Source organism: Hyla sarda, chromosome 1 (genome assembly GCF_029499605.1).
Source record: "Hyla sarda isolate aHylSar1 chromosome 1, aHylSar1.hap1, whole genome shotgun sequence".
Classification (NCBI taxonomy): Eukaryota; Metazoa; Chordata; class Amphibia; order Anura; family Hylidae; genus Hyla; species Hyla sarda.
Window position 1 is genome coordinate 309,161,304 of NC_079189.1, and position 72,089 is coordinate 309,233,392.

The 72,089-nt window shown below is 42.1% G+C and overlaps 1 protein-coding gene across 1 annotated transcript; it reads right to left on the reverse strand.

Moving 5' to 3' along the window:
- Positions 1 to 1,342: 1,342 nt before the first annotated feature.
- On the reverse strand, positions 1,343 to 49,754 carry SRP72 (signal recognition particle 72). Its single transcript, XM_056518248.1, has 19 exons — positions 49,485 to 49,754; positions 44,726 to 44,846; positions 42,835 to 42,958; positions 38,350 to 38,493; positions 37,682 to 37,793; positions 35,630 to 35,661; positions 35,408 to 35,532; positions 35,274 to 35,331; positions 33,899 to 34,030; positions 33,670 to 33,798; positions 32,500 to 32,572; positions 26,438 to 26,502; positions 24,146 to 24,241; positions 22,535 to 22,638; positions 22,373 to 22,450; positions 22,078 to 22,212; positions 20,916 to 20,953; positions 19,171 to 19,330; positions 1,343 to 1,860 (listed from the first exon to the last, which is right to left on the reverse strand). The coding sequence occupies exons 1-19, from the start codon at positions 49,597 to 49,599 to the stop codon at positions 1,677 to 1,679; spliced, it is 2,025 nt and encodes a 674-aa protein (XP_056374223.1). The 5' UTR covers positions 49,600 to 49,754; the 3' UTR covers positions 1,343 to 1,676.
- Positions 49,755 to 72,089: the final 22,335 nt, after the last annotated feature.

The window sequence follows — 72,089 nt, forward strand, 5'->3', positions numbered from 1 at the left end:
TGGCTGGGTCTTTCAGCATGACAATGATCCCAAACACACCACCCGGGTAATGAAGGAGTGGCTTTGTAAGAAGCATTTCAAGGTCCTGGAGTGGCCTAGCCACTCTCCAGATCTCAACCCCATAGAAAACCTTTGAAGGGAGTTGAAAGTCTGTATTGCCCAGCAACGGCCCCAAAACATCACTGCTCTAGGGAAGATCTTCATGGAGAAATGGGCCAAAATACCAGCAACAGTGTGTGAAAACCTTTTGAAGACTTACAGAAAACGTTTTACCTCTGTCATTGCCAACAAAGGGTATATTACAAAGTATTGAGATGAACTTTTGTTATTGACCATATACTTATTTTCCACCATAATTTGAAAATAAATTCTTTAAAAACCAGACAATGTGATTTTATGGATTTTTTTTTTCTCATTATAGGTCTCATGATGAAAATTAAAGGCCTCTCTCATCTTTTTAAGTGGGAGAACTTGCACAATTGGTGGCTGACTAAATACTTTTTTGCCCCATCTATACTATTGTGATAAGAGAGACAGGGGTGCTTATCATTTGGATACCCCTAGTCCCTCCGTATTTTTCCCTGAAGAGTTGTGCAGATTTTTAATGCGACAACGAAACGCGTTGGATATTTGTTTATGATCGATCTGCTATGTTTTATGTGTGATCACTGTATTATATGTACACGTTTTGCATGAACCAGACTCACATGGTGCCTATATTGGAGGTATGTTAGTCAGCTATTAGGCCACTGGTTTTCTCTATTTTTGCTGCACCCGATCTCTCCTCCATCCTGGTTTATGTAGGGTGATGTAGGAGGTCCCGAGTGCGGGTTGGCCCTCTCTAGGAAGGCCTTCCTGATTTAATAGGTAGGGGTCTTTTGACCAGTAGGGTCAGAGTATAGAACAAAAAATGGTGGGCCAATCCTTTATGGCCAGCTGTGACTGGCTACATTACCTTTTCATTGTCTTTCTATATTTTGGATATGTTCATTTTATTACTAATAAAAGCTATGTTTTAAGACCTCTGTGTTTAATCCTATTGTACTATAGATCACCCTAGACAAATTTATATGAGTAAATTAATGCACGTGGTGCAAAAAATAAAAAAAATACATGTTTGTCACGTGTAAGCACAAAATCTGCTGTAGCAAATCTACCTCCAGAGACTACGGTGCAGTCATCATGATTTGTTCACTGAACACTCTCTCTGAAAAGCAGGAAAAGGGAGTCTTGAAAAAGAGGAAGCAGCCTACTTAATACTTTTCCAAAAAGATGGCTAGTTGAAGAACATGATGAAAGAGGCATCTATATAAAGAGAGATGTGAATTAACTAAAACCAACATAACTGATATTGGTTTAATGCACATTTAAATTAAAGACCATAGTTTTATACAACTAATAAACTTCCAGTTGGAAGGTGGTCCTAACATGTCTTGGATTGAGGAATAATGCAGAAGTAAAACCAAAAAAGTGTTGCTTGTATTTAGGAAAATAAGAAGGTAGCAGGAATTCCAATTGTTTATCACAACCGTAAACTTAAATAAAATTTAAAAAAATGCTTCCAAAATCAACCTTTTTAGATTTCCTAAAAAACGTGAGTGCATCAAACAGCACGTGGTATGACATGGACTACAGTTGGTTGATCAAACTTGTAGACACGGCTCTCCCAGAAGTTATCACCAGCCGCTCCTTCCTCCTTTCTTTTTCTTTTGTTGCTGTTTTTTCTTTGTTCCAGCAGCACCCACTGGTTTTTGATGTCTTGGTGGGACAACATTGCTGTTCGCTGATGAGGGGGCATTTGTTGCTGCCACTCCAGGCCTAGGAGATGTCGGTGGACTGCTGGCTGTTTTGCTTGCATCACTATGTTAAAAAAAAAAAAAAAAAAGACAAAAATAAATGACAGAAAAACAACGAATACAAACTTGTACAGAGAGTAGGTTGGATCAGCCTGTGAGTGAGCGGCACGCAGTGGGTCTCCAAAGACATCCAAAGCAATCAAAACTTTTGACATGTGGGCAACAAGTCCGAATTTTTTTTTTAGCCTACCACAGCCCAAAAATATCCAGTATGGCCAATCACATTTTTGGCAGACTTAATGGTATATGTCATTAGTATTAATAAGTTATAGATTAGCCTATTTGAATTAGTTTTCATATATACTTAAGAAAAAGTTGTAACTTTGTGTTAAATTAACCCCTCTCTACCTAGATGAAAATCTCGCCCCCAGATGTCTGAGACTTAAAATGGACCCCACTTTTAAAAATGACTAAATCTATGTACATGAATGGGAGGCTTTGCTTGATAAATGCTCACAACTACTGATTAATCACATTAAAAACAAAACACCAACATTTATATAATTCTCTTATAAACAAAATCAATGACACCATGGCAAAACTTCAAAAATACAACAACATTGGGGACTTCAATAAACGCAACAAAAATATATCTATCATATCACTATAGTCACCAAAATTTAGAAAGAAACTATCATCAAAAAAGCCAATAAATTAAAAAGGGACAGAACAGATAAAAGAAAAAAAAGTATATATTAGAGATGAGCAAACTTACAGTAAATTCGATTCATCACGAACTTCTCGGCTCGGCAGTTGATGACTTTTCCTGCATAAATGAGTTCAGCTTTCAGGTGCTCCCGTGGGCTGAAAAAGGTGGATACAGTCCTAGGAGACTCTTTCCTAGGACTGTATCCACCTTTTCCAGCCCACCGGAGCACCTGAAAGCTGAACTCATTTATGCAGGATAAGGCATCAACTGCCGAGCCGAGAAGTTTGTGACGAATCGAATTTACTGTAAGTTCGCTCATCTCTAGTATATATAGATGTTGATTTAAATCCAAAAACGACAAACACAGCCTAGAAGAAATACAGACATAACCACCAGCACATGCACCCAATGTACCTGAATATAAAAAGAGACATCACCAGCTTATAAATCTAGATATAAATCATACAGGAATCCGGGTCCACCCTTTCCAGCTAAATACACCTGGCACAACTCAAAGATCCCCCAGAAAAAATGTCAACAGGGGCCACCGCCAAGAGGCCCCCCCACACCATCAAGCAAAAAAGCTTCATCACCCAAAACATCAAAGAATACCCCCTTCACATGCACAACCCCTCCTCGCCGAGACCCTTTGCTACTGGATCCCTCAAGGAACTCCGCGAAACATTTCACCATCTCAAAAGGAAACTAAAAGAAAACATCTTCGAAAAAGAAGATATTACACTGACAGTCTTGTTCCTATCCCCATCTCCCACCAAACAACTGGAAGATAGATGCAGCCTACACAAAACCATCTTGACTGTACATGACTTCATGCCCCCCTCCTTGGTCGGCATACCAACCAAAAATCACATTAGTGGACAATTCCATCACAGGGAGAATAGCATCTGTACCCTTCCTGCAACCCCTGGACGCTTTACCAATGAACCAGAAGCAGCAATGGATATCCCCAACTCAGGAAGAGGGACCTTGGCACCTCTCCCACTATTTCCAGACGGACCAGAAACCTCTACACCCGAACAACAACAATCATGCATACAAACCAAAAACCCAACCTAGTACAAACAGCTATCAGAGATGAGAACCAGGAACCAGACCCAACACATGAACAGCAATATTTTTTGGACAGCGCCCACAACATCAAGCGAGGACCATAACAGACTACTGTGCCCCAAAAAAACAGAGAGAGAAAAAAAAAAAAACAACTAGAAGTGAAGAGGAAACAGAGAAGGAAACAACAAAGAAAGGAGAATATAGTCCCCACCACAGAGAAGAAAACAAAAAAGAATGTACAGTTAAAGGACATCTGCAGTGCTGGGCAAAAAAACTTTTTTTTACCTCATTTAATAGGTCTTTGAAAGACCTTTCCAACGATGTCTCCCCCATCAAAATTGGCCCAGTCGTTCTCCCGTTATCAGCACACGAATTACGGAGGAGAAGTGAAAATAAAACTACATCTCCCATCATGCCTTGTGCTTACTTCCTGTAAGCTGCTGCCCTCCCCCTGTTCTATCCCCCCGAGCAAATTATTATATTGTAACGCCCACATCTCCCTTCCCTATGCATACACCCTCCCCTTCTGCTCATCTCCCCCTCCCCATGCTGCTCCTGTCCAGTGATGAAGCAGCTGCCTCCGTGCTCACTGTAGTGTGGGCACTGGAGAGTGGAGAGTGAAAGGAAAAATGGTAAAAACATAATTGTTTGTCTATAAAACTGTCCTGATAGGGGTCCCTCCATCTTTTTCACAACTACAACTCCAAGCATGCCCAGTTATTTTATATGCTGTTTGGGCATGCCGGGAATTCCAGTGGTGCCTCCAGCTGTTGCAAAACTACAAATCCCAGCATGCCCTGTCAGCTTTCTGCTGTATGTGCATGCTTGGAGTTGCAGAGGTGACTCCAGCTGTTGTAAGACTATACATCCAAGCATGCCGTGACAGCTTTCTGCTGTTTGAGTGTATAAAGGAGTTGTAGTTCACCAACACCTCTACTGTATCAGGAGACTCCTGGGAGTTGTAGTTCACCAACACCTCTATTGTATCTCTGTAGTCTCCTGGGTGTTGTAGTTCACCAACACCTCTATTGTATCAGGAGTCTCCTGGGAGTTGTAGTTCACCAACACCTCTATTGTATCTCTGTAGTCTCCTGGCTGGGAGTTGTAGTTCACCAACACCTCTATTGTATCTCTGTAGTCTCCTGGGAGTTGTAGTTCACCAACACCTCTATTGTATCTCTGTAGTCTCCTGGGAGTTGTAGTTCACCAACACCTATATTGTATCTCTGTAGTCTCCTGGCTGGGAGTTGTAGTTCACCAACACCTCTATTGTATCTCTGTAGTCTCCTGGGAGTTGTAGTTCATACACCAGTGTTTCCCAACCAGGGTGCCTCCAGATGTTGCAAAACTACTACTCCCAGCATTCCCTGGTTGGGAAACACTGGCATACACATAACAGGGACTACAACTCCCAGCATGTGTCATTCAGTAGTCCCCCCTCTCACACACAGAATCAGTATGATATTTATTCCCTGTAGTCTATACACCACCAGCCCGTGCAGTGTAATATGTCTCCTTCACACACACGTCCTCCCCTCCCTGCTCTGTGGTTTGCTCTGTGTTTCCCCCATGATAACTTGAATCCTCCCCGTGATAAGTGAGGTCCTATGTAGACAGAGCAGGGGAGGGGGAGGAGCTGTGGACGTCCTCATTCTCCCCCTGCTTGAATCTTACAGATAGGGGCGTTTCTGAGGATGAGCCTATGGCTGCCTCAGAAAGCACCCGCTCATGCATATGCATAAGAGGGAGGAGCTGACAGAGGCTAGGGGGAGCACAAACACTGCTGGGAGGAAGAGATCTCCGTCCCCAAGATGGCGGCTGCAATGTAATGAATAGGGGACGGACGCAGGACTACTGGGCTATGCTGGCAACTCTAATATCTCAGAAACGGCTGCATATAGGTAAATAGGACTAATTGACTGAATTGTATAACTTTTGTTCGGGGAACATTTGGGCAGGGATTTTTGACCGCTACAGTTGTCCTTTAACATTTTCAACCTATCCCAACATACTGAATCAAGCAGAACAGTCCATTCTACAAAAGGGACCGTCATTCTGCCCTCACCATGACACCAAAAACATTTGATCTTTTTCTAGATCTTCACCAATTTGTCCACCATCTCACTTCACAGAGACATTTTTCACTACCTGGAAACCAAAAAAATTTATAAAACAAACCCAGAAGAACAAGGACCTATAGGAAAACAGGTAGATGTAAAATCTAAATACTACCCCAATGAAAGCCAGGGACACTATGTAAAGCTTTCTACAATATAGTCTCAGAAGACTTTAAATTTTTAACCACTTCCTTCCCCAAAAATGGACAAGAAGGGCAGCTCACAGATCAGGAGCAAGCAGCACTATGAAACCTAAAGAATAACGAGGAGATAGTTATTCGCCTTGCAGACAAGGGTGGCGCCATTGTAGTACAAGACTACATCGAATAGAACCTGGAGGCACAGAAAATCCTGGGAGACAGGGACTTCTATACGATTGTCCAAAAAAAGCCTTTTCCCAAACTAAAACGGGAGATACTCAACCTCCTTAACAAAGGAGTGAGCCAAAATATCATTACCAAAAAGGAAAAACTGTTTTTGTATATACCAAATCCAGCTATACCCTATTGCTACCATCTGCCAAAGGTGAACAAAAATCTGACAAACCCCCCGGGACGACCCATAATTTCAGGTATAAATAGTAGCATGTGCAACTTGTCCCAATAGCTCAATCTAATCCTGCAGGACTACGTGCAAGCACTACCAAGCTATTTAAAAAATTCAGACCAACTAATTACACTACTGAAGGACCTTTCATGGCAAGATGGTATGATTTTATTCCCCATGGACGTGACAGCGTTGTACACAAACATCAAACACAAATTAGGAGTGGAAAGCACCCGCTTTTTCCTAGAAAAAGACAAAGGAATCTAAGAACAACAGGTCTCCTTCCTCATCAGATGCCTAAAAATGGTCTTGGAAAATAACTATTTCACCTACGATGGAACAACTTATAAACAGAACTGAGGCCCTGCTTATGCCAATCTATTTATGGGCATATTTGAAGACCAACACATTAAGAACCACACCTTATTTCAGAGTCAAGCCCTGGTATATAAGAGGTACATAAATGACCTCTTTATACTTTGGCAGGGCACCACGGAGCTGATTGACCAACTTGTAACAGACATCAACAAAAACGACTGGGGCATCTCCCTCACTCCAAATTATTCTGGGGAAATTTTTTTATTCTTTTATCTGGAGATCACACATTCCGGCAAAACTATCATAACATCTGACTATTTAAAAACAGTGGATTCTTAGTTATATCTCCTATGAATAAATTCCAATTCCCTTCAGGGTTAACAACCCGTCCGGGACTAAGACCCCCCAACTAGGGTCACCCTTTTAAAACTTCACTTTTATTTATTATTTGTTAAGAACAAAATGAGGTGCAAAAAATAATACAAACGAAGGTGTTTAAAAACACAATATATAGGAATTGGATTGGTCCATTACTGGTTCCACTAATTCTGATTCACTAGGGCTTATATGTTAGGGACTCTTTATCATTGATCTGGATCCTAAGATTCCAATCTTCATAGTCCACCTAACATGCACCTCCTCTATCTAATTTACCAATTCCTATTATTGCTGTTTAAAAAGTGTTCCCTAGCATCCCCCCGACGTTTCGCTGGAAAGACCCAGCTTTATCAAGGTATAGGACACTAATGTCCTATACCTTGATAAAGCTGGGTCTTTCCAGCGAAACGTCGGGGGGATGCTAGGGAACACTTTTTAAACAGCAATAATAGGAATTGGTAAATTAGATAGAGGAGGTGCATGTTAGATGGACTATGAAGATTGGAATCTTAGGATCCAGATCAATGATAAAGAGTCCCTAACATATAAGCCCTAGTGAATCAGAATTAGTGGAACCAGTAATGGACCAATCCAATTCCTATATATTGTGTTTTTAAACACCTTCGTTTGTATTATTTTTTGCACCTCATTTTGTTCTTAACAAATAATAAATAAAAGTGAAGTTTTAAAAGGGTGACCCTAGTTGGGGGTCTTAGTCCCGGACGGGTTGTTAACCCTGAAGGGAATTGTAATTTGTGAATTAAATACCCCGGGGTACCCCATGGGGGATTTTTGTGTATATGAAATATCTCCTATGAAAGCCGAAAAAAATGGAAACCGAGCGTATCATTTGGACAGTTCAAGCAAGTTCGCAAGAACTGCACAGATAATACTACCTTCCATCGACAAGCCAAAATCCTTAACCCCTTAAGGACTCAGCCCATTTTGGCCTTAAGGACTCAGACAATTTAATTTTTACGTTTTCATTTTTTCATCCTCGCCTTCTAAAAATCATAACTCTTATATTTTCATCCACAGACTAGTATGAGGGCTTGTTTTTTGCGCGACCAGTTGTCCTTTGTAATGACATCACTCATTATATCATAAAATGTATGGCGCAACCAAAAAACACTATTTTTGTGGGGAAATTAAAACGAAAAACGCAATTTTGCTAATTTTGGAAGGTTTTGTTTTCACGCCGTACAATTTATGGTAAAAATGACGTGTGTTCTTTATTCTGAGGGTCAATACGATTAAAATGATACCCATTATTATATACTTTTATATTATTGTTGCGCTTAAAAAAAAATCACAAACTTTTTAACCAAATTAGTACGTTTATAATCCCTTTATTTTGATGACCTCTAACTTTTTTATTTTTCCGTATAAGTGGCGGTATGGGGGCTCATTTTTTGCGCCATGATCTGTACTTTTTTTTGATACCACATTTGCATGTAAAAAACGTAATACATTTTTTATAATTTTTTTTTTAATAAAATGTATTAAAAAAGTAGGAATTTTGGACTTTTTTTAAAAAAATTTTTCGTTCACGCCGTTCACCGTACGGGATCATTAACATTTTATTTTAATAGTTCGGACATTTACGCATGCGGCGATACCAAATATGTCTATAAAAAATGTTTTTTACGCTTTTTGGGGGTAAAATAGGAAAAAACGGACGTTTTACTTTTTTATTGGGGGAGGGGATTTTTCACTTTTTTTTTACTTTTACTTTTACATTTTTTTACACTTGAATAGTCCCCATAGGGGACTATTCATAGCAATACCATGATTGCTAATACTGATCTGTTCTATGTATAGGACATAGAACAGATCAGTATTATCGGTCATCTCCTGCACTGGTCTGCTCGATCACAGACCAGAGCAGGAGACGCCGGGAGCCGCACGGAGGAAGGAGAGGGGACCTCCGTGAGGCGTTATGAATGATCGGATCCCCGCAGCAGCGCTGCGGGCGATCCGATCGTTCATTTAAATCACGAACTGCCGCAGATGCTGGGATCTGTATTGATCCCGGCACCTGAGGGGTTAATGGCGGACGCCCGCGAGATCGCGGGCGTCGGCCATTGCCGGCGGGTCCCTGGCTGCGATCAGCAGCTGCGATCAGCAGCCGGGATCAGCTGCGCATGACACGGGCATCGCTCCGATGCCCGCGGTTATGCTTAGGACGTAAATGTACGTCCTGGTGCGTTAAGTACCACCTCACCAGGACGTACATTTACGTCCTGCGTCCTTAAGGGGTTAAAGAATGCTTTTTAGCAAAAGGATACCCCAAAACACTCATTGAAAGGAGCCTATCAGAAAACATCCCATCTGACACAAGAATGCATTAACAAACACACACCTTCAACAACAGCAAAGAACAAATAACCCCCAATACAACCCCTCCATCTTCGACTGCACCAACATCGTTCAAACATAAGGAAAAACTTTCTACTACACGGTCTCTCATGCCACTGCAGCCAGTACCATCCAGGTGACCCGCAACCCATAAAAATCACCCCTATTGAACGGATCAAACTCCCAGTAACCAACAGATTCAAAATGCTCACAAGAAAAGAAGTGTTGTGGATATATAGCTTACAATCATTACAGCCTCATGGTCTGAATGAAATAACTGAACTGATCTACTAACCACATAGAAACTTCCCCTGGACCACTCATCCTTCTAATTCCCATATCTTAAACAGGGTATACAGCACACTCTAGGTTACTATTCACAACATATTACTTTTTGACATCCACTATGCTTCAAACCCAGACTTTTATACACTATGTGAATATATGTATGCACATATATATGTGCACCAATTAAAGTAATGCATTCCATGTGAAATAAGCCAATCACGACATCAGCCCCTCATGCCCTGCATTTACATTGCACATTCTTATATAGAATCTTACTCTACTGTCCTCATGTCATACTATTTAGCACTACTAACATATAATACCCCCAAATGCAAACTGCTATCAATCAATATATACATGCCACCATGCACTATCACACTAATACTACCATACAGTCATGCTAAATCATGTCATGACCCTCCTAATTGTTACCATTCATAAATTAACCCATACCATCATGTCACCATTATCCTTCACTCTACGTTATGTCATGTTATCTATGCCACGTTAACTCTGCTATGCTATCCACTTACTACTTTTTGCAATCTATTACCCATTGCTACCTACTCCTACATTAATATAACTACACTATCGCGCTGCGCTAATGTGCGCTATTACTGACACCTGTCTCAGCAGCATTAATGTTATGCCTTCTCGCACTTCTACCGATATCAGATTTAAAAAAATATATGTATCTCAACTACCTCCTGTTAATGCCAATGCGGGCGGCGTCCCCCATCCACGGCCCGGCTGGCCATCCAGCTGTTCTGTGAGGGTCCCTGACACAGTCTTCAGCATATGCACTATACAGCGCGATGCTGCGCACAGATGCCGGGATCGCAGGGCGGCTGCCTGCTGATCACGCTGTATTAGAACATCACGGACATCCCCAGCAGCGGGCAAAAATGCAATTGAACAAGCTCTGCAGTGTACATTTCCAAACATAATACTGTATAAACATGCAAACCACCCCAATGTTTTAATCTACTGTATTAATGGATATCTTCAATTTTACATTTATTTTCGCAGGTTTTTCCTGCCTATTTAAATCCTTTGGACAACATCTGAAACGCGTTGTTTTGACACTACTTTTTTTTCCCTTGGCAATAAAGCCTTTTCTTTGAACTAATATCTGAAGCCACCTCATTTTGTGGCATCCCCATACTAAGGATACCTCAGTGGAAGAAGTGCCTATCAAACCAGTATTTTTCCTCTCCTCACTTAACAGAGTATACCACAAATTAACCCCTAACACTTTGGCCACCAAGGGTCCTCCTTTTGGTCCTGCCTGTTGTCCTGCTTGCAGATTTTCTCCTGCAGCAGCTTGGCAGTGATAAAAAGTATGTCCCTCTTCAATATACAATATCATAATATATATATTACAGGGTGGGCTGCACCTCAGAAATATGAAGAGGTGGGTGCATGCAGCAGCTGGTCCTGGGTCCGTAATGCTAGAAGAACAGATTTGCTGCAGCACAGAGATAGTGACGAGTTGTTTATTTCATTCCAATTGCTACGTTTCAGCCGCACATGCGGCCTTTTTCAAGCACAAGTGAACAGTGACCATTGTACGTATCAATCTATATGTACTTCGTTTTGATTGGGTGAGTGCATTGAGATTCCCCCTACTCTCCTTCCTGCAATTGTTCGATTAATTATTTTTCACCTGGTGCACTATTTAACTTATTATGCACTTTATATGTATATTTTAATAAATATTGCCATGCACTTTATGGGTACATATATTGTGTACCCACTGAATTATAATATTATATGCATTGCATTCTTTGTACACTTGTCATGTATGTTTTTGCACACTTGTCACATTTAATTATGTAATTGATATTTTATTGAACACTGCATATAACTTGCCCTATGGTCACTGTTCACTTGTGCTTGAAAAAGGCTGCATGTGCGGCTGAAACGTAGCAATTGGAATGAAATTAACCACTCGTCACTATCTCGCGTGCTGCAGCAAATCTGTTCATATATATATATATAACCACATGTTGAAATAACAAGCTCCCCAGCAGCTGTTTCAAAAATATCACAGTATAGTATATAGTAAGGCCTGCGCAGCTGGCCTGTAATTGTTGGAGGAGCGGGATGACCATAAGAACCCACGGCGTTCTCCCTTGCATGACACTGTGGGTTCTTCGTTACGTCAGCTGACTCTACATCAGCTGACCGGAAGTCAGCAACGTCTCGTTCGGCAGGAGTACAGCGTGTGGTAAGTAGCTAGGGTCGCCGGGGGATGCGCTGATAGGCTGCCTGATCGCATTGCGATATGTGGACAGCCCGGCTTCCCCCCGGTTATCCACAGCATTACAGCATTAGCCACAGGCAAAAGTATTATGCACGGGCACGGTCACTTGGAGGAGATTGCAGTGCACAATAAAGAGCTGGTTATGCTGGCACTGCATGTCTCCTTTAACCTGTCTGAGATACCATCACACATAGCAATTTTCATTACCCACAGCATTTTTTCTCACGTTTCAAGACCCAGGCCAATTCACCCCCGGTTATTTATACATCCGACCACTGTCACTTTAATGCATCCATGATTGGGTTACTTTTCTAACCAGTTAAGAGGAGGTCATCGGAGGGTAATAGTGGGGCAATGATTGAGTAGTGTTTTATCCTGCATTGGGGTACACGTCATAGCTGACTAGATGCATAGTCATATATATCGCATTACGCTCAGCCCCTTTTATCACCCATTCCACATGGCTCATGATGTCGTAGTCACTTACATATCGCATTCCTATACCCGCAAGTCTTACATTCCGTTCAGCTGGTTCACTTTCACTCATGCATAGCGCCCACCATGGTATACATAAGGGTAGATTGTGTTGGTACTTGTTGGTAGTTGATAAGCTTTTCTTTTTCGTCAGGTTCTTCTCATAATGCAGCGTGGCAGTACAGGCTTCTCGTCTAGTGGGGTAGGTTAGTTTCACATCATACGTTTATCTTACAAGGATAGATTACTGATTGGTTTGGTTATGTGTCTGCAGATTCAAGTGAGTTGCCAGTGTCCATTCAGGCTTCAGGATGTTCTTACTTCAAGGTTTTGTCTCATCTCTGATCAACCTAACAGGTAGGCACAGGTTGGTGCTGGTGTTTGGGGGTGGTCACTTGTGCAGGGCCTTGCACTGTTAGTCTTCTGGTTACTTTCCTTGTCCAGGGTCATTTTCTCTGCCTCCAGGAATTTTATTACGTTGGTGTCATTTGTGATTTCATTCAATTCAGGTTGTTCGCTTACCGGTGGATCTGCGTTCCAGGTTTTGCTTCAGCAATACAACTGTTACCTGCTGGTTCAGGTGTGTAGTTATAGGTGGGTAATGCTCAGGACAGGCTTCACACAGTATATCATGGGCTATAATTAGTTTTCATTGCAGTGGTTGTCTCCTTCAAGTTGATTCCCCTTCAGTCTTTGTATAAATTGGCTCCATCCATATACAGCAGCATTCAGTGGGTAGGTTCCCAGATTTTCCTCGCTTAGTGTTCCAGTTCCAGTACTAACTTTGTCACTATTATTTAGTTCTGTGGCCTTCCTTAGTCATTCGTATCCTTTCTAGACTTGCATATTTAGATAGCAGAAACATAAAGGTGGGTAAGCCCTAGTGTGAGGTATTGGTGGGGCATTGTTGGTTAATTTAGGTTAACGTGGCATGTTATCTTCCCTTTAGGTTGTGTCAAGGCCTCTACCTCGGGTAAGAGTTGTGCTTTATTATCCAAGTAATCACCTCATGAACCTGACATGTCTTCAGGTTGTGATTACTTGCATTACTTGCACCTCTTTTCACTGTGAAGTCACTGGCACTTAGTCATCCAGGCCCCGTTACGCATACAGATTGTTGAAATCCGACACGTCTTCGGATACTGTCCCACTATTTCTTGTTTTCAGGCAGACAGGTAAGTTGGTAGGTAAGTTGTGGTGTCATGGTGGTCAGGTATGTTGTTAGTCTAGCGGTAGGTTGGATTAGCAGCTAATTTAGTGTTGGTTTGGGTTGTTTTCCAGAATGTCTCACGCGTCTGATATAGAGGATTCGGCTTCGGTATTGGAGAATGCAGCCAGGACTTCTGACCAAGCTAGTGTCCCCTCCCTCAGGACATGGACTGTGCCCAAGCTGACTGCAGAGCTAGTCAGAAGGGGCATCCCATTTCCGGCTTCAGCTCGTAAGGCAGAGTTGTATAGGATCCTCACTGCTGAGTCTGCTGGGCACAGCAGTGAAGAAGTATCTATGACCACCATACAGACATCTCTAACACAGTTGCATGCTCTAATTAATAACCTGACCACCAATATGGCAGACATGCAAAATAGGATGGAGGCCATGGAGTCCAGAAATACTACACGTATTTCAGGTACGCCATCGGCCATTCCAAACATCTCTCCAACCCATTTCATACTGGCCCATATCAGGAAGGAGATTTTGGAAGGCAAGGATGTTAATTTAGCATCTTTACTTATAGCGACCCACGACTTAAATGAAAATAAGACTATAGCTTGCAGGGACATGTCGGTGGTCCTAAAGTCTAAAGATGCTATATTAAATAGGAAATTAACCTTGTCCGAGTTTATCATGGTGTTCAGCATTTTGAGAGACATCATTTGTTCCAAACCAGTAAGAAGGGAAGAATTAGATCAGTATCTTTACAAGATCACAAGATCATAAATTCGGAGGGCACTCATTTAACGAGTATAATAAAAACTTTTCGACTAAAGCCGCCGCAGCCCTTAGCCAATATAATTATACTGTTAATTGGGCCATCGTAGACACAGAGCTATACTGTAACCATTTTTCGGGACTCAAATCCTGGTATGTGCCACTTGCCACTCTTCCCACACGACGGAGTGGTGTGCCTCAGCTAATTCAGACTCACCTAGTACGTCCAGGACTACTCAGGCTAGAGGTCCTAAGACGTCTGGTCCGACGGACAAATTAGGCAGACCCATACATTATTTGGGAAAGTCTCAAATATGCAATAATTTTAACTATACCTCCTGCACTTACAATCAATGCAGATTATTGCATATTTGCTCAGTTTGTTTTAGGGCTCACCCTAAGACAACATGCACCCAAAAATCAGAGAAGTCCTGACTAGCGGTGGTGGATTTGGACCTCTTGGGCTATTTTCTGCAGGATCACCCAGATCAGTCATTTGTACAGCATCTGATTTCGGGATTCCAGAATGGTTTTCACGTTGGCTTCGTGACCCTGCCGGAAATGACCTATGAGTGTAAGAATCTGGTCTCTGCTATATCAGACCCTGATGTAGTCACTGCCCTCATACAGGCAGAGATAGATAAAGGGTTTATCATCGGTCCTTTTGTCAAATCCCCATATGATATGTGGAGAGTTAGACCAGTAGGGTTAGCGACAGGCAAGTTTAATAATAAAAAGGAATTTATTTATGACTTGTCCGCCCCCTATTCTTCGGTCATTCCGAGTCTTAATGCTCTAATTCCTGCGGAGGAATTCGCACTCGAATACTCTTCTACGAGGCGATTGCCGTCATCTTGAGCATGGGGCGGGGAGCTTGGTTATCCAAAGCAGATATATCAGATGCCTTCAAGCTCCTCCCTATCATGCCCCAGCAGTGGAAGTGGCATGGCATACGTTGGCAGAACCTATACAATTTTGTTACTAAGCTTACATTTGGTGCACGCAGTAGTCCGTGGCTTTTCAATCGCTTCGCTTCTGCTCTCCTCTGGTTGCTGGAGAACAGATTTGAGTGCAGACACATTATGCACTATCTTGACTTTTTTTGCTAATCGAGTCTCCCAAATGCCTTTCCTGAAGATCTTCAGATTCTCCGGGCAGAATTCGACCAGTTGAGAGTCCCAGTGTCACCTGCCAAAACGGAAGGTCCATCCAAAACCATCATGTTTCTCGGCATTGAGCTCGATTCACAAAAAATGGAGGCAAGACTTCCTGAAGCGAAGCTGATCAGGATTAGGGCAGCCATACGAAAACGTAGAAATTGCCCTTGCATTCCCAAGGTAGAACCCCAGTCCGTCTTGGGGATGCTCAATTTCGCCATGCAGATAATCCCCCAGGGTCGCACATTTATCTCCCGCCTGTTATCTTTGTTGCCCACAGTTCCTCACCAGAGCAGTCTGCTGCACCTAGATCAACAAGCTTTAGCAGATTTGGCTACGTGGGAATCATTTCTGGACAATTGGAACGGCATTTCATTTTTGATCCCCAGAGTAGGGAGTGAGTCACCCATGGGTTTTTCCGATGCCGCCTCATCAACTGGTTTCGCGGCTATCTGGGGCAATCATTGGTTTGCTGGTCCTTGGCCGTCACAGATCACACACCTAGAGGGCTTTACAAGGAATTCAGCGGCCTTTGAATTGTATCCGATAGTCGCTGCAGCTCAGTTATGGGGGTCAGCTTGGAACAAATCCACAGTTTTGTTTTTAACAGACAATGCAGCTACGGTGGACATTTTATTGAAGGGTAGGTCCAGAGGCCCCATGATTATGGCGTTAGCTAGGCGGTTAGTGTGGTTATCCTTACAACATGCATTTAATTTCACTTGTGCGCACAGTAGCGGAGTTCAGAATATTGCAGCCGATGCCTTATGTAGGAACAATTTGTTGCATTTCTTTCAGGTGATGCCAGATGCCGACATGACAGGAGCACAGGTCCCTCCTTACCATTTGCTAATCATGAATTCAACCATCACCTTCGGATGGCTAAATGTCTGGTCAGTGACTCTTTATCCACAAGTACTCGAAGGATCTATGACGTAGCATGGAATTCGTTCTCTAAATTCAGAACTAATTATCCAGAGGGTAATAAGATGCCAGTGCCCTTCTTGATAGCATATACTGGGTTTTGCCACTCTTCACTCCATCTATCCCATAATACCATAAAGAGTTATTTATCCGGTATTCAACATCATTTATCCTTGACAGACACCCATAGTTATTCCATATTCTCTTCTCGGCTGGTAAAGTCTGCACTAAAAGGCATCCTTAAGAATGAAGCCCCTCGTAGCCCAGTCAGACAACCTATATCTGGTGAACTCTTCAGGAAATTGTCGGATCTATTAGATTCCTCTCCTTTTGGTTTCCATGATAGCCTCACGTTGAAGGCAGCAATGTATCTCGCTTATTATGGGTTTCTCAGGCCGGGAGAGTGCAATGCCAGGTCCATTAACGGACCTTTCCTTAAGGTAAAACAATTGTTGTATGTTTCTGATCATTTTGAGTTGTCCCTCAGTCATACTAAGACCTCTCTGCCTGGTCAAACAGTGTTCATTTGCTTTTTTCCCCACGTCGCACAAATTGTGTCCAGTTAGAGTCTTCCATGAATTGTTGAATGCCTGTGTTAACCTATCCTCTGACGATCCTTTGTTACGTTTCAGATCCAACCCGTTAACTACTTCTCTGTTTATCAAAAATCTACGCATTTTGGTTAGGTCACTTGGAGGAGATCCGTCCTCACTATCCGGACATTCCTTCTGAATCAGCGCAGCTACGGCTGCATCAAAAAATGGAGTTCCGCCACACGTAATCAAGAAATTAGGACGTTGGAAGTCTGGTTGTTATATGCAGTACATAACTAACCCTCGCAAAGAGATGGCTAACGCCTTCCAGTCATTGGTCATGTAATATTGTAAAAAACAAGTGTTTAAATCCGGGTTTTGCCCTTTTTTTTTTTTAAGCATATTTTCTACGCCGCAGTTATGGCACAACTCAGACTGCTTAGTTAAGGGTAAGGTTATTGGTAAGATAGTAGGTAGTTAGGTACGCACGCATATCAGTCATGTAGCAACGACCACAAATGGTAAGGCCTGCGCAGCTGGCCTGTAATTGTGGGAGGAGCAGGATGACCATAAGAACCCACCGCGTTCTCCCTTGCATTACGCCGTGGGTTCTTCGTTAACACCCACCCTCCCCTTATTTCACATCACTCTCACCACAGGGTATGCCCTCTTTTTTTTCCAGGCATATTCTCTACGCCGCAGTTATGGCACAACTCAGACTGCTTAGTTAAGGGTAAGGTTATTGGTAAGATAGTAGGTAGTTAGGTATGCACGCATATCAGTCATGTAGCAACGACCACAAATATAGATATGGAATCCATGACATATTGCCATTCCATTTCAAGTACACAAGTAGTGTGGGGAAGAACAAGGTCATATGTGGATGGTTGTTAATTTCCATTCAGGAACGAGTACACACACAAGTTAAATGTATATTCAGCCAACCCAGTTGGCTCCACTAGAAGGAGATATATACTTTTAATAAACCATATTTGTATATTTATGGATAGTAGACACTTGATCAATTAGGATAAACACACCCACATATATAAAGGACACACTTCAATCATGATGGACACACCCATCATTTGAGCATAAGTTGCTCCACAGAAAGCCAGGATAGAGTGAGGAACGAACAAGGGTCTCCAAGGAAGTCTTGTACAGCCCTTCAGCAAAAAGAGGATGACAGCTAGAGAAAGCTAACAGAGGCTTAAAAAGACATTTCAACGGATCCACCATGCTGGGTAAAGTGCTAAGGAAGAATTCCCAGCTGGTGAGACAAGATTTATGAACATGCCTATATAACCCTCCTACATTATTTGCTTATGCCAAGAACTACCTTTAAATGAAGATTTCTTGTGTTATGTACTGTCTGCCATGATGTCAAGAAGATTACAATAAATATATGGTTTTTTTTTTTTTATACAAAGAGCTTACTCTGTCCATGGTCAGACCGGGTTATAATTTAGCGTCCCGGTTATATTTAACAGGCAGAGACAAAAGTCAGGAAATGCAGGTGGGACCTTAAGCTTATACTATTTATGCTCCCTTTGCAAGTTGCTTGGCAGAGCTGACAGACTATAGAGTTCAGTATGCTAGGGGGCAGGGGGGTTGGGGTTCTGTGGTCTCAGCCAATCACAGCCTATCTCACACACTGAACTGCTCTCGGTTGTATGTAGCAGAGTCTCCCCTGCAGGGCTTCAGATGATGTCACACCTGCTGGGGAATGCCCCTTCCCAGTCTGTGGAGCTCACTGAGACCGAGAAGAAGATACAGAACAATATCAAGTCAGAAAAAAAATAAATAAAGGCAGTGGTGGTTTACTATGATAGGGGGAGTGAACTTGGAGGATTAAAAAAAACTTATCGAGCTGATGACAAGTACTCTAAGGCTAGGTTCACACAGCGTAATCTTCAGGCAGAAATTTTCCACCCGGAGATTCCGAGTGCGGCCAGCGCAGTCTCCAACAGACTGCAATGTGTTCCACGAGTATTGAGTATGAGCAACGCCATTCTTCAGGAGGAAATTTCCAAGCGGATTTTCCGTTCACAAATTCCGAAGTGTGAATTTGTGAACGGAAACCCATTCTCTACACTATACATTTTAGCAAGTGGAATTTCTGCCTGCAATTTCAAAGCGGAATTGCAGGCGGAAATTCCATAGTGTGAACCTAGCCTAAATCTGCTGTCAGCCAATGTAAACAATCATTTGCTTGTAAATTACACAGGACGGTTGTCCAAAATTGGCTATTCCAGCCAACCATTATCTCATGTGTTTGGCCAGTTTGTCGCACATTCAAACTTACAATTCAGCAGTAGCAGCAGCTGTGGCTCCCTGAGTTCCCTTTCCAATCTGTTCCTTCTTCTTCCCCTTCTTCTTACCACGATAATATGATCTCTCTCGCATAGGTAACCAACGTTCTGGATCTGGCGTAACCTTGGGGTCATAATTCTTAGGTAATTTGCCTATTTCATGGAAGTAAAGGGAATTCACTGATTACTTATACAAAAGAGAACAGATTTCCAGTGCATGTTTAACATTTGTAAGGATAAAGCATTAGTCTCACTTCCCCCCCTGGCAGCAAGATACATTTAAACCTCACCAGTAATTTCGTAGTTCAAGAATTACCCCAAGACCCAGAAGGATTTCTGGAACATTGACACCAGAGATCCCCATAGACTTGAGGAGTTAAAATAATGGGTGGGATTATACAGCCAGGGGGTATGTATTAGCATATACACCTCCTAACTGTGCAATCCTGCCCATTACCTGTTAATTTTAATAATGGGAATGACTATCAGGAAATGGGCCTTACCTGATAATTTTAAAAGCAAAAGAACTCTGAGCTCAATTCTTGTAAAATGTTTTAATTATTTATTTTAATGGGTTGTGTTCACCACCTGCCTTCATCACGGCAAACTGTTGTTCCCTTTGGCTCCAGCCTCCACAGCAATCTTGGATTTCTGAGGCAGGTCGGTTAGGATCAAAACGTAAAAATGTATTTGTACTAACAAGGATTTCAAAAATAAAATTCACAAATTTTCACAAGAATTGAGTGTTGAGTTCTTTTGCTATATTTCTATAATGATTGGGGATACTGCTGGAGTGCCACCCCAATAAAGTGTGCTGTATATACAATCTAACTGATCATTTTAAATAATGGGAGTGACTAACAGGTAATAGGCTAGATTAGACAGTCAGGAAGTGTGTAGGTTGTACATTGAGGGGTGTGTAATACCCAATACTCACTCCCTGATTGCATAATCCCATCACCTTATGTTCACTTCTATTGGAATTAAGCGCACTCCAATCAGACTGATTTCCTGAATTGTCAAAGTATAAATCCACATTATCTCAGGAACAAAGGGGGTATCAAGAAACTGTAAAAGAGTAGGAAATCAGGGCACCCAAAGCTATTTTAATGACAATACAAACTAAATTTTTTAGAGTTTGGCCACAGGTTCTCTGTAATGTGTCTTTTTTTTTAAATGTTATTTATTTTTAATATGTGGAAAGAAAAGAGAAGTGTCAGGCCTTTCTTTTTACTTCTACCTTATTCTGTATTTAAATATTGTATTTGCTCGACCCTCCCTAAACTTTGGATGTCAATAAAAGAAAACAAAAAAAGCCATAATATAAGACTACTTTATGTCTATTCAACTCCATTCCATGTCCACTATACATACCTAGATTGGATTCAGTGATTCCGAGTGCTACTCTGTGGCATTCCCTTACCTCCCATGTGGCTCTGCTGCATATATCTGTACCATAGAGCCCTGAGAGTGTGCCAGTTTTGCTCTGTGCTACTGGTAGCTGCCCGGGAGCCAGGCTGGGCAGGGCCGCAACAAGGGAATGTATATATTATAAAAGGACCTCGATTATAACACAAGGTTGTTTTTTTTTTTTTTGGGAGTTTTCTCCTGAAGAAACAACGTGTCTTAGAATGCAGAAAACATAGTACTATCCAAAAACTAGCCAACATTTTATGGTACTGGTCATAACAATGGATGTGTATTAACTTTTTTGAATGGTGTTCCATTTTAAAAATACCTTTCTTTTTCTTCTTCTTTTTCTTTATCTCCACTTGCCTTTTTCAACATGAAAGGTAAAAAAATACAAGCAAAAACATTAAAAAAGTGAACTGCATTAGAACTGGACATCCTCAACATCATCATGTATATGTTTTTCTCTGTCAGTTAGTCCTGGGCAAGTATCAAAAGCCAGGCCACTACAGTGGTCCCTCAACATACGATGGTAATCCGTTCCAAATGGACCATCGTTTGTTGAAACCATCGTATGTTGAGGGATCCATGCAATGTAAAGTATAGGACAGTGGTCTACAACCTGCGGACCTCCAGATGTTGAAAAACTACAACTCCCAGCATGCCCGGACAGCCGTTGGCTGTCCGGGCATGCTGGGTGTTGTAGTTTTGCAACATCTGGAGGTCCGCAGGTTGTAGACCACTGTTAAAGAAAGTTGTACTCGCCTGTCCCCGCCGCTCTGGACTGTCACCGCTGCCCGGGATGTCGCTGTCCATCGCCATCGCCGCGTACCCGAGGTGTCCCCGACGCTCCGGCAAGGCCTCTGCTTCCCTGGCAACCGCGCTCTCCGTCGCCGCCATCATGTTGCTACGCACGGCGCTCCTATTTGATGACGGGACGGCGTGCGCAGTGCCGTGATGACGACAATGGAGAGCGCCGACGATGCAGAGGATCCCGAAGAGGACGCACCGGAGATCGAGGACAGGTGAGTGACCATCACCGGAGCTCACGGGGCACCGTAAACTGCTATCCGGTGGCAGATGAAGCAGTCTGCGCTGCTGGATAGCCGTTTATGCGATGGCCCAGACATAAAAAAGCATCGTATGTTGATGCTGCCTTCAACATGCAATGGCCTCTGAGAGGCCATCGCATGTCGCGGCCATCATAGGTCGAGGGGTCACTGTACTAGGGAGAAAAGTATCTTTGTACTAGGAGCCATTAGCCTTCATTCACTGCTGTACAATTTTCATGCATGTAAAAACAAGAAGCTTATACTCTGCCTGCTCATGATCCATACAAAAGGATAGATCTAAACTGAAACTTCTGACAAACATTACATGTAGAATTCCTGAGTATGCACCATTTCATTTCACAATTTCTTGGTAACATATTGGTATTTAACCACAATTTGTTTAGGTTAAGAACCCAATAAAGTATTCACAGAACCTACCCTGGTTCTTTGGCCTGCTCTCCAGCTACTTTAGCAGCCTTTTTCCGAATAAAGGTAGCTCCAGTGGAATTTTCTAAGGCTTCAACATCTACTTTCAAGTGCATAGAGTCAGACGATGGCAAATGCTCGCTAAGACTGTATTACGGCTTTAAGGAACATGTACAGCCATAAACATACCAGGATGCAAATATTTACAATGTAAGATGACCCACAAATTCTTGAAAACATCATCACATTCAAAAAACATAACTGTTATATGTATCTATGAAGGTGGTAACTCCATGAAAAAGGATACACTTTTGCTTTGTTAGCATCCACAAGGGAGTATGCTGATATTAGCTGCGCCAACGTATGAATATCTTTAGGGTTTTGCCTGTAATAAAATGAGAGGATGGATTAATGTATTACTCATTCAACTGGTAAGAGCCTAGAAGGGCAAAGGTCAAAAGGAACTTACTTCCAGAGCTGTTCAAGGTCATTGATAGCTTCCTTCTTTCGGCCATGTTTTAACTTGAAGTTTGAAGCTTCTCTTATTAGGGCTAAGTGTGCTGGAGAATTTGGCTGTCAAATAAAAAAAATTATATATTTGAATTTTTGTTAAAACAAAACTAGAGAAAATTCATGTATTTTATAAGGAGTAAGTGACAAATTAAGTTTAAATTATTTACATAGGAAACATGCTAGGAGATGGGACTTCACAAAATCTGCAGCCTACCTCCAGCACCAAGATGACGACCTGGAGTGCAGTCCATAAGCCGTCGCTGCCTCGGGTCACAAGAAGCCTATGTTCCCGACATCACGGGAGCCCCTATGCCTGGCCAGAAGCTCCATCTCTATCCTCTGTGCAGTGACAGATCTTCCTGGTGCAGGGAGGATGGCTGAAGGCTAACCCTTCAGGTGCTGTCCCCTCTCTCCCCTGTTAACCCTTCTGCTGCTGTCATGTCGCTCTTACCCAATGTTAGCTCTTTAAGATGTGGTCCCACCCATTAACCTTTCCATGGTCCCTTAATCCAGTTTCTTTTTATCCAATAAATCGAACAGTTGGCCAACTAACCATTGTTTTACAATTAATTGTTAGCTGCAGCCCTAATAAAAAACTACAGATGATGGCAAAAAAAAAAGTGCCCTCAAACCAACAGGTATACCTAAAAAGTTATAGGGGTCATAAAAGGAACACTTTAAAAGGAAACTGGCAAGAGGGTAAAGCGCACCAAGCTGACCCTCTTTCCAACAAGGTATCACTCACTCAAATCCCTTCAGCCATTGTGGAGTTACTAAACAAAATGTAAATGTTATTGAACCCCTTAAGGGTCAGGTAAATTTTCATTTTTGCTGTTTAGTTTTTTCCTCCTTGCTTTCAATATTCATCTACACACTCATTTAAAAGGCTTGTTTCTTACAGGACCAATTGTACTTTGTAATGACACCTTTCATTTTTCCAAAACATTCCATTCATGTCAAACTGAATTGTTGGGTTGTTTCTATTTTTTGTAATTTTTTTATCTTTTTCTTTTTTTATTGCCATTTTTAAGCTAACAACCCAAACACAGAAATACTAAGGGTTTTTAATACTGTATAATAAAGAAGTGGAGAATTCTAAATAAAAATCTGCTTGAAAATCTGTTTCTGAAATCTTTTCTCATTTGTGATTTTACAATAGAAGACAACAACAGCAGTAATTTAATGAGTAAATTAAGTGAAAAATGGCATGTTACTATTTTCACGTTAAAATATCCTTGGGGGAAATTATCATTGGTTTTACCCTGCTTTTTGGTGGTAAATTATAGCTAAAATGTGCGCAAATGATGAGCAACTTTGCTAGTGATGCACTTCTTTGATAAGTGTAGGGACAAGATATGCACAGGCAAACTGGCATAAAATAACTTTATTTACACAATGATACGTTTTTGAGGGAAATTGGGGTGGAATTAAATTTTTCCTGCAAAACCCATTTAATAAGACTATTGTTACACACATGCTTCTGGTCAATGTACATTTGGTAGAGTGGTAGGTTACAACACTAAATCCGACTCGTAGAGACCTGCTTTAATCTGTTTTAATAACTTACTTGCTTTTCTTGGTACCAACTGATTGCCTGGTTGAACACTTCTATAGCACTGTCAATATCTTCATCATGGCTGTGCATAGTCACCAGTGCCGATACCTGCAGGAAGAAAAATTGCTCTATATAAAAATGCAAAAAACAAAAGCTACAGTTGGGATCCTAGATTAATGTATACTTAAGACTAATAGGTTTTTTCTAAATATAGACATGTATAACTTCTAAAACTTTCAAACATCTTCGAATATGGGGCATACATAAAAATAGTAGTGCAAGCTGTGCGCCACCACCTGCTCACAGTCATACACCTGGCATCATTCTCACAACGTCCTCTATACAATTTTTTTTAGGTATGATTAAATATGATGCACAATGTAACCACTATATATTTTTATGCATGTAATGAGAACCAGAACTGCCCGCAGCATCACATAGATGCAAGGAGCAGGTGTTTCATCGAAATCATAGTTCAAATAAGTAAAGAAAGATGTGTCACTCAGGGCTGGTAGGATGGAGAGCAGTCACAGAGAAACACCCTATTGACTAGTTACCCAAGTCCCAGCGGCTACCCTGTGACCTGCTGGCCCCGAGTGCCACATTTATTCCCATATATTGACAGAGAATGACACGTCACTCAAAGCTGGGCAGAAAGCAGCCTTGTAGACCACCACCCTTATTACTACTTACCCTCCCAGCTTTAGTTTTTTTCTGTCTGTGGTTTGGGCAGCATAAAACAGGTGACATGTTTTCTTTAAAATGTTTTTCTGGATTATTGATGGTCAATCCCTAGGTTAGGCTATTAGTATATGACCAGTGGGGTCCTACTCCTGGCACCCCTGGCAACCCTAAGCTGAATAATTACCAGACAAAGCAGAGGACATTTTATAGTGGTTGTGCCTTGTACAGCAGATTACTGCAGTTTAGTCTCATCGAGCTACATGTAGTACCAGGCACAGCCACTAAAGATGTACAGAGCTGTCTGGTTTGCAGAAGCTGTAGCACTCTCCAAATGTTACATCACCTTCAATTAGCCGATACGCTTAGGTGATTTGAGTCTGATCCCCACTGATCTGATCAACAGCCCGTCCCAAGGACAGTCCATTAATATCTACGTTTTGAAAACTCTTAAGACGGCCAACTGGCATAAATATAATGATAACTCTACCCCATACTGGTCCAAATCTGTTATTACATGAGAAGAATCTAAAGCTACCATCAGTTGAAGCTCAGTGCTTCAACTTCAATTATACAACTATCATGGAATTCAAAGGAAGCTGTAAAAATCTATAAGCAGTGAGCTCCCACCACCCCACTGCTGGTTGAAGGCAAATGCAGTAGTTCTACACTGTGTTGAAAGGGTATTCGGGCATAAAAAGGTTTTTCTATTTTGCTAGGCATGTTGGTAAATCATACTGACCTAGCCTGGTCCAGCTCCTGTTCCAAGGACTTTTGGTCCCCTGCAGTTTAGCTTACCTTCCTGCTTCTGAGAGCCTGAGAAGGACCGTCCTGCTCTGACAATCACTGGCTGCAGAATGTCCTGTCTTGGGCCAGCAATTGGCTGAGTGGGCAGATCCTGCTCCGACACCTTGTATTGTAAGCATAAATAAGAGCAGTGGAGGACCAATAGTGCCTGGAAGAGGAGTTAACACAGTAGTTAATTATCACTATTTCTTTTACATTTTGGCATACAATTAAATGTAGCTGTTCTTTCTGCTGGTATTGCATTTCAATTGAATAGATCTCAGCAGTTCATGTCTAATGTAGCTCCCAACCTTTTAATTTTAGGATTTGCTGGCATTTAGGACTAATCAATTAGGACTAATGCTGGATCACAGGATATGCTGGCATTTTTGTACATGTGGATCAGACATTACCATGCTCTTAAAAAAAAAAACATTCTGCTAATAGGAGGAGAGTTGGATATAATAAAGATATTGTAGACAACATTCATCAATTCTCATTAATGTGCTCACCCTCTCAGTTGTTAGGCCAGTTCCAGACCATCGGAATATAGGCTGTATTGACACATTGAGGTTTTTATTTTTTTTTTATTGCAATTATTGCAGCCAGGAATTGATCTGAAAACAGAAGATGTCTCAGTCTTACCTTTATACATGTCCTCCAATTAATAATCTGTTCCTGGCTTTGTATTTATTAACTGCAATTAAAAACCTTAATGTGTGAACACACACATAGCCATTTTTCTTATTCGACCAGCTGTCGGGCCAGTATAATGCTTTTCTGAACCTGGCTTAATCTGTAATGTGCATGTGCAAACTAAAACATTGTAGAACTCACCATGCCAGGTCTGTGCTCCAGTTCCTTAATCGTTTTCATGATCATGCAGGCCTTGGTTACATTACCTGAAAACAATTAATAATGCAGATTATACTTAAATGGGCAATCTCATTAAAACTAATTTTTGCTATTGCACTCCTTATGGAAAATAAAAAGTATTTCTAATATCATTTCTTTTAAACAAAGTTTTCTATGAACAAATACATTTTAATAAACATTTTTTTCAAACAAAATATATTAGAAATATTTTTTTAATTTACCATAAGGTGTGCAATAGCAAAAATTAGTTTTAATGAGAGTGACCAAGCATTAAATATAAAAAAGGAAATTTTTTGTAATCACCGTAAAATCACTTTCTCGCAAACTGATGGGGTATATGCTCTTGCCACTAGGAGGCGCTGACACTAGGAAAAAAAAGTTGGCTTCTCCCTGGCAGGATATACCCGTCCACTGGAAGTGAGGTAATCCGTTTTGTCACAAAGCAGTAGGAGAAGCCAACAAAAATATGTCTGAAGGACCCTAGAAAAGAATCCCAGATAAAAAAAAAAAAAAAGAAAAAAGAAAAAAACGGAAAGTAATATCTGGACAAAAAAAAAAAAATGAAGAAATGGGTGGGTGCGGTGTCCCCCAATGAAGGCTACGAGAAAGAGATTTTACGGCAAGTACAAAAAAAAAAAAATCTCCTTTTCTCGGTCGCTCTTCATTGGGGACACCTATACTGATGGGAGGTACCAAGCAGTCCCCTAGGGTGGGAAGAACAGCCACTAGCGGAAAGGGGATCAGTCCAGAGACAGAACCCACTCGTCTGTAAGGCCTGCGGTCCATGGATAGACTCGGATGCCAAAGGAAGGGACCGTGCTTCGCAGAGACTATAAACCCACGTCACAGAGAGACAAGAAAAAGGTTGACTAGGAAGCCTGATGGGCCATCCTGGAAGGAAGTAGGAAAACAACTCCAAGGAACACAGATCCAGACAGGCTGGAAAAATAAAAATGGAAAAGGGTTAACAAGAGAGCCCCATCCAGAGTCAACCGATTCAAGAGAACATGGCGAAAAAATGCCAGGGAGAGCAGTGGACACCAGGACAGAAGGCGAGCACAGAAGGTGGAGACCAAAAAAACACTGGAAAAAAAAAAAAAAAAAAAAAAAAGCAACCGGCTCAAGAGAGGCTTGGTACAGAGGATCGATGAACTGAACATCTGCAGACCAGCAAAATAGCTGGTGTAATCCGGACGACCAGAACGCCCCCCATCTTGAGAGAACATGGACCCCGATGGAGGAGACGAAAGGTAACGGCCATAAAAAAGGAGCAGAACATCCAGAAAAGGGGCATCCTGGGACACTGGAATGATAGGCCCGGAAAATGGAGGTTCCTGGGTCACCTGGAAGAATAAACTGCCAAAAAAGGAGCAGAAGACCCTGAAAAGGAGCATCCTGGAACACCAGAGTGGCCAATATGGGAGGTTCCCGAGTCTCCTGGAAGACTTACACCTGAAGGGTAAGGAAACCCAACGTCCACGAAACGCTCCGGGTGACAAACGTCCGTAGTGCGGCACAGAGAGACCAACCTATAAATGGGAACGCAGAGAAGTCTGGGCAGGATCGCTACACATGCCCTCGACCTCAACAATCCCTAAGGCCCAAGACTCAGGAGGGTCAACCTAGAAAAAAAAATCCAGCGTCCCAGGATAGTGTCCAAAACAAGAAGACCAACCGGTCCTGCGCCCCAGAGCACACTGAAGCAACAACCCGTCAGGAAGGGAACGGAGGTGGAAACAAAAAGGGAACCTGGCTGGGACACCCATGCTCTGAACACAGTAAGGTTACTCCAGAAGACAGTGGTGTCAGTGTAGTGCAACTGACACCGTCAAGGGAAGGAGGAACACAGCCTACCAGGGAGAGTGTCGAGGGGGAAGGAGAGCAAGGGCAGGACCCAAACGAGAGATAGTGGCTAGACCGGCTGTCTCAAAGCCATACACGATTGAATAAACCCCCCCTACAGAGGAGAGTGCCATGGCTGCATGAACCGCAGTAGATAACCAAGAAACTGGAAGAGAGTCAGGCTGCAATAGTGGGCAGTAAGCACACAGCATTCGGAAGAGCTTTGCACTGTTGGCCTATCAGGGAAAAACAAGGGCCCACCCAGATACCCCACCTATATATTGGGAAGGGAGAGATGGCTCCATCTCGGCAGTAGAAAGTGCCCAGCAAAATAATCCCCCTAGTGGAGGGGAAAACGGGTGGTCGGAATGAAACTCAGGCACTGACCATGCCAAACCCCGATTCCCATAACCCTGTGGAAGGAAAATTGTCAAATGCCCCAGGCACTGTAGGAGCAGGGGAATGCCACCCTACGGCAACGGGACAAAGTACTGGGCGGACCTAGCCCCCAGGAACTCTGAGTGAACATATCGAAGAGCCAAATTGTGTCCCCAGAGGGATCGGAATCCTGGATACTGGCTGGGCAAGATGCAAAGACGTGACTACAAATGCAAGGAAGAAGCACACACACACCCAGCAACCAACAGCATTGAGAGGAACACCCCAACGGGGTGAAAACCTTGGGCCCGATGGGCGCCAATGGAGCCAGTCTGGTCGTGTGTAAGGCAACATAGCAGGCGCCTGAGCCACCCTGCACAGGAATTCAGGAAGATGGAGGCATAGGTGGAGCACTGAACTGGTGACGCCCGACCAGGCTCCATGCCAGAAGAGAGGTGTTCAACCGTCGCAGACCTGTGGACATCAAACTACAGGGAGGCCCGAGGCACACCCCACCGACAGAAGGAAGGTGGGCACTACACGTGCAGAGGGACACGGACATGGAGACCTTGCGATAGTAGTGGGGTACCAAAACTGCAAACACAAAAGAAACCGCAGACATCCAAAAGTCCAGCAGCACGGAAGACAGGCTCAGCATCCAACGGTGTGTCACAACCATGTCCCTAGCAACCAACGTGGAACTCTTAGATAGGGGAACAGAGAGTGCTGCTGTTGCTGTGAAAGGCCATAATCCCTCTTGATTCTGTTAGTTCACGCGGCTCTCTCTCTCTCTCTACTTCCTTTATCTTTTCCCCATTCCCTTTCCTCTTTTTCTCTCCCACTTTCTTTGTCCTCCTATTTTGTCTGGTTTGTCTTCCCTCATGTGTCTGTCTTTGTAGTATGTATCCTCCAACGCCATCAGAACCTTTATTCACGTAACATGTAGTAGAAATATGGCTGTAGCGTGGACTCCTCCTCTTTGCTTATATATAGAGAATTAGTCTATTTGGAGTTACCCCCAATAGCAGCTTGGCGGACCACTGCCGCAACTGGATTGTGGCCTTGCTAAGGAAGTAAGCTGTTGATCTGATATACCACGAACCTGTTGTAATTATGAGCATCTTGTTTAACAACTGATCTGTATTTTCTTATGCTGTGTTATTTTTGATAATTCTATTGTTCATATTTTTCAAAATTGAATAAAGCCTTTTGAAAAGAAAGGCCATGGAACCTGTAGGAAACGTCCACATCCCATTTCCTAATGGTGCCACAGACCCGAATTGCTGCCGCAAATGCAAGAGATGAAGGAGGTATGTGGGACAGGAAACAAGCAGACAGTCTGATTGGTATAACAGGAGCAATGAACCCACAGAGACACACTGTGTGGAACTTCACATGGAAAGAAAGTCACCGGGCTGCAGTCGCGGAAGCGGCAGGAAAGGGAGAGGCGATCTGGTGGATTAGAAACCAGTCTGGCTATATGGCATAGGGACCATGGCCACACCGGGTCCCGCATTCAGAGACACACATTGAAAGCTGCCACCAGCCCTCAGCTATGAGAGCGTCAGGCATATAGAAAAGTATGTGGTAAAGCAGGGAACCCTGTGGACCAGTATGTGGTGCATTGTATAAGGCCCATGAAGAAACCTGGGGTGTCTCACTCTGAACTACACCTCTGCAGTGGGTTACCTGAACGTCCGTTCCCAGAGTGGAAAATGTACGGTAGTTGATCTGACATAGCAGCAAATCATGTAGTCTGGCTGACTGGTAAAGGATTCTTGAACGCACAGGATCACTCCTTCGAAGACTCCCACAGAAAGTGGGTTACCGGAGTGCAGCAGAGCTAACGGGCGACGGACCGTTTGGTGCACATAGCACTTCGTCAGGCCTGACGAAGTGCTACGTGCACCAAACGGTCCGTCGCCTAACTCCTTCCCCCCTGCACACCTGTTCACCTGCTCCCCCGCACTACTGAACCGCTACATCATGCTTCAATAAAGAAGTGGATTTTAAGTGCATCGTAACCCGGTGAGTGCTGCGTCTTTCTTACCTTCTATATGGGAGAATCACTATAATAAATACAATTCTAATATTTTATTGCACATATAATTATCCAAGACAACACATCTTCAATGCATAATGCTAAAAACATAGGAGACATTTAAAATCATTAAAATCTGCTCACTAGGAGCATAGGTAAAGAAAAATATTTATAAAGGTGCCGTAAAACTTAGCATTTATGTATATAGCTAGATAAAATTCACCACAATATTTGTGCAATATAATGATACTATCACCAAATCATAATTAAAGAAAATTACTATATGTATCCTATTTATGATGATCGCCTGGTATGTTTAAGCGAACCATTCACAATACATATCTGATTGCATTAAGTATGCGTAAAGATAACCCTAAATACACCCAATCCACTAGGAGCATAGCACAACCCTGGAGAGGGTCCATGACCCCCCTCCCTCAGGAAATGACCTCCTCCTCAATGACACACTGTATACCTGTTACCAGTATTGGGATAACAATATGATGATTAATATGTCCCTATGCCCATTTAACAATAGCCACTCTATAAATAAATAATACCAATGACACAATACATAAATACAATAAATAAGATACTTAGGCAAGAGACAACGATGGAAATCCAAACTGGTGGAAATAATTGAGGTATGCAATGGACGGGGTCACACTGGAACCCCACGCGTTCCGTTGGCGAGTGGATATTGTTATGATATGGGCATAGGGACATTAATCATCATATTGTTATACCAATACTGGTAGCAAATCTACAGTGTGTCATCGAGAACGGGTTCATTTCCTGAGGGAGGGGGGGATCATGGCCCCTCTCCAGGGTTGTGCTAAGCTCCTAGTGAGCAGATTTTAAATGTCTCCTATGTTCTTAGCATTATGCATTAAAGATGTGTTGTCTTGGATAATTATACATGCAATAAAAAATTTTAATTGTATTTAAAGGGGTACTCCGGTGAAAATGTTTTTTTTTTTTTTTAAATCAACTGGTGCCAGAAAGTTAAACAGATTTGTAAATTATTTCTATTAAAAAATCTTAATCCTTCCTGTACTTATTAGCTGCTGAATACTACAGCGGAAATTCTTTTCTTTTTGAAACACAGAGCTCTCTGCTGACATCATGAGCACAGTGCTCTCTACTGACATCTGTTCATTTTAGGAACTGTCCAGAGCAGGATATGTTTGCTATGGGGATTTTCTCCTACTCTGGACAGTTCCTAAAATGGACAGAGATGTCAGTACCCCTTTAGTATAGTGGTGTGCACTTTTTTCAGTGTTTGCCTATTCTTGTAGTGTACATACTCAGTCAGCAATAGGCCACGCTGCATCACACCAGGCTAAGATAGCGGGGTGAGCAGGGGCAGTGGGGCACATGGACCCAGAGTAAAACCTCCAGGCGCTGGCCATTGGCAATAAGGGGTTGACGGCCCATACTCTTATGTTCCGTGCCCCTTTATCACATATGGGGGAACAGGTAGCGCCATGCTCCTGAAAAAGGGAAACAAAAGGGAGATAAAAACTAAACAGCCCTTACTAGAAAATAAAATAAAAAAAGACCAGATCTGGGGAGCTCCTGTTGACACTAGCTAAAACTAATTACCTCACTTCCAGTGGGCAGATATATCCTGCCAGGGAGGAGCCAACTTTTTTTTCCCCTAGTGGCAAGAGCATATACCCCATCAGTATAGGTGTCCCCCAATGAAGAGCGACCGAGAAAGATAGTTTAATTATTTCTTTGTGTTAAAGAATCAACTTACCCTGTGCGAGTTTTAGCTGTGCCATGGTTAGTTTAATCTGAGATGCATGGTCTGGATTCTGATCAGCAAACTCCTATGAGAAATGAAGTATTTTTTATATTCTAATTATTCTAAACAGATTCAACCAGACAACTGGAGCAACAATATCTTTAATTTTAGCAGGAACAGTGGGGGAAGCAACTTGTTAAACAGTATTGATAAAAATACCCAACATGTTTGTATAGCTCCTATGCACCCAGGAAATTGAACATGTGTCATATATATTGTAAGTGTGTTGACCTACAGATTCTACATAACTCTCTTTATAAATTTTATGTATAGCATAATAAAAAGTGCTGTTGTAAATCTTTTTCTAGACTGATGTCTTGATAGGACATGGTAATCCCATTAGAGCATACACACACAAAGTGCTTGGAGAAAGTCTGCACATGCACCGTGTCTCCATAGTAAGACTAAAACCGTGTGTAATCGCAATTCCTATTAACCTAATACAATGGCCCTGATTTACTAAGAGTGGAGTTTTTTTGTGGGTTTTGTTTCCCCGACAGGTATTTTTCCATGTTATTTAATAATGTTTCCCTACATTTTGCTTTTTTAACAACTGCTCTGAGCTGTGGGGTTTTCATAGCTCAAATCCACCACATTTGCTGTGGAAACATTAGTAAATACGTTGTGATTTTTCGAAAACGTCAGGAATACGCCCCTTTTCGGCAGCCAGATCGCTTCTTTCATTTTTGAAAAGACCTCGGAAAAATAAAAGAAGCGATCCGATTGGTTGCTATGGGCATCTGGTCAACATCTCCTAAGCACAGGTCTTGATGAATCTCCCCCAATATTACAAAATCTCCTGTTACTTGAATAAAGGCCAACATTATAATTTGATATCCCTGCATCACTGTTTATAACCATGACATTATCATCCATTATATTCCTTGTTCCATTTTACCAATAGTTAACAAGTTGGCCCCAATATAAAAAAAAAATTGCCCACCTGACATAACTGTTCTGCAGTCACATGACATGACGAAAACAATAACTGTAAAAACCTGTATTTGGAAACACTTTCACCCCCCCCACTATCTTCCATACATAACTAGGACTAAAATGGCATGCGGATTTCTGCCACATAACCACTGTAATGGCTTAATATGAAGACAGAAGTAGGTATACCTGTAGCAGGTCTATAGCTTTTGCATGCTGTTTCTCACGACATAGTTGGGCAGCCTGAATAAGAACAGGAAGAAGATTCTCAGGATTCTGCGCCTGTAAACTGCTGGACAGCTTCCGACACTGCTCTGCCTGGAAAAAAATATTTCAGTTATTTAGATGTCTCTAGGAAAACACTAGAAATACAAAATGGAAACATTTCATTCTGGAACTATATTATAATGCTGCTTACCTGATTTGTATACATAGAGAGCAAAGCCTTGTTAAATTCTATGGCCTGAAGTTGTCCCTTAGCCAGCTTATGTTCTACTCCTTCAGCATTGGCAAGCTTCACTTTCTTCTTTGAATCAAACACATTTTGATCCTAAATAAAACAGAGGAATACAACATACTACGTTTAATGCCAAAAGGGTTTAGCCAAATATTTGAAAGACTATGGACACCTCTAAAAAGCCGCCTTTCTCCATTTTTGATTTCTACTTATTATGGTGCAAACACATGAATTGAGATTTATCAAAACATGTGCAGAGGAGAAGTGGTGTAGTTGCCGATAGCAACCTATCAGATTGCTTCTCTAGTTTACAAAAAGGCCTCTGAAAAATGTGGTGCTGTTTTTGGAATAAAATCTGTTTTGCTACTGCTGTCAAAGAGCATGCCTAGAACACTTTATTACAGTGACCCCTCGACCTACGATGGCCCCGACATACGATCATTTCAACATACGATGGTCTCTCAGAGGCCATCGCATGTTGAAGGCAGCATCAACATACGATGCTTTTGTATGTCGGGGCCATCGCATAAACGGCTATCCGGCAGCGCTGACTGCTTCAGCTGCCACCGGATAGCCGTTTATGGTGCCCCGTGTGGTCCGCTGACGATCACTTACCTGTCCTCGGGGCTCTGGCGCGTCCTCTTCGGGATCCCCTGCATCATCGGCGCTCCCCATCGTCATCATCACGTCGCTGCGCACGCCGTCCCGTCATCCAATAGGAGCGGCGTGCGTAGCGACGTGATGGCAGCGACAGAGAGCGAGGATCCCGGTGAAGCAGTGGCCATGCCGGAGCATCGGGGACACCCCAGGGAGGCGGCAACAGCGACGGAAGGCGACATCCAGGGCAGTGGTGACGGTCCGGAGCGGCGGGGACAGGTGAGTACAACCTCCAATACCAGTGGTCTTCAACCTGCGGACCTCCAGATGTTGCAAAACTACAACTCCCAGCATGCCCGGACAGCCGTTGGCTGTCCGGGCATGCTGGGTGTTGTAGTTTTGCAACATCTGAAGGTCCGCAGGTAGTAGACCACTGTCCTATACTTTACATTGCACGGATCCCTCAACATACGATGGTCCATTTGGAACGGATTACCATCGTATGTTGAGGGACCACTGTATAGAATTCAGTAAGCTCCAGATTACAGGGTTCTAAAATTTAATTGGAAGCTGTGAAGCATATATATAAATGCTGATAACAGCAGCTCAAATAAGATGACCGCCGTCAAAACGTATAGAAAAATTTTGAATAAAAAAAACGTATTGATAAATTTATATATCCATCTCATGGCGAGAGAGAAAACAAACAAACAAACAAAAAAAAAACAGGCATACAAACCTTGTTAATCGTTATTGTATTATTCGCCACAACAGCCAAGAGACCAACATCAGTGGGCCTGTAGGAAGAGAGACCATTAAGCAAACTATTGGCACAAGTATAAGAAGAAGACCAATCATTACTTCTATCCTTACTTTAGTTTGATGATCTGATTGTAAAGCTGGAGTGCATCATCTATGGAGCCTTGGAGCTGCATGACATATGCCATCTGACCATGAATTATTGCCAATTCAGCATCTATATCTTCTTCAGTCAAATCCTGAAAATATCACAAGTCATTAAAGAATTTAACCAAGCCATCTTGTGATCCATTATTATCTCTAAAAAGGTCATAAGCTACAGATGATTATACTCACTGTGTCTTCTGAAATGGACTGTCTGCAGAGATCTTAAAAAGACAAAAACAATAATAGCAAGTGAATACACATTTATGACCCTGCCATAATCACAAAACTATTATTAACAATAAATAAAAATGAATATGGAAATGAGTGAACTCTGCTCTGAAGCTGCCACCATGTTCCTTAACAGGGAACTCTAGTTTATAACATGATATTACAGGGATCAGACCACTGGGACCCCAAGATCTCCTGTCTAAACTTGTGTGTTTAGAACACCAGCTCTCCTCTTGCTCAGAGTGGCCGTGGTCAACACGCCCCTTCCATGCATCTCTATGGGAGAGCCGGAGATACTGCGCTCATAGAGATGCATGGAGGGGACGTGTTGACCAGAGCTTCGAGCGGTGGTCGACAGTCTCCTTGGACGGAGTGGAGATTGTTCCGTGCACGAGATCGCTGGGATCCCCAGTGGTTGGACCCCCCGCGATGACTTATCCCATATCCTGTGCAGGTTATGTACTGGAGTTCCCCTTTAAAGCAATCATCATGCCAAGCTTCCTGATCTTATACTCCCACAGTCCCTGTCTGCAAAGTTTGAAAACTGACCAGATGTCAATTATCTCACAAGTTTAGGAAAACCTCAACAGTCTAAGCTGAAGGTAAAAACTAGGGGTAGGGTTATTTTCTGTAGACGTGTATAGCCAGTGCAAGGCCACCACTCACATCTTGTTTGTGCTCTACGCCCCCAATAGTTAGGATAACGGCAATAAAGGCCATATACTGAGGAGGGCAATTTTTATTGGTAAAATGGTGCAACTTAAAAGTTTGCAACTTAAATGGTGCAACTTAAAAGTTTCGAATCCGGACCGGATTCTTCGTCAGGCAGAAGAATCCGGTCCGGATTCAAAACTTTTAAGTTGCACCATTTTACCAATAAAAATTGCATTTTTATACGTTTGGGCTATTTTCTTCAATCCCTAAGGAAGGCGCCACCCGGATTGTCGACATTTTTTATCAATTTTTCAACCGGACTGAAGAGTCACGGGGAAAGGATGCCGAGGCTGCCACCTATCATCGGCTCAGCGAGTCTATATGCCATCAAAGGTGTTGCACTGAGAGTGCAACACCACACGGTAAGGTGTATTATTTTTATCCGCCTTACTGCTATACCCCGCAATATTTCACTAGGAGCGCACCTCTCTTCATTTTACTTCATATACTGAGGAGGGCCCACTTACTAAAGAACAATGTTTGATCCGCTTAAGTAAAATGGCCTGCCAAGGTATAGGTCAACATACCCCTTTTTGCTGGTATCCCAAAACATACTGGCAAAAAAAACAGGATGTTAATGGGGCATAATAGAGGCAGTACACAATGGTGTGCCATTTGAACCATCATTTATAATTCATAATTCTTTTGACATAATGGAGGCCTTCTACATAATTAGGCCCCAGTGTCAAAAATATTCCCAGACAACAGAGCAGTAATGCTTTAGGGTAGGGTCACACATTGCACATACGCATGGAAATATGCTGCATATACTTCCATTAGCAAACACACAGGGCATTCCTACGGCAGCCCTGTGTGTGCAGTTATGTTTGGAGGTTGGCCCGTGCATCACAGTCACACCAGTACACCTGAAGCAGGTTTAGGCAGGTCAGCACTGTGTAAATAGGTGCCAGGGATGGGTAATCCAATGAAAGGAAGAAGATCCCGGCACTCAAATGATGCTTGAAGTTTTTTGTTTATTTCATAAACAGAACGAACATAAAACGCAGCATGCGTTCCGGCTTCACAAAAGGCTGTTGTGAAGCCGGAACGTGTGATGCGTTTTATGTTCGTTCTGTTTATGAAATAAATGAAAAACTTCAAGCATCACTTGAGTGCCGGGATCTTCTTCCTTTCATTGCCTCCAAACCTAACTGCGTGCACATAGGTTCCTGCCACCAAAACAGCCCAAATCAATTGCAAACATTTCTGCTAAAAATGTGGCCACTCTCTCAAGTAGCAAGACCTAGCAGATAAAATAAGTCAGAACTGGTGTTCTGCAGGAGGAAAAAGTGAACTTACTTTCAGCTTCCTGCAGTTTTTTCATTGCTTCACTCAGCCGCCCCTGTCCAATCAAGCTACAGGCAGCATTGTAGCAAAGTTCATAAGTTGTCTCCTGCAAACCGAGTTTTTCCTATAAAAGAATACAGGAAAAATTATTAATGGATTTGACCTGACAGATTCGTTTTTATTTACTAGTCAGCAACAACAATAATATTAAATTAACACTCCTGGAAAAATGTATATTTTAAAAGGAAAATGTATATCCTAAAAGTTACTTGGGACTGCATTATAGGCGTTAATACAGTTTTCCTACAGTGTCTTGCAAGGTGGTTTCACTTACCCAAAATGCCTGAAATAACATGTGCTAAAAGCAAATTGACCCCAAGTAGTCATCCGGGCCTGGAGCAGGATGCAACCAGTCACAGCAGGAGTAATTGATAGGCAAAGAGGCTGCTACTCCACTTGCTGCTGGGAAGTGACTAAATGTGACCGCCTCCTGGCCCGATGACTACTTGGAGTTAATTTGTGTATGGTGCGTGGGTCCAAATAACCATCATTTCTGGCATTTTGGATAACAAACTAGACTACAAGACACTGTAGGGAAGCTTGTAATAATAATGCGGTCCCAGTTACTACTTACACTAACTTCTTTTGCTGACAGTTTGCTGTTAAATGAAGACACTTACAGGCTGTGTCTTTGACCAAAGACTCATAGCCGCCACCACTGCAGACAGGTTTGTTTGTCTTTCTTCATCATAATCATCTTGTGAGTTTCGAATAAGATCACGATAGACAGACAGGCATTCTTCATATCGTTCCAACCTATAAAGCTTAAGGTAAGGAAAGAAAAGCCAAAAGAAAATTAAAGTTGCTTCCCTATTGTCAGGACACTTATATACCCATGTGTACACAGTTGTTTTGGGGTTCTTCCTGAAATTAAAGCTGGTCTTCACCTCAACACATCTTCCAAATATAAAGCTTTACAAGGTTTTCTGTATTGAAACGTTCCACTATGTAATAGAAATATTAAGAAACCCCTGTTAATGCTGAACCAAGATGGATGATACTACTATTACACTGTGCTTGGCTGCTGCATCCAATGGAGTATACTGCAAATCCACAAGGGCAGTTTTGCTCTTATTTTCAGAACAGTGGCACCGAATGGTTGGCTAGTTTGTTTTTTGTTTTGTCCCTCCACTCACTGTAATGTGGTAGTATTGACACAAAGTAGGACAACTCCTTTACAAAATTATGCAAGCACTATATTTAGTTTGGCGCATGCTCCCGGGTTGGTTGAGGGCGGATGCGCTGGGGGTAGCTCATGCTGAATATTGGGAGCATAATGCTTCTCATGCTGATCCCTTAGTTCAGTGGCATGCGTATAAGGCCACAATACGGGTTGCTTTTATAGCGGGTGTGACAGGTCAGCAGAAGCTTAGGTCAGCTATGGAGGTGGGGCTGCAGGCAGAGGTGAGCGCTTTGAAAGCGAAGTGTGTCAGGGATCCCTCCCCAGATTATTAGAGGGCGTGGGCTAGGGCACAGAGGTCTTTTTGAGTTTGGGGACAAGAATGGGAAGTTGCTGGCTTATTTTGCGAGAGCTAATAGGCTGGCCACCTCTATTCCGTATCAGGGGTGGTGATGGGGCTGTGGTATCGGACCTTCAAATGATTAACTCCGTCTTTAGAGACTTCTATGCCTCTTTATATTCTTCTCCTGTTCAGCCCTGTCAGGGGGAGATCCTGTTTTTCCTACAACACTTGTCCCCTCCAATGCTTAGTTGGCGCAGGCAGAGGCATTAGATTGTCCTTTTACAGTTGAAGAGGTGAGCCAGGCTATTCGTGACCTTCCTACTGGACCCTCGGCCTAGATGGGATGATCAGTGACTGGTACGGGATGAGTGAGGAAAGGTTGGTCCCTATTCTCCTTAGATTTTTTTTTTTTTTTTAACTCAATAGCTATCGAGGACTCTCTTCCAGACTATAAGGGAGGCGTTGATTGTAGTACTCCCAAAGCCTGGTAAGGATCCGTTGCTACCTGATTCTTATAGACCTATTTCCCTTCTTAACGTTGATATAAAAATTTTAGCTAGAGTACTGTCTACAAATCCTCTGATTCTGTAGTATGCTCCTATCTCTGGGAGCCCTTAGGTTCGGTCCTCGTTTCTGTACTTGGGTCCGCCTGCTATACGATAACCCTAGAGCCCGCATTCGCAGTAATCTTGATGTATCTGCACCCGTTCCCCTAGGCCGTGGGACAATACAGGGATGTCCGCTGTCCCCTTTCCTATTTGCACTTGCGGTAGAGCCTTTAGCAGCAGCCATACGTATGGATCCCACTATATGTGTGTTATTCCCAGGGGTTCTATTGTTGAAAAAGTATCCTTGTATGCTGATGATACTTTATTGTACTTGGCGGATGCTTCTCCCCTGTCTTTAATTGACCTACTTGACCGATTTGGCTCGATTTCGGGCTTGCGGGTCAACTGGGCTAAGTCTTCCATGATGGCGCTTGCTCCTGGGGTTCCCCTTTCTCTCTGCTCTCCCAGTGGGTTTGCAGGTGGTTCCTCGCTTTAGATATCTGGGGGTGGAGGTTACTGCTTCCCTAGCGGAGTATATTTCCCTGAATTTGGGATCACTTTTGAGCTCTACTGTGGAACCGCTGAATGCCTGGTCCTCGCTCCCCTTGTCCCTAGCTGGCAGGATTAACATATTTAAAATGATTTACCTTCCTAAGTTTCTTTATTTGTTCCTTTAAGTTCCCTTTTATTCCTCCTAAGAAATATTTTAGTACACTGTGTGGTGCTCTGGGATCCTTCTATTGGCAGGGAAAGCCTCCCAGACTTGGTCAGGCTCTCCTCCAAAATTGTCCCCCATACTGCCGGCAGTAAAAAAATAGAGATGTACATACCTTCATCCGCTCCCTCGGGGCCTCTGGTAACCGGCTCCGGTCTCCGCCGCGATCCTCTTCCTGGTTGCTGGTGGTTGGCGAGTCATACTGCGCTCAGCCAATCACCGGCCACAGTGAAGTCCCGGCTCGGCCGGTGATAGGCTGAGCGGCAGTGTGACGTTTTTGGGCCCCGGCAGCAGGTGCCGGTGTAGTGAAGAATTTTGTGTCCTGAAGCTTTCTCACACTGCCGCTCAGCCTATCGCCGGCCAAGTCGGGACTTCACTGCGGCAGGTGATTGGCCGAGTGCAGTATGACTTGCCGACCACCAGCAACCAGGAACAGGATTGCGGCAGAGACCGGAGCCGGTTACTGGAGGCCCCGGGGGAGCGGAGGAAGGTATGTACATCTTTATTTTTTTTACTGTCGGCAGTATGGGGGACAATTTTTATATTATGGAGTTCTCCTTTAAAAATGTGTTTGCATTAAAATATAAGCATTGATAATGATGCATAAGTTTAAATGCAAAAACTATAAATATTTGATTTTCCTATACTAGCAATGAGTAGTGTAATAAAAACTAAGAATATATCAGGCATGGTTAGCAGAAGCACTGTAAATAAAAACAATACAAACTAAATAAATAAAATGAAAAAACATTAACAGTGATATTCTAGTGATGAATACACCAAATTAAAAGTAAGTCTATCCATATTTTCTGTGTTTCAAGTTAATTCACTGCTCAAAAAAATAAAGGAAAAACTTAAACAACACAATGTAACTCCAAGTCAATCACACTTCTGTGAAATCACACTGTCCACTCAGGAAAAAATACTGATTGACAATCAATTTCACATGCTGTTGTGCAAATGGAACAGACAACAGGTGGAAATTATAGGCAATTATAAAGACACCCTCAATAAAGGAGCGGTTCTGCAGGTAGTGACCACAGACCACTTCTCAGTTCCTATGCTTCCTGGATGATGTTTTGGTCACTTTTGAATGCTGGCAGTGCTTTCACTCTAGTGGTAGCATGAGACTGAGTCTACAACCCACACAAGTGGCTCAGGTAGTGCAGCTCATCCAGGATGGCACATCAATGCGAGCTGTGGAAAGGTTTGCTGTGTCTATCAGCGTAGTGTCCAGAGCATGGAGGCGCTATCAGGAGACAGGCCAGTACATCAGGAGATGTGGAGAAGGCCATAGGAGGGCAACAACCCAGCAGCAGAACCGCTACCTTCGCCTTTGTGCAACGAGGAGCACTGCCAGAGCGCTGCAAAATGACCTCCAGCAGGCCACAAATGTGCATGTGTCCACTCAATCAGAAACAGACTCCATGAGGGTGGTATGAGGGCCTGACGTCCACATGTGGGGGGTTGTGCTTACAGTCCAACACAGTGCAGAATGTTTGGCATTTGCCAGAGAACACCAAGATTGGCAAATTCACCACTGACGCCCTGTGCTCTTCACAGATGAAAGCAGGTTCACACTGAGCACATATGACAGACATGACAGAGTCTGGAGACGCCGTGGAGAATGTTCTGCTGCCTGCAACATCCTCCAGCATGACCGGTTTGGAGGTGGGTCAGTAATGGTGTGGAGTGGCAATTCTTTGGGGGGCCGCACAGCCCTCCATGTGCTTGCCAGAGGTAGCCTGACTGCCATTAGGTACCGAGATGAGATCCTCAGACCCCTTGCGAGACCATATGCTGGTGTGGTTGGCCCTGGGTTCCTCCTAATGCAAGACCTCATGTGGCTGGAGTGTGTCAGCAGTTCCTGCAAGAGGAAGGCATTTATGCTATGGACTGGCCCGCCCGTTCCCCAGACCGGAATCCGATTGAGCACATCTGGGACATCATGTCTAGGTCTGGGAGGACAACCCTCAGGAGACCATCAGCCACCTCATCAGGAGCATGCCCAGGCATTGTAGGGAGGTCATACGGGCACGTGGAGGGGACACACACTACTGAGCATCATTTTGACTTGTTTTAAGGACATTACATCAAAGCTGGATCAGCCTGTAGTGTGGTTTTCCACTTTGATTTTGAGTGTGACTCCATATCCAGACCCCCATGGGTTGATACATTTGATTTCCATTGATAATTTTTGTGTGATTTTGTTGTTAGCACATTCAACTATGTAAAGACAAAAGTATTTCATAAGATTAGTTCATTCATTCAGATCTAGGATGTCTTATTATAGTGTTACCTTTTTTTTTTTTTTGAGCAGTGTACAAGGTGAGTTTTGAAAAGAAATGCTTTCTCCAAGTACTGATAACTTAAACTTACCACTTGTCCCTGAAGTTCACTTAGTTTTTCTGTTTTCTGAGGGGCAGTTTCTATTGTTTTCAAAGCATTTTCAATTTTATTTAGCCTGTATTCACAGTATGCCTTTTCAAACGCTATGACATCACTATAGAAAAACAGGAGAGAAAAAAAAAAAATGTAAACATGTAGGAAAAAAAAACTGGTGCCAGAAAGTTAAACAGATTTGTAAATCACTTCTATTAAAAAATCTTAATCCTTCCAGTACTTTTTAGGGGCTGTATACTAAAAGAGAAATCCAAAAAAGAAATGCATTTCCTCTGATGTCATGACCACAGTGAGGTTTCCACTGGAGTACCCCTTTAATGGGGAGATCTGGAGAGAGCAGCTAAATTTAACAGATGATCTAGGGGAAGTAGAACCCTCACCCACCATGCTCTTAACATAATCTGTAAAAACATTTATGGTGGTCCCCCAAATTACATTAGTTGCTTATAGCACGACCATTGCATCTTAAAACCATAACTCTATGGAAACCTGACACAATGCAAGATAATCCCATAGGGAAGTGTCCAGCTCCCAGACGATTTTAGATTAAAAGTCCAAAATTTTAATTAGTCCATATAAAAATAAGATGAAAAACAAAACACCCAGTGAGTTAAAACAACGCCGATGCGTTTCAGACCATTAGGTCCTTAGACACTTTCTCTGCACAGGTTTTGATAAATCTTCTCAAATGTGTAACACAGCTGACTTGTTTTCAGTGCCTGACCATTTCTCTAGTCATAAAAATACTGAAAATGGCAGGGGGGCCTTAACTTTTAATTATAGTAAAATCCCTTTCAATGGACACATCACAATGTATCCATTAAGGCAGGGCTTGACAAATATTTGTATGAATCTAGGAGGCAGAAAAAAAAAATTAGGTGCCTGGATGCTGCACATCACGTAGAGTTATGGCATATGATCAGCCATTACGGTCTCCTCATCTATTCCTGTGTCAGTCATTAAAGGGCTGTTCACCCACACTAAAAGATTAAAAATAGAGAACATACAGCATCTGTTGCTGTACAACTAAATCTCCTTAGTGACGACACTCCATTGCTAGACCTAGACCTGCATAAACAACTGGCTCCACTAAAGCCTGGCTATACCTGACTTACGGGTGGAGTGAGGGACTGGGTTCGGATACTGCAACAATACCAGAGCACTCGTGTGGCCGCAGGCTCTCATGCCACTAGAATGTGAGAGTCAAGAAAATGACTATGCATAAGATGGGCAAGCATAGAAAATGGAGGCAGGGAATCAAGGAAAGCTGTGTCTTTCCCCACCTCCAATGTGCACTGAAGAGATTAAGCTGTATAGCAATGGGGTACATGTCTTCAGAATGGCTAAACCAATTTCACTAGGACATAAGCGTTAAGAAATTAAAATATTCATTTCAGAGGCAGGCATAGCGTTGCATATTTGAGGAGGCAGGGAAGCTAGTCATGCCGGCTCCCTGCCTCCATTGCAGTACAGAAATGCTTTAGCAATAGGGGAACAATGGGATAGAACTTTGCAACTACGGGACCAAAAAACTTAAGTTACCCCTCATTTTATTGCTGTTCACGCGCACTATATTGGGTTTCGTGCAGGTTAAACAACTGTTAGGGTATGTTCACACAGTGGAATTGCGCTTAGAAGTTACAGGCTGTTTTTTTTTGGGTTTTTTTTAAACCACATTTTCATTTTTTTTAGTCTTCACTCATTGATGTAAATAGAAAACTGCACTTTTCCTGTATAAGCATTATTGGTGCCTGTGAGAACATGCCTTAATCAGCCCATATGTTAAGAGTGAACACTTAATGGCATATGAACATTCCCTTGGTTATAATATGATTACCAGTTATAGTAATAAACGTCTAATGTTTACCTTGTCAGTATTTTAGAATTGTTGTTCAGTAAAGTCAGAGCTTCCTTAAAGCTTCCGTTCTGAATGAGACAAACCACTTTACAATGTAGTGCTTTCACGTCATCCTTTGCGACCTGCAATACTAAGAACAAAGTATGAAGATGAAAACATGACCACTAAAAATAGAACAATACATATATATGGAGAGAGCCTGTGTCTTCACAACCAATACAGGACCCACTCACCAGGGCTGTGGGGTCTGTAGTCGAAAAGCGACGTATGCGCAGTGATGCCCTGGCTCGGCTGTGCTGGAGATCTCACTGTGACGTGCAGGGTCTCGCAGTATGTAGTGGTTATGTGCTTAGCGTGACTATAATCATTTTTTATGTATGAAGGGCTTGTGATACAAAGTGGGTAGCCATACCAGTGCACCTCAGGGCTAGGGAACACCTAATACTTAGGCAACACTTAATAGGCAGGTTTTATTTTTGGTCCCATTTCTGAAACATATTTAAAAGGGGTAAATACAATTGTAATCACCCGCACTATTTGCCTGTAGCAGCAGGTTAGTACAGGTGATGCTGTTGTCAGATTCTCTTTAAATGGGCTATGTTGGGCTGACCCCTTTCTAAGGGATAATGTCACCACAACAACCTCTTCTGATCACCGGAGGGCTGACTTTTCATATCCCAGGCAAGATGTTATCACTGGGAAAAAGTGTGCAGCAACTGTCTCCAGTTATTTCAGACACAAAACACAGTGGTAATACACATGCCCAACCATAGCTGTATTCAATCAGGGGCTACAGAACCCCTATTCTTGTGAACAGTGAGAGTCCCCATAATCAGACACTTATGGGTTACCCTGTGCCCCTATAGAGCTGGTACTTGTAGTCCACAATGACTCCAGTAACCAATACATCCGAGCACAGTACCCCCTATAGAGCTGGTACTTGTAGTCCACAATCACTCCAGTAACCATTACACTCGAGCACAGTGTCCCCTTTAGAGCTGGTACTTGTAGTCCACAATCACTCCAGTAACCAATAGATCCGAGCACACAGTACCCCTATAGAGCTGGTACTTGTAGTCCACAATCACTGCAGTAACCAATAGATCCGAGCACAGTACCCCTATAGAGCTGGTACTTGTAGCCCACAATCACTCCAGTAACCAATATATCCGAGCACAGTACCCCTATAGAGCTGGTACTTGTAGTCCACAATCACTGCAGTAACCAATACACTCGAGCACACAGTACCCCCTATAGAGCCGGTACTTGTAGTCCACAATCACTCCAGTAACCAATATATCCGAGCACAGTACCCCCTATAGAGCTGGTACTTGTGGTCCACAATCACTCCAGTAACCAATATATCCGAGCACAGTACCCCCTATAGAGCTGGTACTTGTAGTCCACAATCACTGCAGTAACCAATAGATCCGAGCACAGTACCCCTATAGAGCTGGTACTTGTAGTCCACAATCACTCCAGTAACCAATAGATCCGAGCACACAGTACCCCTATAGAGCCGATACTTGTAGCCCACAATCACTCCAGTAACCAATACACTCGAGCACACAGCACCCCCTATAGAGCTGGTACTTGTAGCCCACAATCACTCCAGTAACCAATACACTCGAGCACACAGTACCCCCTATATAGCTGGTACTTGTAGTCCACAATCACTCCAGTAACCAATACACTCGAGCACACAGTACCCCCTATAGAGCTGGTACTTGTAGTCCACAATCACTGCAGTAACCAATACACTCGAGCACACAGTACCCCCTATAGAGCCGATACTTGTAGTCCACAATCACTCCAGTAACCAATACACTCGAGCACACAGTACCCCCTATAGAGCTGGTACTTGTAGCCCACAATCACTCCAGTAACCAATACACTCGAGCACACAGTACCCCCTATATAGCTGGTACTTGTAGTCCACAATCACTGCAGTAACCAATACACTCGAGCACACAGTACCCCCTATAGAGCCGATACTTGTAGTCCACAATCACTCCAGTAACCAATACACTGGAGCACACAGTACCCCCTATAGAGCTGGTACTTGTAGTCCACAATCACTGCAGTAACCAATACACTCGAGCACACAGTACCCCCTATAAAGCTGGTACTTGTAGTCCACAATCACTCCAGTAACCAATAGATCCGAGCACAGTACCCCTATAAAGCTGGTACTTGTAGTCCACAATCACTCCAGTAACCAATAGATCCGAGCACACAGTACCCCTATAGAGCTGGTACTTGTAGTCCACAATCACTCCAGTAACCAATACACTCGAGCACACAGTACCCCTATAGAGCTGGTACTTGTAGTCCACAATTACTCCAGTAACCAATAGATCCGAGCACAGTACCCCTATAGAGCTGGTACTTGTAGTCCACAATCACTCCAGTAACCAATAGATCCGAGCACAGTACCCCTATAGAGCTGGTACTTGTAGTCCACAATCACTCCAGTAACCAATAGATCCGAGCACAGTACCCCTATAGAGCTGGTACTTGTAGTCCACAATCACTCCATTAACCAATAGATCCGAGCACAGTACCCCTATAGAGCTGGTACTTGTAGTCCACAATCACTCCAGTAACCAATAAATCCGAGCACAGTACCCCCTATAGAGCTGGTACTTGTAGTCCACAATCACTGCAGTAACCAATACACTCGAGCACACAGTACCCCCTATAAAGCTGGTACTTGTAGTCCACAATCACTCCAGTAACCAATAGATCCGAGCACAGTACCCCTATAAAGCTGGTACTTGTAGTCCACAATCACTCCAGTAACCAATAGATCCGAGCACAGTACCCCTTTAGAGCTGGTACTTGTAGTCCACAATCACTCCAGTAACCAATAGATCCGAGCACACAGTACCCCTATAGAGCTGGTACTTGTAGTCCACAATCACTCCAGTAACCAATAGATCCGAGCACACAGTACCCCTATAGAGCTGGTACTTGTAGTCCACAATCACTGCAGTAACCAATAGATCCGAGCACAGTACCCCTATAGAGCTGGTACTTGTAGCCCACAATCACTCCAGTAACCAATATATCCGAGCACAGTACCCCTATAGAGCTGGTACTTGTAGTCCACAATCACTGCAGTAACCAATACACTCGAGCACACAGTACCCCCTATAGAGCCGGTACTTGTAGTCCACAATCACTCCAGTAACCAATATATCCGAGCACAGTACCCCCTATAGAGCTGGTACTTGTGGTCCACAATCACTCCAGTAACCAATATATCCGAGCACAGTACCCCCTATAGAGCTGGTACTTGTAGTCCACAATCACTGCAGTAACCAATAGATCCGAGCACAGTACCCCTATAGAGCTGGTACTTGTAGTCCACAATCACTCCAGTAACCAATAGATCCGAGCACACAGTACCCCTATAGAGCCGATACTTGTAGCCCACAATCACTCCAGTAACCAATACACTCGAGCACACAGTACCCCTATAGAGCTGGTACTTGTAGTCCACAATCACTCCAGTAACCAATACACTCGAGCACACAGTACCCCCTATAGAGCTGGTACTTGTAGTCCACAATCACTGCAGTAACCAATACACTCGAGCACACAGTACCCCCTATAGAGCCGATACTTGTAGTCCACAATCACTCCAGTAACCAATACACTGGAGCACACAGTACCCCCTATAGAGCTGGTACTTGTAGTCCACAATCACTGCAGTAACCAATACACTCGAGCACACAGTACCCCCTATAAAGCTGGTACTTGTAGTCCACAATCACTCCAGTAACCAATAGATCCGAGCACAGTACCCCTATAAAGCTGGTACTTGTAGTCCACAATCACTCCAGTAACCAATAGATCCGAGCACACAGTACCCCTATAGAGCTGGTACTTGTAGTCCACAATCACTCCAGTAACCAATACACTCGAGCACACAGTACCCCTATAGAGCTGGTACTTGTAGTCCACAATTACTCCAGTAACCAATAGATCCGAGCACAGTACCCCTATAGAGCTGGTACTTGTAGTCCACAATCACTCCATTAACCAATAGATCCGAGCACAGTACCCCTATAGAGCTGGTACTTGTAGTCCACAATCACTCCAGTAACCAATAAATCCGAGCACAGTACCCCCTATAGAGCTGGTACTTGTAGTCCACAATCACTCCAGTAACCAATAGATCCGAGCACAGTACCCCTATAGAGCTGGTACTTGTAGTCCACAATCACTCCAGTAACCAATAGATCCGAGCACAGTACCCCTATAGAGCTGGTACTTGTAGTCCACAATCACTGCAGTAACCAATAGATCCGAGCACAGTACCCCTATAGAGCTGGTACTTGTAGTCCACAATCACTGCAGTAACCAATACACTCGAGCACACAGTACCCCTATAGAGCTGGTACTTGTAGTCCACAATCACTGCAGTAACCAATAGATCCGAGCACAGTACCCCTATAGAGCTGGTACTTGTAGTCCACAATCACTGCAGTAACCAATACACTCGAGCACACAGTACCCCTATAGAGCTGGTACTTGTAGTCCACAATCACTCCAGTAACCAATAGATCCGAGCACAGTACCCCTATAGAGCTGGTACTTGTAGTCCACAATCACTGCAGTAACCAATACACTCGAGCACACAGTACCCCTATAGAGCTGGTACTTGTAGTCCACAATCACTCCAGTAACCAATACACTCGAGCACACAGTACCCCTATAGGACTTGCAGCCTATACAGCTGGTACTTGTAGTCCGCACTTACTCTTGTTCACGGACTTGAGAGCCCTGGTGAAGTCTCCGTTCTGTCCGGCCTTGTTTACATCGCTCCATAAAGAGGCCAAGGCAGTAGAACCCGCTGCACCCCCAGAACTCGCCATCTTCAGCCCCGAGTCGGGCTGGTTCAGTAAGGAAAATCAGCACCAGCTATGAATGACGTAGTAATAGCGCGACCCCTCACTAGGCTCCATTTTTGTTAAGGGCACCCGTTGCGCTGTGCTCACGTCTGACGTAAAACATACAGTTATTACATTAAATATTCTAAGACAAAAACCATACAGCACAATAAAACAAAACTTGGCATTTCAAAATTGCATTCAAAGATGTGTATACGCGCGGGCTGTTTACATTGCCCTGAACAAACATGGCCTAACGTGACGACTGTGGCTCATCGAGGCTGCGCGAGCGATTAGTACTGACACGTTTCACGAGCAGCTTGCAGCCCCGCCCCATTCTTAAATGTAACTCCTCCCCTTTCCGTAGCGGGCTTCCGCTTGAGCGCATTGCTCTGCGGAGTCTTGCAGCAGTCGGGTTGTTTGTGGCTGTGTGAAATGAAGAACTGGTCACTAGGGTGTTAGGAGGGAAGCTATGTGTGGGCAGCGAGAGGAGGCTCCAGTATTATGTACAGCTCGCGGGGAAACGAGCAGGGCATGAAGACGTGTAGACAAAATGAGGCTTTTTCCAGGGAGAGTCGATAGAAAGTGTTATAAGTTACAGAACCTGGAGCAAGTGTGCGCCAAAATAACCTGGTTCATGAGACTAAACACGTGAGGAGAAGTGTTAATCTGTATATGGTGTAATAGTCTCTTAGTAAGCTGTAGACCAGCCTTTTGGCAGTCTTGGAGGAACAACTCCAAATTCATAATCAGGTGTCTAGCAAATCACAAAGCATATTTATAACTGCTCATAGGGCACCAGGCCTCCTGGGTAGCCCCAGTCACGTGATCTATAGGGAATAGTTGCATCCCTCCAGGCCAGAAGCACCCGGCAATGATTAGAGATGGGGGGAGGGATCACCTTGTTGCTGGCTGCAACACCAACAGCCACTAAGGAGTCAAAATACAAGGTTAGCCCCCCAGATGAGGAGCAAGGCGTGCAGAACTTGATGCCATATGCATTTACTCCCAACCTCTAGGAGGGTCTTTTTAAAAGTAAAATGCAGACACCAGACTGGCTTAAAGGAAAACTCCAGAATAGGAAAATTATCGTTCATACTGCTGGCAGTAAAATAAACAGTTACATACCTTCCTTCGCTCCTCCGGTAACCAGCTACGGCTTCCTCAGCGAAAATCCTGACTCGGCCGGCGATAGGCTGAGCATCAGTGTGCCGTTTTCGCAGTGCAGTATGACTCGCTGGCAACCAGGAAGAGGATCGCAGAGGAGGCCGGAGCCGGTTACCGGAGGCACCGGGGGAGCCAAGGAAGGTATATATTTATTTATTTATATATATATATATATATATATATATATATATATACCTGTTTATTTTTTTACGGACGGCAGTATGGACGATAATTTTCCTATTCTGGAGTTCTCCTTTAAAGGGAACCAATCATCAGATTTTACCCTATATAATGCTTGGCAAAGCGTTACATAGGGTAAAATTGTTGTCCTCACCATCCCCGGGGGACGCTCCTGCCCCCAGGGATGGTGAAGATATGAAGTTATAAACTAGTCACCGCCGCCGCCGTAAGTAGTCACCTAGTCGGGGAGCTCTTCTCATCTACTCCCGTTCTTCGGCCGGGAGCGATGCCCCCTCAGCTTGATTGTTGGGCCGCGTCATTGTTCCGCTCACTGAACAGACAAAGCAGAGCGATGACGCTGCCCATCAATCAAGCGGAGGGGGTGTCGCTGCCAGCCGAAGAATGGGAGTAGATGAGAAGAGCTCCCCGCCCAGGTGACTTCTTGCGGCGGTGACTAGTTTATAACTTCATATCTTCACCATCCCTGGGGGCAGGAGCATCCCCCGGGAATGGTGAAAATAAAGATTTGACCCTATATAACGCTTTGCCAAGCGTTATTTAGGGTAAAATCTGATGATTGGTGATAAAAGCATGAAACTAGATCACAACATTTACATATAATAGATCTTATATGGCAACTTATGTCACCAAACAAAGTTAAAAATAAGCCAAAAAAATAGGCTTGGTGCAGAATTAATACACAAATGTTGCCAAGTTTTCAAAGGTGACATTAAAAGTTTCTTAGATGTATAGGCTCACATAGTTTTATAGGGCCCTTGGTTCCAGAGCACTGAACAATTGAGTATTGAAATACCTAACACAAATGCAAGTACAATAAAAGTGACATAGTAAATGTGTCTAAGTAGAGAGGAAGGGAGGTCCCTTGCCGTTAGGTCTTATAAGGTGTATGAACCTTAGTGCACCACGTTTGTGTGAAGTTACGCGAGAGAAGGATTTGTGGTAGAAAATTGACAAGATGTCTCTGCTTGCCAAAGAAAAAGGACTTCAGAAACGGCAATTTTCTAACTAATAGAAGCCTTCAATGACATAGATTGGGACTTTGCCCTCAGTAATAAAAAAAATACACAAGCTAAATGGGACATTTTTAAGAGCAACCATGATATACAATGAATGATACATACACTATGGAAATAAATGAGTAAGGGCTCATTCTTATCATTATTTCTTAGACTTCATGTCTCAACTCCCCTAAAATGACCTACACCTAAAATCTAAAAACATAATGTAAATTCTTTAGCAAATCTCACCTGTTTAACACAACAGATGGCATCCATTTTAGAGTTTTGCAGCAATTAGAGTGCAAGTATCATGAGTTTTAACCCCTATAAACCAGCCCCAGTTGTTAGAAATAACGGTTAAATCATACCTTTTGCTGCTTTATAGCAGCTTTAATGATGCTAAAAAATGCTTTTAACGATAGTCAGCAACAGTCGGATAGGTGTGGCTATACCCGCAGCACCACGCCTATCCCCTGTATGTCAGTGCTGGGGACGCTGTGTGATTGGTCCACAGGTCCCAGCACTGAGAGCCCTTATTACTGTACTGTAGAAGAAGAAACGGCACCCATTCATCTATGCACTCCTGTGATGCGGGCAGCCAGCACATACAGCAAGCACTAGTTCTCTTTCTGCTAGTACTTGCTCCCTATAGCCCAATGCGCGGCGTAATGCTGTAGCGGAATGGTCTGGCTGCCCGGTCTCATCTACTGCTGTGATGCAATGCGGGGGGCCAGATCATTCCGCTACAGCATTACGCCGCGCATTGGGCTATAGGGAGCAGGTACTAGCAGAAAGAGAGCTAGTGCTGGCTGCCCGCATTACGAAGTGCATAGATGAACGGGCGCCGTTTATTCTTCTACTGTACAGTACAGTAATAAGGGCTCTCAGTGCTGGGAACTGTGGACCAATCACACAGCGTCCTCAGCACTGACATACAGGGGATAGGCGTGGCGGCCGTGGGCATAGCCACACCTATCCGACTGTTCCTGACTATAGTTAAAAGCATTTTTTTAGCATCATTAAAGCTGCTAGAAAGGTATGATTAAATTTTTACTTCTAACAACTTTGTCAAGCTGGGGCTGGTTTATGGGGGTTAAAACTCATGACAGTTGCACTTTAAGTACTGCACTAGACAGACCCTTATTCCTTATCGTTAAAGGGGTACTCGGGCGGAAAACTTTTTTTTTAATGAACTGGTGCCAAAAAGTTAAACAGATTTGTAAATTACATCTATTAGAAAATTTTAATCCTTCCAGTACTTATTAGCTGCTGAATACTACAGAGGAAATTATTTTCTTTATGGAACACAGTGCTCTCTGCTGATATCACAAGCACAGTGCTTTCTGCTGACATCTTTGTCCATTTTAGGAACTGACCAGAGCAGCATATGTTTGCTATGAGGATTTTCCTACTCTGGACAGTTCTTAAAATGGACAGAGATGTCAGCAGAGAGCACTGTGCTCGTGATGTCAGCAGAGAGCTCTGTGTTCCAAAAAGAAAATAATTTCCTGTAGTATTCAGCAGCTAATAAGTACTGGAAGGATTAAGATTTTTTAATAGACGTAATTTACAGATCTGTTTAACTTTCTGGCACCAGTTAATTTTTATTTTTTTTTCCCACCGCAGTACCCCTTTAAGATTCTATAATGACAGGTATTGTTCTACAGGACTGACAGATGTTTAACATCTGTTATGGGTACAAGTTTTTCTGAGAGATACTATTCTGCAGTATCCTAATGAAAATAACACAGCACCAATATGGTTGTAGGCATGATCAGTGGAATTTCCATATTTTCAGATGAGGCTTAGCTCTGTAAAGTGTAATCACAGAGGAAGATAATATTACAGAGGGATCTGGGGAAGCTGGAGGCTTGGGCACAGACATTGCAAATGAAGTTCAATGGGGGACATGTATCATTATTTGTGTATGGTAGAAGCAGTTTACCCCTTTTCCCGAATTCTAAATTATGGGCAGAAGCACTAAATTTATCAATCAAGCGCAATGAGCTTCATAAATTGCAGGTAAATATAGTAATCTCCTCAATCCACTCTTTGGAAAATAGAATCGATGATTTAGAGCATCTTGCTATGTTAAGTCCAAGATGGTTTATATTTGCGCAAAAAAAAACAGCTCTTGCAGCAAAATTTTTGGTGTAAAGGAAAAGTACGCAGTTAATAAATCCATGTGTACTATAGATGTCACTCTAAGGTACCCTGATTCAGGCACATCTGGAGGACATGCTCTACCAAAACGTGCGCAAAAAAATGCGCAAAAAAAAGGGCTTGTGCAAAATTTAGCGCAAAAAAATACACACAAAACAGGGGTAAAATCTTTGATACATGTCCCCCACTGTGTATAAATGTAAGCTTATGCACTTGGGCCATAAAAACAAAATGTACAATTATGTGCTAAATAATGAAACATTAGCTTAAACTACTACTGAAAAGGACTAGGGAGCAATGGTGGACAGTAAACTCAACTTTATTGATCAGTACCAGACCGGCTACCAAGGCTAATAAAGTCATAGGATGTATTAAGATGTATATAGTATGCATGCACAACCTATGTGCGCTCTCCGTACTGAAGTGTGGCTAAGAATCCCCTGCAATGAGGTTAAAGCGCACCAGCACCATGTCATACAACAGCCGGGGGGATCATCATAAAAGCTGCACCATAGATAGTGGGAATCGCACAGTGTGCTTATTGTTTAAACTGGGCATTAAAGAGACAGTGACATAAAAAAAATGTAATTATTGAAGCATCTTCACTATTGTTGTATTGGGAATATAGCATCCCTCTTTCCCATTTTTTACTTGTCTATCCTCCAAGATGTTCAGTATTAAAAAATGACAGTGCCTAAAATGTAATAGAAAAATAAAAGTATTAAAACTAAAGCACAAAAAATGGGCATCAATATATGTCTCTAAACCTAATTACTGGGCAGGATCATAAGCATAGGAAAAATAGAATGAAAGAAAATACAAATAGAAAAAAATAATTAAACAATACATATAAACAAATGATAAAGAATAAATAAAAAATACTAATAAAATAAAAAAACAACAACATTAAAAAAATAAGAAAAATAAAGAATAGGAAATAAAAAAAATGAAAATAAAACGAATGCAAAATAAACAGGAATAAAAAGAAAAAATATGAAGAAAACTGAAAAAATGAAAAGGACAACGAAGGAGAAAAAAGAGGCTAATAAAAAGGAGTAGAAAGAGAAGGAAGCAAATACAAGACAAAAGCAATAAAAAATAGAAAATATATATATTAAAAAATAAATAAAAATAAAGAGAAAAGAGGAAGAACAAAAGAAAACAAGAAAAATGAAGAAATAAGAGAAAACAAAAACCGGGAGACCAACATGGAAATATACGGTTTCAAGCTAAAATCAATATTCAGTCCATGAGGGTAAAATGTATTTAGTGTGTGAATCCACACACTAGTGAAAAGATATTTAAGTATCTTTTCACTATCGCCTCCCTGTCTTAGCTAAGGAACATGGTCAATAATCCTGAAATGCAATTGACTAATGTTATGTCCAGTTTCTAAAAAATGTTTTCGAATCAGGAGGTCAGTTTTTCCTGTCCGGATGGACGATTTATGTTTATTTAAGCAAACCCTGCATTTATTGGTGTTCACCCACAAAGTACAGCTCATATGGCCATTGTAACAGATAATGCCCGATGATCGACATGTGTATGTGTTATTAATTGTAAATTTCCGACCTGTCTGAGGATGATGAAAAGTTTCACCCTTCATACTATTGCAGTAGCTGCAGTCTGGCATGGGAAATTACCCTTTCTGTACCCCAGCCTCGTACTTTTACTGCTCTCCTTCTTACTCCCTATATGCCATCATGGGAGGGTCACTAGGGTTTGTGGAACATCTCACAATGTCCCAATGTTGCCTCAAAATATTGGCAATTCTGCCGCTATTTGTGGAAAACGTTGAGACGAAGGGTATCCTATTTGATGCCTTGCCTTTCTTAGGATTCAACAACTCATCTCTGGATATGTTATCCAAACTCTGTCTTTGTTGTAATAGCCTTCTGGGGTTACCCCTATTCTGAAATATCATGCACATCTCTTTCAGGCTGCCATCTTCATCAACCGTGGGGGGAAACAATATGCTTCACTCTAAGCCTTTGACTCCATGGGAGCGACCTGATAAATATATATATATATATATATATATATATATATATATATATATATATATATATATATGTATACATGAATCTAAGTTGCAAGGAACATCACAAAAACCACATGTTGAATATATTTATCAAGGTCACAGGTTGTCATTCACATACAATAGTACTGGATAGATATACATAGAATCTATGACGTGGTGCTATGCTATTTCAAGTACACATGTAGCGTGGGGATAAAAAAGGCTATAAATGAATACAAGTAGTGTCCACTCAGAAGAAGCATACGCCCACGAGTTAATGTATACAATGCCAAGCCCAAAAGGGAGGAGAATTATACTCGTAATAAACCATATATGTATATTTATGGACACTCAGTGATAGAAGACACATGCTCAATTAGGATAAACACACCCTCATTTATAAAGGACATAGTCTCCATTATTATAGACACACCCATAATTTGAGCATAAGGGACACTAAGAAGGTAAAGGAAGAGGTCTCCAATATAGGAGGATGGACACACGGACAGATGAAGGAGGAGAATGAAGGCTGTAAGAAGCTGAACAGAGGCAGGCATCTTAAAGAACACTACAAGATGGATCCACTGTGCTGGATGAAGTACCTGATTTATGTATTTGGAATAAATCTTTGCTGGTGATATAAGACTTAAGGACATAAGCCTATGTAACTCTCCTTAAATGATTAACTTAAGCGAAGGACTGACATTTTATGAAGATATTTATGCTAAGGACTGCCATTTTATGAAGATACTTATGCTAAGGACTGTCATTTTATTGTTGTTTTATGTACTGTCTGCCATGAAGTCAAGGAAATTGCAATAAATGTATGTTTTATATGCAAACAAGGAGCTCCGGATAATCCCTCCATGGTCAGAGTAATTTACTTTTATTTTTTAACACAACCTCACCATGGATTTTGGGTGGAAACTGTCATAGGCCAAAAGGTTATTTCTGTCTGTCATTTTAACATAAAGGTCTGTCACTAATTTGTTATCACCTAGAAATACTGTAGTGTCTAAAATTGTAATGATTCTGAAGAAGAAACCATGGTAAACTTCAACTCCGGGTAAATCCAATTTAGATTATAAAAAAATGAGGTCCGACTGTTCTGCAGTACCGGTCCAGATTACAAGTTATAGATACTGGATTTATGGGGATAGAACGTCGATCCTAGGATTTATTTTGATAGCCATATCGGAGTTGGGAATTTTTTCTTTTGTTATGGGGCAATTGGCATCTTCCAGAAAAAAAACATGTGTGGAAACCTAGCATCATAGGGATTTTTGCCTTACTCTGGATCAACACAATAGGATTTTTTTAAAATAATTTTTATTTTATTACACATAGAATTACAAACATATATACACATATAAAATTACACACAATACAAGAATACACAAACCTCATGATTCCACCCCTCCCATGGCAGGTAGGGGAAATAGTAATACAAACTCCTACATTTATTCTCTGATACTCAGAGTCTCCAGGTTCTTTCCCATTTCCATAGGGGATTTCCAGCTTTATAGTAAAGATTCTCATATTTCAACTTTTTTCCACCTCAATTTCACAAAGAAATACAAAAAAGATGGATGTTCAGCAACAATCTATTTTCTCATAATCAATAGTCTAGCAATAAATTTTTTTTTTTTTTAGAAAAGCCTCTTTTTGCTAGATTCCAATGTGAAGAATAACCCCAATTTCATAATTTAAGCATTTAAATCTAATGATACTGCTACCATACGGACAATATCTGTTCAATAATTTTGATTGTTCTAAATGCAAAGAGATGACAACAAATCGGTAGGTATATGCAAGAACCGCTTTCAGGAGGTTAAATATATCAGAATTTTTCCCACGTAAAAAGATGAGCGAGGCCTGTAATGTTCATCATAGGTATACCTCAACTATGAGAGACATAATGAGAAAAAAATCCATAAAATCACTGTTTGATTTTTAAAGAATTTATTTGCAAATTATTATGAAAAATAAGTATTTGGTCACCTACAAACAAGCAAGATTTCTGACTCTCACAGACCTGTAACTTCTTGTTTGAACTTGTTATCAGTATAAAAAAACACCTGTCCACAACCTCAGTCACACTCCAAACTCCACTATAACAAAGACCAAAGAGTTGTTGAAGGACACCAGAAACAAAATTGTAGACCTGCACCAGGCTGGGAAGACTGGATCTGCAATAGGCAACCAGCTTGGTGTGAAGAAATCAACTGTGGGAGCAATTATTAGAAAATGGAAGACATGCAAGATCACTGATAATTTCCCTTGATCTGGGGCTCCATGCAACATCTCACCCGTGGTGTCAAAATGATCACAAGAATGGTGAGAAAAAATCCCAGAACCACACGGGGGGACCTAGTGAATGAACTGCAGAGAGCTGGGACCAAAGTAACAAAGGCTGCCATCAGTAACACACTATGCCGCCAGGGACTCAAATCATACAGTGCCAGATGTGTCCCCCTGCTTAAGCCAGTACATGTCTGGGCCCGTCTGATGTTTGTTAGAGAGCATTTGGATGATTCAGAAGAGGATTTGGAGAATGTCATATGGTCAGATGAAACCAAAGTAGAACTTTTTGGTAAAAACTCAACTCGTGTTTGGAGGAAAAAGAATGCTGAGTTGCATCCAAAGAACACCATACCTACTGTGAAGCATGGGGGTGGAGACATCATGCTTTGCGGCTGTTTTTCTGCTAAGGGACAAGGACAACTGATCCGTTTCAAGGAAAGAATGAATGGGGTCTTGTATTGTGAGATTTTGAGTGAAAACCTCCTTCCATCAGCAAGGGCATTGAAGATGAAACATGGCTGGGTCTTTCAGCATGTCATTGATCCCAAACACACCGCCCGACAATGAAGGAGTGGCTTAGTAAAAAGAATTTCAGGGTCCTGGAGTGGCCTAGCCAGTCTCCAGATCATAACCCCATAGAAAACCTTTGGAGGGAGTTGAAAGTCCGTGTTGCGCAGTGACAGCCCCAAAACATCACTGCTCTAGAGGAGATCTGCATGGAGGAATGGGCCAAAATACCAGCAACAGTGTGTGAAAACCTTGTGAAGACTTACAGAAAATGTTTGACCTCTGTCATTGCCAACAAAGGGTATGTAACAAAGTATTGAGATTAACTATTATTATTGACCAAATCCTTATTTTCCACCGTAATTTGCAAATAAATTCTTTAACAAACAGACTGATTGTATGGATTTTTTTTTTCATTATGTCTCTCATAGTTGAGGTATACCTATGATGAAAATTACAGGCCTCTCTCATCTTTTTAAGTGGGAGAACTTGCACAATTGGTGGCTGACTAAATACTTTTTGTTTTGCCCCACTGTATAGGGCAGATCAAGGATTGACATAGACTGAACTGAACTATCACTAGGGGAATAATATAGCCTATGGACAATCTTAAATTGTGTCAACTTATGATTCATACTCACAGATACTACCTGTGGGCTATTCAAATTAGTATCCCATTGAGAATCTTCTATATTTTCCAACTCATCAACCCATTTTTCTTTACTAACAAATCTAACTTTTTGGGACAATTCCCTAATCAAACATTTGTATAATAATAACACATTTTTTTTCTCTTGAGTAATTCAAATATTTATAAATTGACCTGAGTTAATCTCTTTCCTTTCAATCATGTCAGTCATGTCGTACACTTGTTCAATTTGTACCAAAAACTATGTGCAATACCAACATTGTCTTTGTTGAAAAACCTCAAAATTAATAAACTTCCCATCTTCAAAAAGGTGACTAACTTTCACCACCCCTCTTTTCTCGCAAAAGGAAAATTTTAATTGCTCCCAAGGGTGCTACCAAAAGTCCCTATCAATTTACTAAGTTTACACCAAAATAACTTCAACTGCTTAACCCCTTAACGACAATGGACGTAAATGGACATCATGGTGACGTGGTACTTAGCGCACCATGACGTACATTTACCCACCGACATGATCGCGAGCACCGGAGCGGTGCTTGCGTCATGCCCGGCAGGTCTCGGCTGATATCAGCAGCCAGGGACCCGCCGGTAATGGCGGACATCCACAGTTGCGCGGGTGTCCGCCATTAACCCGTCCGATGCCGTGATCAATACAGATCACGGCATCTGCGGCATTGCGGTAGTTTAAATGGATGATCGGATCGCCCGCACGCTTCCATGGGGATCCGATCATCCAGCATGGCGGACGGCGGTCCCCTCACCAGGCTCCAGCCGTCTCCCGGGGTCTTCTGCTCTGGTCTGAAATCGAGCAGACCAGAGCAGAAGATCACCGATAATACTGAGCAGTGCTGTGTCCTATACATAGCACTGCACAGTGTTAGCAATCAACTGATTGCAATGAATAGTCCCCTATGGGGACATAAAAACTGTAAAAAAAAAATAAAAAAAAAAGCAAAAAATTTTTTCATTAAAAAGTAAAATAAAGTGAAAAATCCCTTCCCCCAATAAAAAGTAAAACGTCCGGTTTTCCCCATTTTACCCCCCAAAAAGCGTAAAAAATAATTAATACACATATTTGGTATCACCGCGTGTGTAAAAGTATGAACTATTAAAATATATTGTTAATTATCCCATACGGTGAACGGCGTAAACGTAAAAAAAATTAAAAAAGTTCTAAATTGCTGCTTTTTTGTCACATTATATTAAAAAAAATTTTTATAAAAAATTAATAAACAGTAAAACCTAAGCAAAAGTGGCACTGATAAAAACTACAGATCATGGTGCAAAAAATGAGCCCTCATATCGCCGCTTATACGGAAAAATGAGAAAGTTATAGGTGGTCAAAATAGGGCAATTTCAAACATACTAATTTTGTTAAAATGGTTTGAGATTTTTTTTAAGCGGTACCATTATAGAAAAGAATATAATCATGGGTATCATTTTAATCGTTTTGACCCACAGAATAAAGAAAACATGTCATTTTTACCGGAAAGTGTACAGTGTGAAAACAAAACTTCAAAATTTGCTAAATTGTGGTTTTCTCTTAAATTTTCTTAAGGACCAAGGGCGTACAGGTACGCCCTTGGTCCTGCTCTCCTGATATAACGCGGGGTTACACAGTAACCCCGCGTCATATCACGGCGGGCCCGGCGGCATAGTGAAGCCGGGACCCGCCTCTAATAGCACGCAGCGCCGATCGCGGCGCCGCGCGCTATTAGCCCTTTAGCCGCGCGCTCAGAGCTGAGCCGCGCGGCTAAAAGCGAAACCGAAAGTGGCCGGCTAGCTCAGTCGGGCTGTTCGGGATAGCCACGGCTAATCGCGGCATCCCGAACAGCTGACAGGACAGCGGGAGGGCCCCTACATGCCTCCTCGCTGTCCGATCGCCGAATGACTGCTCAGTGCCTGAGATCCAGGCATGAGCAGTCATGCGGCAGAATCGTTGATCACTGGTTTCTTATGAGAAACGTGTGATCATTTATGAAGATCAGTGTGTGCAGTGTTATAGGTCCCTATGGGACCTATAACACTGCAAAAAAAAAGTGAAAAAAAAAAGTGAATAAAGATCATTTAACTCCTCCCCTATTAAAAGTTTGAATCACCCCCCTTTTCCAATAAAAAAAAAAACTGTTTAAATAAAAATAAACATATATGGTATCACCGCGTGCGGAAATGTCCGAATTATAAAAATATATCATTAATTAAACCGCTCGGTCAATGGCGTGCGCGCAAAAAAATTCCAAAGTCCAAAATAGTGCATTTTTGGTCACTTTTTATATAATTTAAAAATGAATAAAAGCGATCAATAAGTCCTATCAATGCAAAAATGGTACCATTAAAAACTTCAGATCACGGCGCAAAAAATTTGCCCTCATACCGCCTCATACACGGAAAAATAAAAAAGTTATAGGGGTCAGAAGATGACAATTTTAAACGTATTAATTTTCCTGCATGTAGTTATGATTTTTTCCAGAAGTCCGACAAAATCAAACCTATATAAGTAGGGTATCATTTTAATCGTATGGACCTACAGAATAAAGATAAGGTGTCATTTTTACCGAAAAATGTACTACGTAGAAACGGAAGCCCCCAAAATTTACAAAACAGCGTTTTTTTTTAAAATGTTGTCGCACAATGATTTTTTTTTCCGTTTCACCGTAGATTTTTGGGCAAAATGACTGATGTCATTACAAAGTAGAATTGGTGGCGCAAAAAAGAAGCCATCATATGGATTTTTAGGTGCAAAATTGAAAGAGTTATGATTTTTTAAAGGCAAGGAGCAAAAAACGAAAATTCAAAAACGGAAAACCCCCCCGATCCTTAAGGGGTTAAGGCCAAAATGGCTTGGTCCTTAAGGGGTTAAAGAGCCCTAAACCAAACCTCCTGATTTTAGTTCTTTAAAAATACTACCCCACTTGATCATTCTACCCTCATTTATAAACCCCCTAAATTTCCTTTCCTTTAACACCCATAATTGGTAAAAGTTGTGGGGCTCAATAATAGAACCTAAAATTAGGAATAGCCCACCGAATATCTTAGATATAAATAAATGTAACAATTTCATCCTCATCTGTTTTTACCCCAAATTAACTCCTTAACAATGCAGGACGTATATTTACGTTCTGTGTCGGCTCCCGCAATATAACGCGGGGTCACGTGGTGACCCCGCATCATATAGGGTCGGTCCCGGCGGCCATCAACGTCCGGGACCTGTGGCTAATACCGGACATCACTGATTGCGGTGATGCAGGTATTAACCCTTCAGACTCCGCGATTAAAGTTGATCGCCGCATCTGAAGTGAAAGTGAAGCCTTCCCAGCAGCTCAGTGGGGCTGAAATCGCGGTATCCCGAACAGCTTGCAGGACGCGAGGAGGATCCCTCCCTGCCTCCTCGCTGTCCAATTGCCGAAAGACTGCTCCGTGCCTGAGATCCAAGCATGAGCAGTCGAGCGGCGATTACACTGATCAATGCCATGCTATTGCATGGCAGTGATCAATGTAGGAAATCAGTGTGTGCAATGTTATAGTCCCCTAAAGTGTTAATAAATGGGATTTAACCCCCTTCCCTAATAAATGCCTGAATCACCCCCTTTTCCCATAAAAAAAACTATGTAAATAAAAATAAATATATGTGGTATTGTCGCGTGCGTAAATGTCCGAACTATGAAAATATATTGCTAATTAAACCGCAGTCAATGGCGTACACATAAAAAAATTCCAAAGTCCAAAATAGCTTCTTTTTGGGCACGTTTTATACCTTAAAAAAATGTATAGAAAGTGATCAAAAAGTCTGATCAAAACAAAAATGGTAATGATAAAAACTTCAGATCACGGCGCAAAAATGAGCCCTCATACATCCCCAAATGCGGAAAAATAAAAAAGTTATAGGGGTCAAAACAGGACATTTTTAAACGTATTAATTTTCGTGCATGTAGTTATGACTTTTTCCAGAAGTAAGACAAAATCAAACCTATATAAGTACTGTATCATTTTAATCGCATGGATCTACAGAATAAAGAGAATGTGTAATTTTTACCAAAAAATGCACTGCGTAGAAACGGAAGCCCCCAAAAGTTAAAAAATTGTGTTTTTTTATTTTTTATTTTGTCGCACAATGATTTTTTTTTGTTTTGCCATAGATTTTTGGGTAAAATGACTGATGTTATTACAAAGTAGAATTGGTGGCACAAAAAATAATCCATCATTGGGATTTTTTGGTGGAAAATTTAAAGCGTTATGATCTTTAAAAGGTAAGGAGGAAAAAATGAAAATGCAAAATCCAGAACCAATTATCACTTATTACCCCCTATAACTATTGAAAACACGCTCTAGAGCATTTACCCATTGTTCCTACCATGTTTCTGTAGTGCATGGCGATGACTGAAAACATCCGAAAATGAACATATAAAAAGTCCTGCGCCGTATGTTAATTTTCGTAAGTAGTCCCTTGAGTGGTGCGTCGCTCCTAAATAGTCACCGCGCCCAGGACTGAAATCACGCCTCTCCCATCCTAAACGCACCTACATGGGCGTGATTAACAGTCTGGGTGCGGTGGAATCATCCCCCGTCTTCTGAAGCTCTCCTGCAGACACACTATAGGATCAGGCAGCGGCAGGGTCAGTAGCGTCACTATAGGATCAGGCAGCGGCAGGGTCAGTAGCGTCACTATAGGATCAGGCAGCGGCAGGGTCAGTAGCATCACTATAGGATCAGGTAGCGGCAGGGTCAGTAGCATCACTGTAGGATCAGGCAGCGGCAGGGTCAGTAACGTCACTATAGGATCAGGCAGCGGCAGGGTCAGTAGCATCACTATAGGACCAGGCAGCGGCAGGGTCACTAGCATCACTATGGGATCAGGCAGGGTCAGTAGCGTCACTATAGGATCAGGCAGCGGCAGGGTCACTAGCGTCACTATAGGATCAGGCAGCGGCAGGGTCAGTAGCGTCACTATAGGATCAGGCAGCGGCAGGGTCACTAGCGTCACTATAGGATCAGGCAGCGGGAGGGTCAGTAGCGTCACTATAGGATCAGGCAGCGGCAGGGTCACTAGCGTCACTATAGGATCAGGCAGCGGCAGGGTCAGCAGCGTCACTATAGGATCAGGCAGCGGCAGGGTCAGTAGCGTCACTATAGGATCAGGCAGCGGCAGGGTCACTAGCGTCACTATAGGATCAGGCAGCGGCAGGGTCAGTAGCGTCACTATAGGATCAGGCAGGGTCAGTAGCAAAGGACATATAGAAGCAATGTCAGTATTATGGTTATATTATTAATTTCAATGTAATCCACAACATTAATAATTTAACTTTTTTCCTAAATTTATATCTCCATTCTAAAGAAGAATTTGCCTATTAATTAAAGATGGATAACAAAGTGTCGTCCGGTAATGATGAAGTAAGTGTCTAAAATATTTTTTATTATCTTTAAAAAAAAAAATTTCATTTGCATTAATAAATAGGACATTATCATCATTCATTAGAATAAATGGAACCTTTCAACAGCTTTATGCTGCGGAAACCATGGGGAGCATAAAACTGATGTAAGCATTGTGATACTGGCACACTATAAATTACTGAGAAATTTGTGCATTTTTATAATAATCATTGAAATGCCACTGGGACCTGGTTAACTAGTCCCCGTGGTAAGTCCCAGTGACTGTTTCTAGGATATATGTCTTTTTTTTTTCTTGGAAACGTCTTGAAAAAGTCTTGGAAAAGATTTAACTAAACCCATACAGTGCAAAAGTGGTGCAATTTACCATAGCAACCAAACATATCATTTATTTTTTTAAATTATTTCTGAGAAGTTAGTAAAAATAAAATAATCATTCTGATTGATTGCCATGGACAACTGCATTGCAATCCCTCTACACAGGTTTTGAGACATCTCCCCCAATTAGAATAAACTGCAGATATGATAATAATTTAAATATTTTAATAAAATCAATATCTCTTTTACAGGTCTTGACTTCTTCAGATGGTAACGAAGAACAGTCTTTGTTACTTACTGTGACAACTCTGCCAGATGTATCCATCCATGTAGAATCACACTACAATATTTTAGCTTGTTTTTTGGACGATAATGAAGACAATTGATATCGAGGTAATAATTGTTTTACATTTTTTAAATAAATTCTAAGTACTGAGAACATGATGTACATCTTGAAATTAGAGTTTTAGCCTTGCATTAGCAGGAATATATCCACTGATTTATGATCATAAACTGCATGCAGCATAAATATGTTGTAGGCAATGCAATCTTGACCCATTATGATTTAGGCCATATTCGAACAGTGGAATATTTGCAGAATGTCAGACCGTGCGACCCATTTGAAATGTGACATCTCCATAGACAGCAATGCATTTCTGAGGAGATTGTGCACGGCAGAATTTCATTGTGGAATTCCCCAGGAATTATGGGGGAGATTCATAAAAACCTGTCCAGAGGAAAAGTTGCTGAATTGCAAGTAGCAACCAATCATATCGCTTCTTTCATTTTGCAGAGGTCTTGTTAAAAATTAAAGAAGTGATCTGATTGGTTGCTATCGGCAACTTAGTCCGATTTATTTAAATGTGATTCAGCTGCACTGTGCTCTGCCTTTTGAAATCCTGATTTTGGAGTCTGTAGAAAAAACATGTTTCTTTCTGGGGATTTCGCAAAGAAATGCATTTGTCTATGATCACGGACATTTCTGAGTGGTCGTAGCGCCATGTCTAAACATTTAAATGTGCGTAATACTCATTTTCCAAGCGTACATTTCACACATTTCCCGTCATTTCTGCAGCAGCGGGAATCTGGATTTACTCAGCAGATGTTTCTGCTGTGGAAATTCAAATGTATTCTCGGTGCAGCCAAATCCAATTGAAAACAAAGGGACTGCAGAATTCTGCTTTGAAATTTTCTTAAAGGAAAACTGTCATCTGTTTCCCCTCACTGTAACCAAATACACGGTGTTACAGTGGTGGGGAACAGGAGACAGATGCGGGGGTAAGACGGGGGTAATTTTAGAAGATTGGGGTACCCGACTGAAGGTGCGTACAGCAGTCCGGCACCCCTGATCTGTCTCCTGTTCCCCCGCATTGTAACCCCATGTATTTGGTTACAGTGCGGGGAAATAGCTGACAGTTTTCCTTTAAAATTCATAAATGTTTGTTATTTTATGATAAATCGTATTATGAGAATTACACTGGGATCCAGGTAAACGGTTAGTGTAGCTGAATATGGTGTTAACTTGTCAATGGGGCATCATCCCTGCCAGCACTCAGTCACGTGTCTTTCACTATATTTTTTATAGAGAGAGACATGTAAGTCAAGGCTTACATGGTGTAAAGTTGCAGCTGTAAAACTAAAAAAAGTTCTGCCTCCCACCCTAGTCTAACCAATTGAATTATAATTGATTCTCCAAATGTATGAAATTTTAATTCACAAATTTCATTTTTTATCAGTTTTTTTCCGAAGTGCTACAAATTTAAATTATGAAAGTGAAAGCGGTACTAGTGAACATGAAATGCAGACTTCAGACTCTACAGAGATAACCCGGACATTACCCAACCCAACTAACATGGAAATTGATCCGGTAACTAAAACATTTTTTGCATACAAATTTACCATCCTGATGTTGTATAGTGTACACGATTGAAATGCCACATCCTGTGTTGCACCGCTATGTTCCCGTTAATGTAAGGTTTGGTAAAATAGTCTCTAGAGTATTGTAATCAACTGTCTGCAGTATGTCTAAAAGTCCTGGATAATCTCTTCTGGCCTAGAGTAATGCTATTTGGAGATGTCCAACAGACTTACATAGGACTTCAGCCCCCCCCCCCCAAAAAAAAAATTCACCCTCTCAAGGGGGTTGGTTTAGGGTTAATTTCATTATGCCATATTTTTTGTTGTTGACATATAATTAACATTTTTATCAAGTTTTTTTTTTTTTTTACAAATATCTCCAGACATTGGGAAGGTATGCTGTAACATACACACATATATACATACACACACACATTGAGTTTTAGATAAAGTTTTCTTTTTCAGATGCAGAATCTTCTTTCACAGCTGAGGGCAAAGTATGGTGGGAATACAGAAGAGGAATGTTTTACTAACAATCCAAGTATTGATGAAAATTTTAATAATTTGGAATTTGAGGATCCAAATCTTTTACACCGTGTTGGAAGGATTGATTGGTGCAGCTGCGGAAATTGGGTAGCAATGCCTACAGATATTGAATCAATTTGTTGTAATGAAATTGACAATGCATCCCCCTACCTCACTGAACTCTCTTGCATTACAAATCATGAGTGTTTCATTGCATTATGCCAAAGAGACGATTTTGTTAATATCATTATGAGAACTGTTGGCGAAGTATTACGACCTCCAGAAGACAAAGATAAGAATAGGTAATGCTACCCCGCCTCCCCCATTTTTTAATTATTAAATAAAATAAAATCATAGAATTTTATAAAAAAATTGTATATATTATGTTTAAACTATACTAAAATTTTTTAAATATTTTTTTCAAGGCTTCAAAGAAAGACTGCTTACCGCACTTTCACAGCATGGGTGCACGGTTTCCTTGGCATAGGAAACAGGAGGCCCTCTTGTGTGATAAAAAAAAGTTTGTTCCAGTTTTCCGGAGCCGGACAATGAATATATGGGATTTAAGTGTGCAAATCATCAACCTGCTGAATTTATGGCTTTAGAACAATAAACTAAAATTTATGGCAGGAAACCTTAAATATGTTAAAATTTTTTTTTTTTTTTTTTTACAAAATATTGTTTTGTGTCCTGTTACAAACTGATTATATTTATATTAAAGTGTTAAATTTAATTTAATAGTGTATATTTGTTAAGTAATCCGAGTTAAACCTGTGAGCTAATCAAACACACTGGCCCTCATTTAATAACAGAATTCCTACTCTTTTAGTCAGGTTGTGCCCCAGAATTTTTTTTTACCACTGGACAACCCCTTAAATTTTTTTTTTAGGCAAGACATATATCCTTAATTTACAACAACACCAACAATAAAGAAAAGAATAGCACATTAACTTTTTGTGGGGTTTCTATTTACTGAATATGAATACCGTATTTATCTGCGTATAACACGCACTGGTGTATAACACGCACCCCCATTTTAACCCCTTAACAACGCAGGACGTATATTTACATCCTGCGCCGACTCCCCCGATATGAAGCGGGATCGTGCCGCGATCCTGCATCATATCGCATCGGTCCCGGCGCTCATCCACGGCCGGGACCCGCGGCTAATACCACACATCGCCGATCGCGGCGATGTGCGGTATTAACCCTTTAGAAGCGGCGGTCAAAGCTGACCGCCGCTTCTAAAGTGAAACTGAAAGTGACCCGGCTGCTCAGTCGGGCTGTTCGGGACCGCCGCGGTGAAATCGCGGCGTCCCGAACAGCTGACCGGACACCGGGAGGGCCCTTACCTGCCTCCTCGGTGTCCGATCGACGAATGACTGCTCCGTGCCTGAGATCCAGGCAGGAGCAGTCAAGCGCCGATAATGCTGATCACAGGCGTGTTAATACACGCCAGTGATCAGCATAGGAGATCAGTGTGTGCAGTGTTATAGGTCCCTATGGGACCTATAACACTGCAAAAAAAATGTAAAAAAAAAGTGTTAATAAAGGTCATTTAACCCCTTCCCTAATAAAAGTTTGAATCACCCCCCTTTTCCCATAAAAAAAATAAAACAGTGTAAAAAAATAAATAAAATAAACATATGTGGTATCGCTGCGTGTGTAAATGTCCGAACTATAAAAATATATCATTAATTAAACCGCACGGTCAATGGCGTACGCGCAAAAAAATTCCAAAGTCCCAAAAAGCGTATTTTGGTCACTTTTTATACCATTAAAAAAAATGAATAAAAAGTGATCAAAAAGTCCAATCAAAACAAAAATCATACCGATAAAAACTTCATATCATGGCGCAAAAAATGAGCCCTCACACCGCCCTGTATGTGGAAAAATAAAAAAGTTATAGGGGTCAGAAGATGACATTTTTAAACGTATAAATTTTCCTGCATGTAGTTATGATTTTTTCCAGAAGTGCGACAAAATCAAACCTATATAAGTAGGGTATCATTTTAACCGTATGGACCTACAGAACAATGATAAGGTGTAATCTTTACCGAAATATGCACTGCGTAGAAACGGAAGCCCCCAAAAGTTACAATATGGCGTTTTTTTTTCGATTTTGTCGCACAATGATTTTTTTTTCCGTTTCGCCGTGCATTTTTGGATAAAATGACTAATGTCACTGCAAAGTAGAATTGGTGACGCAAAAAATAAGCCATAATATGGATTTTTAGGTGGAAAATTGAAAGGGTTATGATTTTTAAAAGGTAAGGAGGAAAAAATGAAAGTGCAAAAACGGAAAAACCCTGAGTCCTTAAGAGGTTAATAGAGAAATTTAAGTAAAAAAAAAAAAAATACAAAAATGCATATAAGATAAATGACAGACTAAATGCCATATCATCCCTCTAACTTTGATTTTGCCTGAACTTCAGTTTGGTCCCCCCTTCCAGTGCCACATCATTCCTCCCCTTTTATCAGCCCCTGTGCCACATTTACACCCATCCTCCCCCTTACCCTCTCATCATTCCCCCCACTGTCTTATCATTCCCCCACTGTCTTATCATTCCCCCACTGTCTCATCATTCCTCCAATGTCTCATCATGCACCCCTGCTCATCATGGCCCCCTGCTCATCATGGCCCCCCTGCTCATCATGGCCCCCTGCTCATCACGCCCCCCTGCTCATCACGCCCCCCTGCTCATCACGCCCCCCTGCTCATCACGCCCCCCTGCTCATCACGCCCCCCTGCTCATCACGCCCCCCTGCTCATCATGCCCCCCTGCTCATCATGCCCCGCTCTCATCATGCCCTCCTGCTCCTCATGCCCTTTCCCCCACTGTTTTTGATATATATACAGTATATATTTTTTTCCCCATCTTCCTTACCTAGCCGCGCTCGGCAGGCCAGCTCCGGTGTTGGGTCTTGCGGGCTGCGGTCAGTGAAGCAGGATAAGTGACGCTGCACAGCATCTGGGACGTCACTCATCATTCGCTGCAGCCGCCGATGGTCAGTGTGGCCATAGCAACCGCAGCCATTAGAATAGTCACAGCGGCAGCACCATTGAATGAAGGGACGTCCCTGAATGCTAGCTCCGCTGCACAATCAGGGATGTCACTCATTCAATGGTGCTCCGCTGTGACTATTCTAATGGCTGCGGTTCCTGCGACCACACTGACCAGCGGCGGCTGCAGCGAATGATGAGTGACGTCCCAGACGCTGTGCAGCCGGCAGAGGACGTCACTCATCCTGCTTCTCTGACCGCAGCCGGCAAGACCCGACACCGGACCTGGCCTGCCAAGCGCGGCTAGGTAAGGAAGATTAAAAAAAAAAAAAAAAACAATACAATAAAAAGCAGGGGGGAGGGGGGGGGAAGGGGAGGAAAATTTAAAAAAAAACAAAGCGGGAGCCGCGCGCTGTTCACTGATTCAAAGCCAGGCTGCTAATCCTTAACAAGCAGACGCTGCTGCGGCCACTTTAAATCAGTGGCAAAAAGATTTATCGGCGTATAACACGCAGGCAGACTTTTTGCCTTGAATTTAAGTTTTAAAAGTGCGTGTTATACGCCGATAAATACGGTAATTTAAAATTCTTAAATTTTCAATAAAATTTTCATTATTTTGAACAAATAAATTTAGCTAGGTAATTTAACATAATAACAGTGGAAAACGTTTCCAAACCTATATAAGTGCAGAAAAGATAAAATCAGCAACAGTATAACAGTACAAAAAAATTACAAATTTTGACATTAAAATTTTTTTTTCCATAAGCAAAGAAAATCAAACATGTTAGGTGCCAAATTAACGATGGTATTTTGCTAATTTCTTTGAAAAAAAAATTATGTAAGGGTCATATGGCCGTGGTACAACAACTTGGACCCCCGCTACCTCCCACCACGCGCTCCGCTATTTGAATGGCATGTGCCGACCACTGCACAAATCTGTGGCCAACATGCCCCTTCATGCATCTTTATGAGAGAGCCAGAGATGCATGAACACTATCTTTGGCTCTCTCATAGATATTCATAAAAGGGACACAGCTTTATGCCATGGTTGGCACACACCATTCATGCAGAGATCCAGAGCATCGGGCAGGAGATTGCAGGGTTCCCAGTGGTCGGACAGCCGCCATTTGATGCTTATCTCCTATCCTGGAATGGGGAATACGTTTCTCATACTGGACTACTCCTTTAAAATGATAAACAGACTTTTGAGATGGTCCCTTTGACTTTGAAAAACAAAACTGAATTAAATATTTGACATAAGGAAAAAAGTTACAGAAAGGTAAATAATGTTGGTAAAAAAAAATTGTAATGTACCATGTATATATATTGTGATATTATCTGAGTTTAAGCCATGGTTAAATCTTGTTTATTGTAGAT

What these genes read in the sequence shown, in the direction of transcription:
- SRP72 (XM_056518248.1), bottom strand. Translation starts at nt 49,599, where the DNA reads ATGGCGAGTTCTGGGGGTGCAGCGGGTTCTACTGCCTTGGCCTCTTTA. An exon ending in AAAACTGCAGGAAGCTGAAA is followed by an intron (nt 35,662 to 37,681) that starts GTAAGTTCACTT and finishes TGTCTTTTTAAG; the next exon opens with ATCTCTGCAGACAGTCCATT. An exon ending in ACAGCTAAAACTCGCACAGG is followed by an intron (nt 26,503 to 32,499) that starts GTAAGTTGATTC and finishes AATTGTTTTCAG; the next exon opens with GTAATGTAACCAAGGCCTGC.